Consider the following 72,089-nt stretch of genomic DNA (forward strand, 5'->3'; position numbering starts at 1 on the left):
CATGATCGAAAGTTTCCTGTTATTGAGTTCATTTATGAACTAAAAACAGATTTACATTTATCAAAACTGCATTGGTGCTGTATCAGCTGGCATGTTAATTAAGCTGCAATGCTGTCCACAATTATCTTTGGTTCTTAAATACGGTGTCCATTTATAACTTGATTTTGTTTGGCATACCAAATCTCTAAAAGATAACGAGATCTAAAGTTTTAATACTGATTTTAACATGAAAATAACCTTTTTTCGTTTAACAAACAAAGATATTTCACTTCATAATACTTCGAATATTTTTTGGCAAAAATTTCATGAAAACTTTAAAGATTACCGGTAACAATAAAAGAACAATATTCTCTCCTAAGAGACGAGGTGAATAATCCTACTTTTAACATTACATTCTCAACTACTTGAGATGAATATGATTATATCACATGTTCTATGTAGCACCTTTATATTTTTAATGCTTGATCTCATATTCGCATTACCCTATAAGTGATATGTAAAGATTTCATTTCTAATTCATCATACAATAATTAGCTATTGCCTATTTGTGGTGCATTAATTCAACCTCAACCCTTTAGGATAGAAAGAATAATCTACATGACATCCCCTTTGTAAATGGAGTATAACAATCTCCCAATTATATCAAGTGGTTCATTTTTATCCAATGTATCTTGTCAAAGCTTCAGAATTATTCAAAATTATTCAAATCTTGTAGCTTCAGCTCAAAAAATAACTCTAATTGGACTCTTTTCTGAAAATAAAGCATGGTGCTTCAATAAGTCTGAAAGTAAAGTTGTAGAAGGCTTGCTTGCTAGCTAATGCTTTATTCCTAGAGTGCTCTACAAGTATAGAAATACACCATTTGAAGGCACTTGTTGTTTTAATATATATTTCCTCTTTGTTTAAGTGGCAGATAAGAATTGATGTTATATTGACTACCCTGTACATCTAGCTGTCAAAGGAATGATTCTGATATCTTTCCAATTTTACATCTTATACTTTTGGACTTATTTCATCTAAGGAAGCTCATTATAGACACATGCTTTTGTGTCCTCTCTCTAAAAAAAAAGCCGATAGAAAATATATCCTATTAGTTGAAGCCTTCCTAAATATATGACACTAACCATGTAGTGTAGTAACCACCTATGGCACTTTCACTGTGAGGTAGCTCTACATCTAAGCTACATTAAACCAAATTAAAACAGATTTACATAACTTTGTCCAATTTTTGTTCTTATTTCAATATATCTAATTGGTTATGAGACATATTCAAAGTTAAAATCCTAACATCTCGATTTAGATGCATCTTTGCATTCACCCTCCAGATGGAAACTTTCAATATACTATCTTGCATGACTTGCCTCTATCATTTAACATAAGTGGAACAGACAAATCAAAAATCAAAAATCAAAAATGAAGAAAAAGACAGACCGACCATGCATTGAATCTACATTGCCAAACTGAAAACAATCCAAATTGTTGCTTCTCTAAAATATATATATATATATTATATGGATCTGCATGCTCATGCTCAGAAAAATATGATTTGACACACATACATATAATGTACAAAGATAGAAATTATTTGCACAATTCTTTGAATCAAATACTTTACAAATAACACTGTACTACCCTGTTTGTCTCTCTTTCAAAGCTTATTATCTTTCGCAATCATCCGTCAATACAAATCATCTCCGACATAACATCTGGCGATATTAACATCGTGTTTCTTTGATCTGGTTATATACCGAATAGTTCTTTGAAGGACTATCTAAATCGTGCTCACTAAGACTATATCATATAGCTCAATATTTCCAAGGTTCATGAGTGAACAAAAACTTCCTAAACCTGGCTCGATCTTATGACGAATGATCCAAATTAATCCAAAATCTTCCTCTTACATTTAGCTGTGTTGTAACTATATCAGCTACAGAATGAACATTAAGGTAAAACACAGTCAACTTCAAACAATCAACTCATGAAAAACTGGTGAAAAAATATATCACATCAAAGGTATGTTGGTGCCATTCACTAAGTGCAGATTTTTATTCATTATTTTCATTTTATTTTTTATTTCCATATTTTCAATTTTTGCTTTTTAATCTGCAGCATTTCATTTTTTTAATTCATTTTTTTATTTTTTTTATTTATTTATTTAAATGTTTTTGGTGGCAATGATAACAAGCCATTCATAACTTCCAAGAAGTTTTTACACATTGTCTGCCGATAGCTAGAAGGGCGTTATCTCATACACTTCTTTACAGAGTTAACGTCCTTCTGGCTCCAGCTTTTATACATGGTCGATTTACGGGACAGTGTCATCTGCTGAGAACCATAAGGGCACAAATCTTGGTTGAAAAGATGGATTAACGCCCTTATGTCTTTCAGAACACAACATATGACCCTAGGGTGAGAAGCAGAAGGTTGTTATGAATATCAGGTACACAAACTAACTCACTTAGTTCCTAAAGTCCTTCTGTTTCTCATCCCTCAATATATATATATATATATATAATCTCTTCACATAAACAACTAGATTTCAGCCGTATATCAATATGTAGTGTGGTTCTGAGGCCTTCTCAGCTTTGTGCAGTCAAAGTCTACTACAAGAGACTACAGTGTATGGTACATATAAATGGATGGCCAACTCCACGTTCAAATGCCTAGTGAAAAATGTACATCAATACTTTCATGGTAACTTTAAGGCCAGCTTAGGTAGAGCCTCTCCATATTGTTGAAGACATCAAATGCAGGCTGCCAAACAGGCACATTTTCTAGATGAACATATATCATATCTCTGATATAAAAAGCTTTTGAAGACTAGCCACCTCAAGTGGTTCTAGTCCCATTCACAGACATTGATGTTGATTATTCAATGATTTCAATGATTCAGGTTTGAAGAAAAAAATACATGTTTACATGTATATTGTACGTAGAAAAGGGACTTATGACTTTACCTCCTGTCCAAGGGACAAGGGTCTAAAAAATGAGGCATATTCAATAAAAATTTAACATACCACGCTGGTTTTGATCATTACAGAGCCTTGGGATATTGATCCCAGAATCTTTCAATTCTGGCACAAAGTAAACAATGACCTTGTGCCTCTTATCAAACATTTGGTTAAAAGAAATTCCCTTTGCTGCATACATGTACATGTTCTTACAGTCAAACCTGTCTACTAAGGCCACCCATGTGACCTCTATAGACAGGGTGTAAATAAATCAGTTTCTCTGAGGGGGCACAAGTGACCACTGAGTTAAGTTTTTTATCTTATATCTTCTAGCTCTCTGGAAAGAAACAACTTAAAGGCCATCTTTACTAGTTTGACAAGGACGGATAAGACCACCCAGCAAGGTCACTGACAGGTGGCTAATCTTATCAACTCAGCTCTCAATTAACATAAGAAAAAGAGGATCATGGGGGACCAATGGTCACCAATTAGGCATTGTTTGCTATATAGAGGGAGCAAGTAGCTACAAGTAGTACAGTGTGGCTTTAAGTGGCTACTACAGATAGGTGGCTACTACAAATGAACATAGAGATGGCCGTCACATAGAGGTGGGCATTATGACACGTTGGACTGTACTAGAAGATAGAGTAGTAATATACACTTCAGATTCTTAGACTACACACTACATACGGTACGGTACTGTTGTGTGGTGATCGTCATCATGCCTTGTTGGCGTTGTCTTGGAGTTCGTAATCGCCACCCTTCGACTTCTTTCCCGACTTATCTCCCTTCCTGAAGCCATCCATGATGTCGTCGAACGTCCTGTTCTTAGTCTCGGGAACGTAGAAGTAGGAGAAGATGGTCGTCAAGATCACAAAGAACATGAAGACCAAGAACGAGTATGCCCCTACGGTAGCCTGTAGGACACAAACGACAAAAGGAAATGGGGTTTTGGGTTATGACCTTGCTGACCTGTGATGCATACCATAATGATTGGCTGGCTTCTGTCCCAACTAATAAAGCCAATTATTTTAGCATTGGATATTATTATAGCACACATACATGTATTCACCATGCAAGGTGGTCAAGGCGCTCCAATATTACTAGGGCTCTAGCTGGACTAGCCATTTACATCACAGCATACAACAAATTCTTTCCTTAACACCTGGGTGGAGAGTGGCAAATCAAGATTACTGTCTTGCCAAAGGACACTAGTGAAGTACCGTGCTGGGACTCGAACCCATGACCCTTCTCGTTTCCAGTCAAGTGTTTAAACCACTCAACTATGGTGACACCAAAGTGCACCAATATTTAGTCTGGAAGCTGATACTCATTCCAGCAGGGCAGGTTATTGTGTTCCTCTACCCCTACCCCTTACTCCCCCACCACCCACCCCTACCACTCCAAAATCTACCTCAATGTTCCAAATCGCTGAACACTCACCTGAATAACGGGGAAAGTAAGACCAACAAGGATGTTACACCACCAGTTAGTCTGGATGGCGATACTCATAACAGCAGGGCTGGGTTATTGTGTTCCTCTACCCCTACCCCCTACTCCCCTATCCCCTACCACTCCACAACCCCACTAATGGTCCCAAGCACTGAACACTCACCTGAATAAAGGGGAAAGTGAGACCAACAAGAAAGTTACACCACCAGTTAGTCTGGATGGCGATACTCATAGCAGCAGGGCGTGGTTATTGTGTTCCTCTACCCTACCCCCTACTCCCCCCCCCCCCCCAATCCCTTATCCCTACCCCAATGGTCCCAAGCACTGAAAACTCACCTGTATAAAGGGGAAGGTGAGACCAATGAGGAAGTTACACCACCAGTTGGTCTGGATGGCGATACTAACGGCAGCAGGGCGGGTTATTGTGTTTCTCTACCCCTACCCCCTACTCCCCCATCACCCTACCCCTACCACCCCACCATGTTACCCCAATGGTCCCAAGCACTGAAAACTCACCTGAATAAAGGGGAAGGTGAGACCAACAAGGAAGTTGCACCCCCAGTTGGTCTGGATGGCGATACTCATAGCAGCAGGGTGTGGTCATTGTGTTCCTCTACCCCTACCCCTATCTCCCCCACCAACTTATCACCCTATCCCTACCACTCCACCAACCTACCCCAATGGTCCCAAGCACTGAACACTCACCTGAATAAAGGGGAAGGTGAGACCAACAAGGAAGTTACACCACCAGTTCGTCTGGATGGCAATACTCAAAGCAGCAGGGCAGGGTCATTGTGTTCCTCTACCCCCACCCCCTACTAACTTACAACCTTACCCCTACCACCCTGACCACCCCACCAATGGTTCCAAGCACTGAACACTCACCTGAATAAAGGGGAAGGTAAGACCAACAAGGAAGTTACACCACCAGTTGGTCTGGATAGCGATACTCATGGCAGCAGGGCGTGGTCCCTGGGTCCACAACTCAGGAACAATCACAAATGGTACAGGACCTAGAGAAAAATAATATTATAATTATTTATTCATTATCAGTTTATTTTATATTTTGTCTACATGGATTTCACAAGAACACACACAGAACTTAACCAATGATAACAGAGTGATATTTTGTCTACATGCATTTCACAAATATATACAAAGAACAAAACTAATGATTACAAGTTGTTTTTTTTTGTAAATGAAGAAAATTATTTTGTCTACATGTATTTCTCAAATATATACACAGAACTTAACCAATGATAACAGATTGATATTTTGTCTACATGGTCATGCATTTCACAAATATAAACAAAGAACATAACTAATGATAGCATATATACATACAATCATACACTATTTATAATGGCAAGATGAGTAATATGGTCTTGAGATCATACCTGTACATTAATTGCAATGAAATTATTATTCTATTTATTATGTCAAATCAGGATTACTAAGCATAATTTTGTACTGATTCTACCCAGATTCTTATTGGGGGGGGGGGGGGGGGAGGGAAATATTGATCAATTTAAAGGGCATCCCTGGGTTCAGAATAATTTTGTTTTTATAAAAGTCTAAAATTCCTGGAAACTGATAAAGATGGCACATTTGAAAACACACTGCAGCAGTGGCAGTAATGTCGTCAAAATACCCTGCCTTTAAAAAAATTGGAATACCCTTTTATAGAAAATATATTACTTCTGTTAAAGATATAAAAAGGTTCAATGACTTACCTGGTCCAACAGCGAATGATACAATGTAGGCATAGATGAAGATGAGAGACAACCATTTCATCCAATCAAAAGTAGGCTATAATAAGAAAAACAAAAACAAATTAAAAAGTAGTCTACAATAACATTGGAACAGTTAGAGTACCAGTAAGTAAATTGTAAGATATCCACGCAAGATCTCAAGGGCCTGTTTCATAAAACAAATGCTAATATTTCTTTGACAAATTTGCTCTCAGCCGATCAAATGCCACGATTTCAGTAGCTTATAACACTTATGGTAATCTGTTATTGATATTGTATGCTGTGAGCATGAAGGATGCTATAAACTAAGAGCACTTTACATAGTGTTAAAGGTAATACAAACTTTTGGTGTGGGGTCATGAATTTGGTTCAAATAAACATACGGTATTAGGAGCATATGCGATCCTACAATATTCAGTGATCGTTGTCGCGATTGAAATCGAGTCTTAAGTTATGAAACTGTAAATAATAAACTCTTTATGTTGTATAGCTCCCTCTCAACATCAAGGTATTAATTAAGCTATAAAACAATTTTTCCTGACTAAAATCTACCGATTAGCTATTCCCGTTTGGAAATTACACATCACAACTATATGTTCTGAGATTTTCATGGTCGCAGCTACTATTGAAATTTATCAAAATTTACAGGGAGCACCGGTAAATTTTTATATTCAATTTTTCTCGAAAGCAGAAGTGTTTTAGGGGCTAAATTTTTTAGTGCTTATAATACATCCTCAGGGGCATCTCAATATATCAAAATTGTAAAGAATCACTATCCACCCAATTTTCCAAATTTCCCAAAACTTTGTATTACCTTTAATACATTCCTTGCTCTGAACAGATGATACATCTAGCTTAGCCAATACAATCAAACCTGCTTTAGTGACCACCTGTCACATTTTTTGTTTCCCTTGAAAATGGCTTCTCATTCAAACATGTACTAAAGGAACCTGTCTACAAAGACCACTTTTCGTGTTTCCCTTGGGCTGTCGCTATGGACAGGTTTGACTGTGTATGGCTGTCAGATTGAATAGTTTTGATAATAATGACACTTGTAAAATGGGGGATTCATTTCTGCAAAACGGGCTCACATCATTAAAAATCATAGATTGTCGCTTTATATTCCACTCCTTTAGACAAATATTTGTTGTGAAAAAGTATTTTTTAACATTTAATTGCTTTTAAATCAATTTTCTGACCACCTCTCATCTGTTGGTTGGAAGAAAAAGATAATAATATGAAATGAATGCATTTGTATTGGGCGGACTCTAGTACATCGCTCTTACAAGGCCCCCCTGACACATCACTGATGTCCTTTGCCAAGGCATTAATCTACATTTGCCTCTCCATACCCTGGGGGCCCTACGTTACTGAATTTCCATATGCTCTCACAGTGACCATACGGTAAAAATACTCCCCAGGGAGTGGAGATGGTGCACATTGTGCGTGAATGAATCCAATGACTTTCCCTATGCTCTCACGGTGACCATACGGTAGGAATACTCCCAAGGGAGTGGAGATGGTGCACATTGTGCGTGAGTGAATCCAATGACCGGGGTAATAATATCTGTGAAGCTCTTAGAGAAAGTATTTCGTATTAAGCGCCATATAAATTCAGATTACCAGTACTATTAGATTTATATCATTACAATTACGTATGGATGAGAACTTACGACTTACGAAAGTGAGCAGGAAATCATTTGAGAAGATACAGAGGAAGAGACTGTTTTCTTACCTGGAGATTTAAACTGACTGTGAGGAGAGCTAAACATATGGCCATTAGACCGAATGGGACGACCGTTAGAATACGACGTCCAGCACGCTCAACCATGTACACCTGCAATAAAGATAGAGTAATGGCAGATAAGACAATGTATCAAATACATACTTTAATAGGGAAAATATAGAGGGTTCAGTAAAACAAAGGCGTAACTCCATATTTTGCCAAAATGAGTATTTGATATCAAAATGTTCAGAAAAAAATGTGGGCTTTCCAAGAAACACAAAGACTTAACTCCACCCAACACCCTATTGAAGTCAATGGCTAGTGAAACATAGACTTAACTCCCTAAGGCCCAAGTGCTCAGTGACACATAAACCACTTTTTCTCAAAATGGCCAAAATGGAGTTACGTCTTTGTGTCACTGACCCCTCGATATGAATGCATGAAGAAACTTGGACCAGACAACCGAAAGCAACATTGAGAATGGCAAGTACAGCAAGTTAAAAACAAAAAGAAACTCTTCATAGTGTTATTTAATTTAATACACACTTGTGATGGAATACATGAACCCCTATTTACTAGTGTAAGAAATTGTGATTTACCTTTTGAAATTTTGGTATTAAAGTTTTGGACTTGACATGCAACAAAGTACACCATGTGCACAAGCAAGGAGAAATAAAAACTGGCTGAATAGTTCAGGTTCCATTTTATAGCAGTTCTCTGGTTACATTTCCACCAAAAATGTAAACGGTATTTAAAATTTCAAATCTTTGAATCAACCAGGGTAAAATAGAAATGATTATTGTCCTTTACAAGCTAGCATAGGTATGGGATGGTTCCAAGCAGATATTCCAAGATGATACAGGATGCAAGACTTACCGAGATAATCGTCATGACGACGTTGATGGCACCTGTTCCGATGGTGGCGTAAGCAACCTCCTCTGCTCCCATACCAGTCTGGCGGTAGATTTCTGTGGCATAGAAGAGAACCTACACGAGGAGGAAGGGATGGAAGAGACAGAGAAAGAAGAGAGTTAGGAGAGGAGAATATTTGATCTTCACTATTACCATCTTCCTTGTGACTGTCAATTTCATCTTCATCTTGACCCTTGTTATTGTCATCATCTTGACCATTATTTGTCATCAACACCCCATCAGCATCATCATCGTTATCTACATTGTCTTTGATGACATCATCAGGGATCATCATCTTCGTCGTTATCATCATTGTCTGTCATTATCATCACCCTTATCATCATCTTTTTCTTTATCAGCATCATAATTATCTTCATCATCAACATTTTCATCATCTTCATCATAATTATCATATATTTCATAATCATGTTTACCACCATCACCATCACCACCACCATCATCATCATCATCATCATCATCATCGTCATTGTCATCGTCATCGTCATCGTCATCGTCATCGTCATCGTCATCGTCGTCGTCGTCATCATCATCAACACCATCGTAATCACTCTCATCATCATCATCATCATCATCATCAACACCATCGTAATCACTCTCATCATCATCATCATCATCATCATCATCAACACCATCGTAATCACTCTCATCATCATCATCATCATCATCATCATCAACATCATCGTAATCACTCTCATCATCATCATCATCATCATCATCATCACCATCATCATCATCATCATCATCAACACCATCGTAATCACTCTCATCATCATCTTCATCATCATCACTATCCTCTTTTTTTTGTTTATTCTGGTTTTTCAACATGTTTATGGGTAGTTGCCCAACAACTTCCTACAAAACTGTGAGGAATGTGAGGAATGTGAGGAATGTGAGGAATGTGAGGAATAACCAACATTTTTTGCTGGCAGTGTAAACGCCCCCTGTAGGAATGCAGGGCTTAAATTAATTCAAGGCCACCAAGGCCATGGCCGTGGATGCCCCTTTGATTGGCCTCAATGCCCCTCTCCTTGGCCTTGGAGATTTTTTGTGCCCTTTCCAATTCTTCCTATTTGTGCTGTAATATAGGAATGTGCCCTACAGAAAAGTGGCCTTGCCCTAAAAATACTGAAATTTAAGGCCTGGGAATGGTTCTTCAACTAATACCAAATTATATTATACTAAGAATTCCAGGTTCATACAGAGTATTTTATACACGACTATCCCTATCAAGTTACTGGTACCCGCACACTTAGTACATCAGTGTGATGAGTAGTGGTTAACCATAAGCACAGCGTTTAACATCTTAAATACACCGCGCTTCATTGCAGAACTAATGATCCCTGACAAATGATTTCTCTGAAACGAATATGATTCACTATATCATGGTACAATTGATACTACTATGAATGTGACTTTTTACTATCAAACTACAGGCATGTCTTCATGAAAGCGGACTATTAGCCTGGCATAACTTAGTCCATTGAGTAATAGAATGCCACGTGTCAACCTTTCAAACACTCTGCAAAAATTGATGTGATACTCACTGATACTACAAAAAAATGAATGAATGAATGACATGCTATAAAGGTACTATATCCCATTTGCAGGCCAATAAAATGAAAAGGTTAAATTCCAACGGCATTTGAAAGATAATACTAATGTAGAACTTCCCGATAGAAAGTAGGGCTTGAAAAAGTCTTCCAGTGGGAAAATAACGACTAATAGTTGTGAAATCGACTTAGGAGCTATAGAGCCAATAAGTAATAGTCTTGTTATTACCAGAGAAGAAAAAAAGCCAGTCAGTCACTCAATAGTGTCTGACAGTGCAGTCTAGCAAGTAAACGGGTTTCCTTGCATAATTTGAATATTAGGACACTGCAAACGTTTAAATTTCACAGATAGGGACATACATGACATATTCATAATTCCTGCAAAGTTCTACAGAACTTGAGGTTAGCTGCAAAAGGGACATAGTACCTTAAAGCCCGAAATAAAAATGATTAAAATAATTTGATGACTTGATTCATGCTTTGTTATTTTGTTACAGAACTCCTGTAAACTGTTAGACATAAAAAGGTTGACAATCCATAAATCAGTAGACAGATTTTTCAATGAAGATGTAAGTGTAATACGGTTCACATTTCTGTGTCTTATATAACGTTCTGTATCTTAGATATCTTAGCTTAGGTATGAGAACTGATGTGTTGTCATGTTAAGTTTTATTAGTCTTTTTCTTCACTACAGACTTGTTCACATCTGCTAGTGTCAATGGCAGTGGTTTACTATTGGATATTTGAAAGCGTACTGTGTTTCACTTTCATGTAACACAGAGATCAGAGAGTATACACATTGGGCCTTTGTTGCACACAGTTACCATTCATTTACACAAACTATCACATCACATCTGAATGAGTCTCTTAACAAAGTTTATATCTTGACTAAAATTAATACTTCACACTTTTTAAAATATCTTAAATTAGGCGATGAAGCAGCATGAATTAGAGGAATATATTTGTGGTTATATCTCTACTGTTAAAAATAGGTATAGAGAAGGTGCTCTTCGTAAAAGAGATTTTCCAATCAATTTGTATATGATATGGCCATTATGGGGCTTGTTAGTATATGCTTGTTGGCAAATACGACGTCATATATGCCGTCAGAGGTTAGGGTACACACAAACACAACAGCTGAATCTATTTAACAACTCTCCATTTCTCTTTTGCGTTCTCTCTCTCTCGCGCGCTCTCTCTCTCTCTCTCTGTCTAGTTCTCTCTCTGTCTCTCTCTTCTTCCCCTCTCTCTTTCTTTCTCTCTCTGTCTCTCTCTTCTTCCCCTCTCTCTTTCTTTCTCTCTCTGTCTCTCTCCCTCCCTCCCCTCCCTCCCTCTCCCCCTTTCTCTTTATGTCCCTCCCCCTTTCTCTTTATGTCCCCCCCCCCCCTCTCTCTCCCTCTCTCTCTCTCTCTTTCTGCCCTTCCTCCTCCTCTCTCTCTCTCTCTCTCTTGATCTCTCTCCTCTCTCGCTCAGACATCAAACAAAGAAAACACAATAACTCTCCTAATGGATGCCTCAGACATTGCTCATTCTCAGTCTTATACCATCACATTTTCAATTATCTCATTTTTCTAGGGCTCTTGGCAAGGTCATTTTTTCCTATTCAATAAGAGGTATGGTTAATGCATATCTGTAGTCTGCTCCCTATAGCTCCACTGCTAACATTTTCACATAATCTATTTTTATATCAAGAGACAATTTAAACGCAGATGAATCTGCGCCGCACTTGAACACCTCTAATGGTTATATTTACTTTCTCTGAGTGAAAGGGATGGGTGTTTACACGATCATGTACGTTATTGATCAAGCGTGGAAACCACTTGGGAAGCTAGACACCTGTTACACACATGTCTGGAAACAGGAAAGCAGGCCTACAAGGGCAGAACTAATGGAGGGTGGTTTCAATGTAATAAAAGTGTGAAGAGCTTGTAAAAACACTGTTGTGGTATTACCAAAGCCTATCTATAACAGACATGATAAAAGGTAAAGGCCAGTTTTGGAAACGCCCCCCTCTCAAAAAATGAAATGAAAGATAATTACCAATCATGTGAACGAATATGTTTTGACTAATACGTGATCATACAAATTTTGCAGAGAAACCGCCTACTAATTGATATACTGGTATTTGGTAAATTATTATATCTATTTGAACCTGATAGATATAACACTTGTCGCGCAAATGTGCGAAGTCCCATATACATCTTTCTGTGTACAGTGCTTGTCACTTTACCAAGACCGGGCCAAACTTCTTATCATTTTGATGATTCCAGAACCTTGCAGTACACACCAATACTTATATGCTAGATGATCAACCTTTTCTGATCGATTCCACAGCGTTTCTTTCACAATGCAATCGCATTACGATAACTGGTCTTTATCTTTAAGAACTATGCTTGCAATTATGTTATTATTAGGCCTAATAATGATCAACAGTATTGCATACTAAGGAATTTCCTTGCTACCTGACATTTATTTTATAATTTTCACTTAATAACCTGGGTCGAGACGAAAACTGTGGGTGAAATCCATTTTTGGTGTATGGGCATAAATCGTCTGTTTAGAGCCATAAAGGGATTAATTCTGTATAAAATGGTTTGGTGAGGGGCCCTTTTGGCTCTAAACAGATTAAATACTCAATTTGAAATAAAGCCCACAAAGGTGTCATTCACAGAAAGTGAATTATTATATCCACACACAAACCCCAATCATTGACACACCCACATATCCGCTTCATAATATTTATTTTTTGCTTTAAGTCCGTTTGTTGATGGGTGAATGGTTTACTCATTGGCATGTGGCCAATTCAATTTGTTTGACCAGGGCTCTGTTGTACTTATAGAAAACATACAATGCCAGCACCACAGCTGTTGACTGTGTGGTAATATTTTCTTGTAAAACACCATACAAATCCATCCTCATCCCACTTCCTCGTTATTGCCAACAGTTACTCTCCAGTCTCCATGGCAACGCTATCATGAGCATCATGTACCTATGTGGATAGTAGAGGCAGGGGAAACACGAAAATAACCATCTATACCTAGGTAACACTTATCCAACGTCATCACCACCATCATCACCATCTTCATCACCATCTTCATCATCATCACAATCATCACCTTTATAATCATCACAATAATCATCATCAACACCATCATTACCATCATCACCATCACCTAAACCACCACCACCATCATAATCACCAAAACCACCACTACCACTACCACCATCTCCATCAACACCAACATAGCTACCACCATCATCACTGATAATATCACCATCACTACCTCTACCACTAACCACCAACTTCATTCCTTACACACACCACCACCACCACCATCTCGAAGCCTTACCCATACCACCACCACCACCACCAACCATCACAATCCTCCTCCTCCCCACCATCATACTTACAGCATTGATACCAGAGAGCTGTTGTCCTCCCTGAAGAATCATACAGATGAGCAGAGGCATCTTCCAACTTGGGTCCTTGAGGGTTATCACGTCCACGATTCCAACCTTCTCCTCAACTTCCACATCTTTGGATCCCTCCTCCCTGATCTCCCGAATCTCTTCTTCGACATCATCCGAGCCTCGTAGTCTTACCAGAGCTGAGGATAAAAGAAAATGATAGTCTCAGCCTTGACTCATGGAAGGCATAAACGTCATTTATTCAGTCTCATGATCACATCAGCACTCTCACCCTAACTATTAGTACATGTAACTTTTGAGAGAAAAAAATATTCCTTCAAAAGAGATTTTAGGTGCATTACAAATATTTTACTTTTATTCGAAAACTTATCTTTCTATCTTTATATATAAGAAACTTCGAGAGAGCAAGCCTCATGAATAACTCTCTCAACTTCATTCTCATCATTACTTTGTATTAAGTTACTAGAGACATAGAGAGAGACAGAGACAGTGAGAAATAACGAGAGACAAAGATAGAGAGAGAGAGGGGGAGGAAGATATATATATATATATATATAGAGAGAGAGAGAAATAAAGAGGGACAGAGAGAGAGAGAGAGAGAAACGGAGAGAAAAGAAAGAGAGATAGAGAGAGAGTGAGAGGTGGAAGGGAAGGATCGAGACGGGGGCAGAGAAGGAACCCAACCCACAGTTCGGGCAAACCTGAATTCAGAGATAATCGCACATCGCCATGCCATACCTTGTCTGGTCTTCTCTTCTTTGTTCTTGTTGAGGAGTAGCCATCTTGGACTCTCTGGGCAGAATGGTAGGAGGATCAGCTGGAAGGCACTCATCACTCCAATCAAAGCCAGCAGAATAGGCCAGCTGTCTTCTGCAGTGAAGGCGTACAGTCCTAGGGCCTACAGATACAAGAAAGAAATCACAAGGTTGGATCACAAATCAATAGATGGCATCATATTCAGTCTATCCCAGTTCTTTTTAATTTTGTTCTTATTTTTCTTTCTTTTCTTTCATTTTGTTTTTATGTGGGGGGGGGGGGGCTCTCTTTTTGTGCTCAATCATTTAGATTCTTCACGTACTATGGAACTACCCATGAAAAGCTTCAGCAACATACCCCTACAAAATCAATCCTGAAGCATCACAAAATCACAAAAAGTACCCATGAAGCACTTTTATTGGCATAAAAGCCAATCTTGAGGAGTTATCCATCTTTAACGTGTTCAATAGAATTAGGGAGTTATACATTTTTTTTAATATCAATCCCTAATAATGAAAAATATCATGAATCGATGGATAACTCCAAAATCTTCTCTTCGATTCATAGGGGAGAGTTTGGCTAGGATTAGGGTTAAAGGCCGTAGCCTCACTCCTCCCCCCCCCCCCCCCCCCCCCCCCCCCCCCCCCCCCTTCCCCTCACCCAGATCTTCTGTCCTGCCTCGCTGACTGAGTTGAACAGCATGGTCCCAATTGCCTATTAAACATGTACTTCATGGGGGTGTTTCACAAAGATCTTAAGTAGAACTTAAGTCTAAGTTGGACTTTACATTTATGTAGAGCCATTTGTAGCCTTAAAATGAAAATGAAAAATAATTTTTACAAAATATTTTCAAAGATGCTAACAGCTTTCCATAATTGTTGAGTCCAATTTAGAGATAAGTTCAACCTAGGATTTTGTGAAACACCCCTCCCCCCCCCCCCCCTGGTGTTTAGCAGAATTGTTGAGACTCACCTGACCAATGAGGATACCGATAGTGATCATCAACTGATGGATGACTCCAATGGCTCCTCTTAGATTGATAGGAGAGATTTCAGCCAGGTACAAGGGAACAATCGTAATGGCCGTACCTGTCAAATAAGATCAGAATAAAATAAAGAGTTGTGACTAGAATGACTTGTGGAAAAGGGTCTTCTATTATACTGTGGTCGCACCACTAGGCCGACCTTCAAACCAACTCTAGACCAACCAAATTTTGGCCATTGATGATAATATTAATGTCTGTTTGGTCTGTTGTTAGTCTGGTGGCGGTCTCATTGGTGTGCTGGGGGATTGGCAGAGGCATAGTATGAGTTGAGACATTGAGGGGCACTCACATCATGGGGGGAGGGGAGGGGGTGTGGGGGATACACAGAAAATGAAATTTCATTAGGGGGAGGGTACTGGAACTATCACTTTCTTTTCTAGTCCTTTACCTCATCTCTCATGACCATTTTCTCATCTGTTTTTATCTTTTTCTTTCTTTTGTCTTTTTCTTTTCTTCTTCAATCCATGGTCTCAAGACTTTAAGCTACTATGATTTTTTGTATAATGGAATTGCATTTAGACTGAAACTGGTTTAAATACTTTGTTCATCATCATATAGCTAGAAGTGTGTTTAGATCATCACAAAATACTGAAAACTTGATGGAAGTCACATTCACTAAGAGGCTCAAGTAATTTGAGACCATTTACAGAGGTGGGTAGGAATTATCAATCCAGTTTTCTTTGTTCATTTAATGAGCTATTATGTAATTTCTAAGGAAATATTTTGCCAGATATACATCCTTTATTTGTGGTCTCGAGGATTAAGCTACCGGTAGGTTTTTGTACCCTGTGTCTGTAACGACTTACTGTCCAACACTGTTCCATTGTTCCATCAAGAAAATAACATTTGAAAGTGACTTTTCACATCACATGAAAAAACAACATTTGAAAGTGATTTTACACATCACATTGAAAAACAACATTTGAAAGTGACTTTGCACATTACATGTGTTCTAGCAGTGTTCATTGAATTCTCTACATACACATACATGACTGTACTGCATGTATGTACTTTGGACCAGTGGCTTATCGATCCCGGGGATTTTTTTTCTACCTTTAAATAATAGTATTGACAGATATGCATTGTTCTCCAGTGCCAGTGGGCCCATTGAAGTGTTTAGTTCCAAATAGAGAGTCTATTCTTCCTTATCTACAGACGAACGTAGGTCAAGATTTAAGTGATTCAAATATAACCTTCCTCTCTGCAAGCATGACAAGCGCACTTTGATTTCAATAGTTAATCAATTAGGATATTGATATATAGTAGTCAATGAAACTCAAAGCATAAAGTTAAAAGTCCATTTCAAATGCTCCAATAAAGCTACTGATACACAATCATTAGTGCTATTAGGACCTATTAGGTACAATATTCATAAATGGTGATGGTAGAAACGTGTTAAATACCACTTATAAAAAAAGTATTTTACTGAGACATCTATGTCTTGAAAGAGGTGGTTTTTTTACCTCCAATGTTGGTGACATATTAGTTAAGGGAGAAAGATGCAACAGTCACCTTTTTCTTTTCTGCCTTACCAACAAGATGTTTATTGATCGTATTAGTTTAAGTCATACCATTGTTAATTGAACCTGCACATCTCCTTTTTGAAGTACACAGGTCTTTGGAAATCAAACCAAACTATTTGGCATACATGTATATCATTAATGATGAACAATTTTTATAAATGAATCATTAAGGCTTAGTGTGAATTTCTCTGCTTTTGTCAAACAATGTTTATGTGACTGTATAATTTCATGTGTTACTAATATGTTTGTCACCTTGTCTGATTACTTGAAATTTACCAAGTTCTTATTGAAAAACTGAAACTTAATGATCAAATTCAAAGAAAAGCAAGTCTATACATTTTTTTAAAGTCAAAATAAATGCACCACCCCCCCCCCCTTCAAATGGTCAAATGGAACATTAGAGAGATGTAGATCTCCAAGCTAAATCGATAAAAGCAAAGAAAACCCTTTTTCGATTGCCTTGTTCATCATTCATTGTGTAAGAGAAACAGATAGAGGAGAATGCAACGATGTTTGCTCGGTATAAATAGATCCTATCTGGCATGCTTCAAGAGAGTGCTACAAGTACATGTATGTCTTTAAAAGAAAAACGATGATTGTGACCCCACCGAAAAGTGCAGTTTGTATGCATAACTCCTATTTACTTTACTTTATGAGGTGCTCATACTTTTTTATAAGTGTAACATCAATAAAATCAGAATACAAAATTTGTACCAGCAAAGGTTACTTCTATTCAAACAGTATATATGAATTCATTCCTTTTCTTAGGGAATCATTTCATAAACTGATCCAATTCTGAACACCAGAGATGCGTTTATACATAAAGCAAAATATAGAGATTGTGCTTGATCACAAAAAAAGTCATATCCTATGTACACTATGGTTGCATCAAAATCTTAATTCTAAATTAATTCTCATTCATTGGGAAAAGGAAAGAAGTTGGGTTTTCAAGCATGACCTAGCTTTATGAAATGATGCAAATTCTCACAGAATTTCAGCATCCTTAATCCTTATTTCACAAGCTCATAAACAGGAAAAGAATAAGCATATTTCTGGGCAATGATTCATATTTCTTGGTTTAAAAGGAGTTTCATTTTTCATCTGCGGTCTATCTGAAATAAAAGCCTTTACTCATTACGAAAGAAAAAAAATGTAACTGCAGAGGTGTCTCTGTGTTGTCAGTATTAAAGTTAGAAACTATAATAGGTTCTTGGCAAATTACAAATATTGATGACTGTTCTCTTTCTATCAACTATAATTTTTCAAAAATAGCTTTTTGGCAAATTTGGTCCTAGAACATAATACTGCATTGTCATTGTTGTTTTTCCCTCAAAAAATGGCAAGTAGGGATGGAAAAAGAAGCTGCACACAACAAAAGTCCTATGCGATCTTGCTTATCTGTGTGTTAAGAAACTAAAGAGTCAAGTGCAACACGCTTAAGTAAAACAAACTTGTAAAACTGCTGCCGTTTACAACAGGAATGTGGCCAAACCTATAGTGAGGAGCAAGACCAATAGAGCTGTATATGACCACACGTCTTGTAATTGGGGTTAGCAAAGTTCAACAAACTCCATTTGATTTCCACAATTTTCTTGTTCCACTACATCCTTTTAACCTCTGACATATATGGCTGGCATTTGCAGACCACTTGGCTATATTTAGAAGGGGCTAGGGTTGTCTGATCAGTAAACTTGTTCAACCTGTACCACTGGGATGGAATGGTGACCCGCCTCCCATGATTGGTAGCATATCACTTGCACATACCACTCACACACTGTTCTGTTCTATCCAATGTTATAAGTGGCTCTATAAGATTTATAGCTGTAGCTGGTAGGAAGCCAAGTGCTTGTACCAAGTGAAGACAGAATTGAATTCTACTTTTCCTAGCACTAAACAATAACAACTTCAGATATTTAAAAAACAAAAATCAGAAATAGTGGAATTTGCATTGAATCAAATGGCTAGTTCTTCAGTCACTTTGAACAAAACAATATATTGGTGGAAAATTAAAAAAAAAAAAAAATAAGTTCATGATTGGTACATTGTGATCTTTATCAAGTAAACTAATTGTGCTATGCTCTATGGTCTTATTTTCATTTCGTCTCCATTACTTCTCTACCTTTATTTCCCTATCTCTTTATTCCTTTTCTCATCTCTCTTTCTCTCTCTGTCATACCATCGGTCATCTAACAGCCAGAAAATATCTTGACCTTTCTTTGGACGACAGTACTAATTGGGACATGGTAACTGGATCATTGTGGTCAGATCATGTTTAAATGACCAATACCTGTGGCAGATCCAGGGAGTATGGGGGAACACCCCTCCGGTAAAAATTGTTTGAACTCATGTACATTAGGGCCATCCTTCCCTACCTCCACAGTTAAATTCAATAACCATTTCTGGCCATTCGTGTGAGTTGTATTATTTCTTTGGAAGGTGCAATTTTTAACTCAGTACTCAACAGGTTAATTAAGAAATCATATCATCAAAATCTTCTATCTTGTTTTCAAAACGTTATTTGAAATTGAAACCAAAATGCCATTCAATATCTAGAGATGGCTCAGGCACACAATGGGCTGTTAATCATCGAGACAATAAAGACAGTTCACCCAGAACAATGACCAGACAGGAAAGTCTTTTTTTTCTTCTCTTTACATCACATGTACATGTATGACTACAATACTGTACTGAATCGCTTTATCATGATGTAAATCTTGATGACATTCATCAGAAGAATATCTCATGTTCACAAGGGCCAAAGGTTGTATACAGAGATCGCTCTATTATACTTTGTGGATTTAATCTTTTGACTGGAAGAGATAATATTCATGTTTATGACATAGATTATGAAGGTTGTGACTTGGTAAACAGAAGCTATTGTCTGGAGCTGATCAACATATTTTTCTTACTCAGACGATTGTTCATTGATTAAGTACAGGTACTTGAAGTCGTATGTCAAGGACATTTTTTAACTCCTTATCTCGTGATGTGACTGTGGCATATTTCATATTTTATGTTTCTCATATTTTGGCAAAGGTGTTGCAAGTTCCAACTCATGAAAATACAAACATGCAAGTAATATCCGTTCATGTACATGAATTTGTCATACGTGGAGGCCTATGTGTTGGGGATGATCGACGATGATTAAGGGAAAGGAAGGAAGGGCGGTGAACCTGTACGCACAACGCATTCATCTAGTCATGCTGGGTTCAATTCCGCCACTTATAAGTTGAAAGACAGATGCTTTACTAACGGAGCTATTACTTACTTCCTCTCTCTATCTCCTTCTTTTCCTTAAATGTTTTATAAACTATGAATAAATATCCATCTCCCATCTCCTGTTTCTTTCCTAACCCACATAAAACATAAAATACAGTTTTCCTACGATGCTTCCCTGCCTGAGCCGACTTGCTTCTTCTCTTTATCTGCTCCTTTCCCTTGACCTTAGAGAAATGAAAGTGTTTTTCCTTTTCTTTTCTTTCTTAGAAACATAAAACCCAGGCTTAAATATAGACGCTCAAACTACCGAGGCACCACTGGCTGTGAAATGACTTCCCTCTTTTTATGGCCGATGATCATTATAGTGCACAGCACTTTGCTATCATGATGGAAGCCTTCTATCTCTCTCATTAACTAAAGCAACATATGAAAGACTAGGGGGCTTTTTTCCAACCGGTAAGGGCAAAATCCCAACTGCCCCCAAATTGTTTCTGACACTTTTCCTTACCAACATAGAAACCGTGGATGAGTCTGCCTATGATAACCATCTCGTATGAGTTAGCCAACTCCGCAAACCCAAAGAGGACTGCCGCCACGAGGGAGAAGATGTTGATCATTAGGAGAGCTCCTTTCCTGAGGATGAGAGAAGCAAAATGAGACAAAAGTTACATATAATCACTTTGTAGAGCCACTCATCCTCTCCAAGCGCTATAGTTCTCCTTAGAACTATAAGCTAAGAAAGATAACAAACAGTCCTTTTCAGGACTACACACCCCCAAGAAAGATTACCGAGTCAGAGTCCTTTTCAGGACTTCTCAATCCTCTCTCTCTCTCTCTCACATGGTGCACCCGCAAGCCACCTGTAAATCACTTTGTAGTTTTGTAAGATGATGTGGGTAGAATTATTAGGATTTTGGATATTGGACGTCAGACAAAAAAATAGAGAAATTGTTAATCAATGTTATCTCTGAGGACATTTCAGACATAACAGTTTGGGTAAAATATTATCATTCTAAAAATTACATATACATCACTTTGTAGATTTGTAAAATGATCTACGTTGAACCATTAGGGTATTGGACGTCAGAAACAAAAGTTGCGAAATTGTTAATCAATGTTATCTCTGAAGACATTTCAAACATAACAGTTTAGGTAAAATTATCATTTTAAAATTACAAATACATCACTTTGTAGATTTGTAAAACGATCTACGCTGAACCATAAGGGTATTGGACGTCGGTCAAAAAATTAGAAAAATTGTTAATCAATGTTCTCTTTGGAGGATATTTCAAACATGACAGTTTGGGTAGAATATTATCATTCTAAAAATTCTTTATTTTATAGTACCATCATTTGGTTGCCTCTGACTTCACTTTTGTTATATCGCCATTCTTCTCTTTTTGTCTCTGTACCTCTTGTTTGTTTAATTTTTCTTTGTTTGGTTCTCTTTCTTTTTCTTGTTCTACACTTCTCGTCTTCTCCATATTTCTTTTCCTTTTCATCATTCATGTTCAATTTTTACATACATCTCATATTAAAACTAGGTTCTTGTTTGTCATCAAGTGCTCAAATGCAATGGTTTCAGTAGGTAAAAGCAATGAAGTAAGTTGTTACTGATAAAAAGTTGAATGAAACGGGCTATGATTCTTGTCTTCATGAGCTTTCTTTACGAAAACTTGAGAGACTTGTGATATATCAGAGATAAATCCTCCTTTCAATAAACAATTTACTCATTATCTTCAAGATCTTCTTGGTAAAAAGCTGGGCAAAACAGATGGATTCTATTTGTGATAAAACTCTTGTTTGATATATTATGAAGAATCTTATTTCAAACATTTTTTCCTGCATTTACAATAATATCAACCAATAACCAATCTCAAAAACATCAAAATAAGTTTCTAATTATCGAAAAAATGGCATTGAATGTCTTTTTTATCATTTTACTATAAATAGCTCTACTATCTAAAGCAAGGGCATAATTCCAAACACGATCCCAGCATCTGGGTAGGGGATTTGACGCTTTAGCTATCGCCTATCAAGGATTTGCGCACTATATTCCAATCATTGGCTAAGAAAAGTTCCCACGAACGATAATGCCAGATAAAACATATCTAAATGCAAATCCCTGAGATCTCATAACCAAGTTTGCTCTTAAGCTTAATAGGTAGCTGCCCACTTAATTGCATATAATAGTAGCAAAATTGATAAGATGTTCAATCCCTCATCAGATAACTTTCTTGATTGATAAGCGTGTCTTTGTTATCATAAGAACTTATATAACCATCCTTGTGTACACTACCGGGTACTTGCATAAGAGTAATAGGACTGGTGGCTCTTTCCTGTTTTGTAAATGTGAGTTTTGTTCAATTTTTAAGTTGTATTCGGGCGTACCCACTACAAGCTATGCTTTTCAAGTTTCGCGCCTTCTTCCTTGTAATACAAGTTCCTTAATTATATTTATGTTCCTACTTATAAATTGTATTGTTTGGAAGGGGGTATTTCAAAGAATTGAATCCTCAAGTACAATTTTGTAATACCCTGTAATCATTACAAACATTTATAACTTATTATTACAAATATTTAATCAAGCAGTCTTGTGCTTTTATTTCCTTGGTACCATCATGTTTCAGGTCCATGTCAAAGAACCTCTAGGGCAGATGGGCCTGAGGATGAAAGGGACTGTGTATAACCAGGACCTAGGCCCGATGACAAGTACGACATAGGACCAAGTGGAAAATCTACAGGACTTGAGAACCCTGACCGATGAATTTACCTTCCAAGTCCGTCGCTAAGGTACCCACCGACCAAGGCGCCGAGAGCTCCGCCGATGCACCATACAGAGATGGTGGCGGACCAGAGCCATAGGACACCTGTATCACTGAGAGGCTCACCTCGTCTGTCATAGTTGGACTGGTTGTAAAAATCTTGCATGGTCTGTAGAGGAGATAAATACAAAGGTATACCTTTAGTTTTAAGAACAATAATAATAATATTCCGTTCTTGATAGAGCAACGTCGATCTGGCGCTGCTCAGTGGCTGCCGGGCTCACGATCAATTGGGCAAAAAGAATTTCCATTTTCGGTTTAACTTTATAAAATTTGGAGCGGACTTGAAAAGATTATTCATCATTAATTGTTTTTTTCTGTTTTTTTTGTTTAGCGTATAACACATTATGATATAACATCCCTATGCCATCCAAAGAGATTTGGAAATTATTACCCTAGCTCTAGCTCTGGCAGACGTTTTCGGCACAGAGTGCATTTCAAGGAATAATCCTACCAGGTACCCATTTACCTCACCTGGGTCTAGTGTGGCAAATAGACATTAGTGTCTTGCCAAAGGACGTTAGTGTTGTGGCAGGGATTTGAACCCTCTACCTTGCAGTTCACATTCCAGAGACTTATCCAACGGACCACAACACCTCTGCTTTTGTAAGAAATGGGAATTTCTTAAGTTAGTTATTTACTAAAACCTTCTTCATGGTCTGAAGAAGGTAGATAGTCCAGAGTTCAAGACCACAGTTTAAGGATTACATTTTCATTGGAAAAAGAAGAAGACAAAAGACTTCAATTATGTATTAACACTTTTATAACACTGAATTTCTGCGTGAGAATAGCATCATTATGTCTCTGCCTTCATTTTACTAATCACCTTTGACCTCTGCCTCGGTGACCCCAAACTTTAAATCATTTCAAAAATCTAGGGAACGCCAGAATACTCTAAAATAATACAATATTCATATAATAATCATTCAATAAATCCATACATACTTGTGCCATGCTTTGGGTAAATACTTTGAATGTTGTCCAATTTAATGAAATAATACGTAAATTGACTTGATTATATTTCACATTTGACCTAATGAAAAGAAATGAGATAAAAATATAGGGTGGACGGATAGTTTGACAAGCTACAAAATGAGGGGGCAAATCAAATTCCTTTTTTGTGTTGTGAAATAATATAGTTCGGTATTGTCACATCCAGAAAAAACGAAGCTAAAATATTCTGGAAAAAATATCCATGTACACTTCTGTTTATTTCAGACTAACTAATCTCTAACGGATTTTATGAAACGAGAGATTTTTTGTATTGATGTTTTCTTCTTCAAATAAATGTGTGTGAATTTTTAAATGAAATAGCAAGCATTTTAATGTCAAGATAAGAGTATAAATACATTTATAAATATAATGTTACAGAGACAAGAACATGTAGTTCGTCAGGAGTTTCAATTTGAACGCCAAGTTTGGCCGTGTTTTCTTTCCGTATCTGTCAACCACAAAAAGTCAGGCGACAGTGGCTCAACGGATATCGATAGCACATACCCAGCATATTCCATGACGTCACCGAGTGTTACGTCTACGGAAGACAGACGTCAAACTTTCGCTGCGTCTCTAATGGGACAATGTGATTGCCGAGCTCTAGCCCAGCGAGCTTCCGACGTAGGAAATGTTTCTTGGAGAGGCACTTGTCTCACCGATGAAATGCTATAAATACGCCGAGTAAACATTGCCGAAAGGAAAGCTAACACCCGAGCTGGGGGCGCCGAGAGAATTCCTCGGGAGGTGGGATTCGCCCGGGATGTCATTGATGTAACTTTCTAGCAGGCTGTGCGTCCTTTTCAAAGCGTTCCCAGCAGTAACTCGTTGTACGTAATGAGTTTGTCTTCTGTCTTTTTTTTTTTAATGAAGATCTCTTTTTCTTTTTTTTCAAGAATGCTTCATCTCCGAAGCAAAACGTTCATTTTTTCATATCTATAGCTGTCATAGCTTCAACATTTTGGGTCCCAAATAATATACAAATAATGAATGGTTATGAGTTCAATAGTGCGAATATTTTCATGAGTTGAAAGATTAACATTCTATTCAACGAGGCGTCAGCCGAGTTGAATAGAATCAACGTTAATCTTTCAACGAATGAAAATATTCGCACCATTGAATGAATCAAAAACATTCATTATTTGTTTTATACAACATCGAAGAAGATCTAATAGAACGTTAATCAACAAATTATGCTTTACTCCTTATATCAAAGATAAATTAAAGTTGGAGTCAAGCCTTCTCGATTACATTCAGATTGCCTGCGCGTCAGATACACGCAGGGATACGCGCGCGCACGGCTGAGAGGAACGCAGGCTGCATATAACCAAAATTGCACGGCGCATATAACCAAAAATGCACGACCGTGCAATATAACATCTATTGAATATCACGTGACCAACAATCCTCCAATCAAATGACAAGGATCCACGTAGGTGTTGTATAAAATATATTAATATTATGGGGGAACCGGAACATACTATAGAATTATTTTTCAAAAAAGTATTTGTCGGCAAAACTCTTTTTTGACTTAATAAAATTAGTGATGTGTAGCAAGGACAGAGACGACGAAAAGTGATGAAATAAAGAAGAAAAAAACATATTCAACACAAAAAAAGTCATTAGCCATTTCCAACATGTTCCATCAATATTTTTAAGTAATAATTACACAATGTACTTTCGCGCGAACCGCTTCCCTTTTACTTTCCCCAAAGAAGAAAAAAGATAACCTACTTATTCATTTCATAGTCCCTTACTGATTTACGTGCAGGGGTAAGAATGCAGAATGAACCCGATGAAGACATGACTTTATGCTTGTCTTCACATTGTGACGTAATGAACATGATACTCTGCTAACATGGCGGCCAGACATGTTCACAAACATGTTCACAAACATGTTCACAAACATGTTCACGTCACAGAGGTTCTCAAAGGATGCATCGTCTCAAGTATCATTTAAAACATCACCGAAAGGACAATCAGGTGATATATTTTCTTGTAAAAGGAATACACTTTCGACAAAAGAATTCCTATAACAAACTGATTCGTTATCAATGCAGTAAATTACTTGTTTGAACCAAAAAAAATTAAGAATTAGACACGTTCACAACTACCTTCGAAAAGCAATTCAATAGCAACACTCAGTCTTAATTTCGGCGGGTTCTGTGAAGATTTCACTTTTATTCAATTACCAGGTCTCACATACTGTCTCTGAAAATATACAAGAGTAGAAATTTCATCGAAAACAATTTTTTTGATCCTCTCAACGTTTTTTTTTTAAGGATTTTAAAGATTACTTTTCTCATTAAATTTCTTAGCATGAAACGCAATGGCCCGAGTTCACAGAGGAGGTTTGTCGACACGTCGCGTTTTGACGCGTTGTAAAAACGCGTCGAAACGCGTCATATGACGCACGAAAACTAAGGTTTGTCGACAAACCTCCTTTGTGAATTCGGGCCAATATGGCCAAGCAACAAAACTGGATGCACTCCAAGACGCTGAGCAGAAATTTATGCCCTTTCTTCTCATTGTATACTATTATCTGGTATATTTCCAGGGCTCTGAATCAAGAGTTACTGAACGAAACAACATGATGTGGAATGACTATTAAGACTGTCGCGAAAGGGTTAAAGCCCAATTCACTACGTGAAGTACAGACACATCCTTCAACCAGGGACTTGATAGATGTCTATCAAGTCCCTGCTTCAACCAAGGAACTTCAAGAATTCCCTGCTTCAACTTCTCGACTTGCGACTTGCCAAGAAATTTTCCGGTGTCTATGTTTTCATAACATGGACCTACTTGAATCTACATGTATGTTCTCACATGATCATTTCCACATATAACTCTAACACCCCTTATCAAGATCATTGATCAAGAACGTGCATGGTGCCGTGCATCAGACACGTGCCCCACCTTTGTTTCTTTGCCAAAACGTCTGGAGTATTTCTTTTTCTGTTTTTGTAACCGTAAACCTATACAAGAGATAGCTCCATTGTGTTGACCTACATCCATTTAATGTCGTCAAGCAGCCAAAAACCAAGTCATCAAGCTCATCATCCTATCTGAAAGCTGATGCCGCTGGCGTCACTTCTCTGCTATAAAGAAGATACCTCTGGAAGGCCTATACGTGCCTTCTTCATGTCCTTGTTTTATCTGAACTCTGCGGATAATTCTTGTTTCTGTTTTGTGTAACATCGGCCTACATCTCCTTGGTTTAATAGATAATACTAGGGTATCATCCGAATTGCTCCGGGCTTTATTTGTTCACAATTTTAGGATTACAGTTTGGGTTGCAATTGGATTTGGTGTTAGGTTTGGGAGTAGGGTTACATAGTGATTGTTCCCGGGTTGAAATTATGATTACTGTTTTTTAGCGACGAAATTTACTCTGGAGTAAACGTCGAAGGAGCAAGTAAAGTACAATCGGCATGACTGGAGAGGTAGAGTCGTTGGCATCTCGCTACGAACATGAAGAAGGCGACATCACTGCAAGTCTAAAGCCTGTACCTGACCTTGGTCGTGTCCTTGTCATACCTAACCTATGCGGATAATCTATGTTTCTGTTGTCATAACATAGGCCTATATCTGTCTATAGTTTACATAATTATATCCAATATCACCACATGGTATCATCACTCTTGAATCTACGTCCACGCATACATCAAGCTATCAATAAGGTTACGCAAGTAACCACTTATCACCTTTGGGGACTCCTTGGGTTACGTATACTGTCTTGTTCATCGTCTCATATACAGGTGTATATCACCTACGACAGTCTTGGGTATCTCTCTCTGTTTTTATAACACAGACCTACTTGAATCAAACTCATGCCATGGTGTGGTTATCACGGAGAACTTTTACATTGACTGGCAGTCATTTCAACGTTCAAGTAATAGTCGACGTCTTGACGACGTCTTGTCTAAAATAAATCTAGTTTACCTCTGTCTGCCGTCTCTGTTTTTTATAACGCCTACCCATTTTATTTAACACCATTATGATGAAACATCAATTGTCTTTATGCATCGACACCTTACTTTACCTTTCGGTCTTTCATAACATAACCCTATCGAAAAATGGCGTCGTTTCTTCTCCGCCATAATATTGATAATGATATGCCGTTCTTGCATAGCGCCTATATCACATTAAAACGTCTCTATGCGCTCCTAAAGGGCTTTGGATAATTACCCCAGTTTCGCTCTGGCAACCATTATAGCGCTCAGTGCATTAAAGGAATAACTCCTAATACCAGATACCCATTTACTACACCCGGGTCGATGTGGCAAATGTAGATTAATGTTTTGCTAAAGGACGTTAGTGCTGTGGTATAGTGATTCCAACCTATTCCCTTGGGGTTCACAGTCCAGAAACGTTTTCTCTAAAGCGCAACACCTCAACACCTCAACATGTCCGCGGTAAAAATAAAAAATTTCGCTATATAATCAATACCACTTGGTACCTAGTGAACTTTCAAGTTGGCAGGCAAGCCCGGAGAATTTCAGTCATGCGTCCAATCTGGGTATATGGTTTCTCTATAACCTTAACCAGCTTTCATTCTGATCGCTTGGATGGTTTATACGATAGCCGTTTAGTCTGCACTAGTTCGTGTACTACCCAATTGGTCTATATAATCATTTTGTCTACTTATTAATTTAGTATATTGGACGATGTGAGCGGTAGTCATAGACAACCTACGCCGTCATCATATAGTAGTAGCCAGTACATTAGTACATGCAGTTTATAACTTCATCGTTGTTTTTTTTTAATTCACAAAATATGCTCACTTAAAGTCTAAAATCATCATTCGGGACCCAGTGAGTCACCGATCGATTGCTTTTTTTTGCAATTTATTGATACCTACAATCGATTTATGAGCACAAATCTATAAATCGACCGATCACGAAATCATGTTAAACTTTGCGTAGGTGGCCCTGATCACGTTCATCCCAATCATCATCCATTTCCTCTTCCTCTTCCTCTTCATTTTCATCCTCCTCTTTCTTAGATCAAGTCTGGATAACAGCCAGAGTGTAAGGGAGCTTTTTTTTTAAATCACAGCTATACATACCAGCGCTACACAAAAGGTCTCATGACGCCCCTATAGCTGCGTCACGTAAGCGTAATGATTATTGATAGTATACTTCTTGGTATTGACAGACGTGGTTGATGATCTAATTTGAGGCTTTAAAAAGGCCTCGTTAATTAAATCGTGTGGTCTTGTAATCTACTGCTTGCTTATTACTCGAATTACACTGTACTACAGAGACGGGCCTACATAGGCTATTCATAATAGAGGATATTCTTTTCCATGACCTAATCATTAGAGCTGAAAAATCAAAACAAGCAACAGGTTTCAGACTATAAATCAATTACTAAACAAAGTGCAATTATCTTGATTTTCAGCAGATTTCAAATATACTTTGTGTACCACATGATTTGTCAAAGTCAAACCATCTCCAAAATAGCATTCTGTTATTTAAAGAAGGCCAGTTCAAACCATTGTCGGAAACAGAACGGGTTACTATGAATGCAGATGGTATATACCTGCGGCTATACCAAAATGGGTGAGCGTATAAGGTCGTCAGACGAGACATTCATTTACCGAGATTCAGAAGTATTTCATTTGTAGTTGTAAATCAATAATGATCAATTGTGATTCATTGTTACTTTGCAGGGTTCAGTAAGTAATATAGGGTGCAAGTCAGGAATATGCTGAAATCAGCTAAAATGGTGTCGGTCGATGATATTTTACTCCAACACCGAGGAATATTTCAAACAGGGGAGCAGGGCCCGTGTGGCTGACTATATTTTAATTCGAATAGAAAATACTAACTGATAAGAGGAAAGAATGGGGCGGAGACGAAGCAGGTGAAGAACAAGAAGATCGAGAAGAAGAAGAAAAACAAAAAAGAAGAGACAAGTAGAAATGAGAAACAGAAGAAGAAAATGAGTAAAAGAAGAAGGAGAAGAAGACAAATAAAAGTGGAGGAAGAAGAATGTTAAGGCCTATCATATCATTCATGTACTAGCGAGCATTCACTAAATGACAGAACCTTAACCTACACCCGTGCACCCCCCCCCCCAAACAAACAAAAACCAAATAAATACAATCAAAATTAAAAATTCCGCCGCTAATGCCCGCGACCTATATCTTGGTACAATGCCCCCAAAGCATTAGACTATTCAATTTATGCGGCTATATTTGGCATGTTGACATTTCCAAGCTATCATATCGAGTGTGGCTTTTTGAAATTTTAGCTGAAGTTCGCAATTTTATTGTTTTCCGCAAACCTTCCAGTCACGATTCATCGGCAAAATATTTGAAAGAAGATCATGACGAATACCCTCGCCATCGAGGCATTATTTTACTTTATACAAATTCGAATCGGATAAAATGCACGTGCCGTCACCTTTGTTCAGTTGCTATGCCAACTAAGCTAGCATCTATGAACTGCGAAATACATTTTACACAACAACAATTTCAACTACAAGAACCCAACTCAAAATATTTGAATAAGATATTAATAGACGTGATTCCTACACGATCCACATGAGATACCATCAGTATAGCGAGACTGCAATAATAATCGTATCTCAAGGGAGAAGTTCGCTTGCTGGTTTGATAAAATCTATAAATAACTTTACAATTCTCTTTGCACCGAATGCTTCTTTTTACCCCAAATAATGATTTCAAGACAGAAATGTTACGTCATGCAGTGTATTACTATCTACCCAAGATCGCCGTAAATACTTATGAACGGTATCGTGTACATTTCCCGCAGATTGGACATCCTGCTCGTTCCAACGACCTAATTTCATTCGATACTTCGGAATACACCGCGGAAATGTACATCAATTACACAATTACAAGCACTAATAATCTCTACGAACATGAGCAGTGTTACGTACAATGTAGGCCACCTACGTCAGTTGAACAGTAATTTTATACTACTCATGTATTATTCATAATAATGTAAGTGTTTCCTATAATCATATTGACTCTCTCTCTCTCTCTCTCATTCTCATTCTCTCTCTCCATCTCTCTTCCTCTTCCTCTAAAATGATGCATTGACTTCATTGCATATTTCTTTTCTTTTCTTTTTTCATTTCATTTCGTTTATTTATTTTAGCACGGTGACTGGCTTCAACTTACATACTCGACTGTTTTTTAAGAGAATTCGTTCATTTTTGTCCATGTATTCAGAGTTGACTATTTCTTGATCATTTATTTTAACTTCCGAGTTTAGCAATAACAATCCCTTGTTGTGTATATTTGACTGTGAAAGCTAGCTTTGTGCAATGAGATACATGAAACTATCGAAATATGGACTGCAATGTATCAGCTTCGTAGGGGGGGGGGAGAGAAACAGAGAGAGAAAGAAAGAGAGAGAAAGAGAGAAAGAGAGAGAGAGAGAGAGAGAGAGAGAGAGGTGAGAAAGACCCGAGGAAAATGTAATGCAAGAAGAAGAGAAGTAAATAACACACGCCTACAAAAAGTCTATCGCTATATACAGGCACTGTTTTACTACAGAACATTAAATGATAACAAAGTAATATTGTTTTGATCTGCATGGACAGTATTAGGGTAGCTGTATTAAACTATGTTAACTGCAGTATATGCCAGGCATGTTAATGATGATACCATTCATAACATGCAATGTCCAAGCGATGTATAGCAAATGTCATAGTATGAAGAACGGCAATCACTTCATCCAGATAGTGCATGGGTTCATAATTGATGGAGATGTTACCGTCTTGTGGCTGTGTTTATCAAAATATCTTATGCTCCACACCCAAGCTGCGTTTATATGGTGATTTAAAGTATAAGGTTCATGATTTAAACGGATTAATTTTGATCCTGCGAAAACATTGCTCCGGGCTTCATTTCGTCAAAAATAATATAGGTAGGGTTAAGATTAAGTTGGATTTTAGGTTTAGGGTTGTATGGTTAAGGTTAGGTTTAAAGGTTAGGGTTATAGGGTTAGCCAAAGGCTAGGGTATAATGTTCTATATTCTACCGCGAAAAATCAAAGTCGGAAGAAAGGGAAAACAGGCGTGTTTATATTTTTATTCGTAAAAAGACAAAGTCAAGATGTGATTTAATTCATCACAAATTAAATGCCTCCTTAATTCTACTGTATTTTGTGTAAGTTCTCTTCTTTATAAAGCACGCGTCTCTTAAAAGGAAATGCCAAAACCTCTGGAAGTAAAAAAAAATATATATATATTTTTTCTGAAGACGTTTTCCACTTTTAACAACAGAGTTCTTAAAAGGTTAATAAAGGTCTTATAAGTCAGGAGAAATGTTCAATGTAACGATAGTTGCTGGCTGTAGTAAGACAGAATTACACGCATGTCACATCAGAGGTTGAGGTTGAAGAAACAGAAGAAGAAGAAACGGGAGAAAGGGGAAAGAAGAATGAGAAGAGGGTATAGAGCTATAGTGTAATACGATGAGTTTTTTTAAGAGCCTACATGAAGCATGAAGCTTTGACAGTTTTAAATTGATCTGCATGTACCGCAAAATGTCTATATTGTGTTGTTTGCCCTAATTCGCTGTCAAATCGCTAGTAATAATCGTTTGTTTTGATGTGCGGTTGAACTCGAAACCACACCAACAGAAGAGATTCATTGTCCGCAATTTATTGAGACCGTAAAATACTTCCTCATACAAATATCATTTTGGCTCGCCGCTCTTCCAACCAACATGAGCAATCTCGCTATAATACGCTAACGATCACAACAAATAATTCTAAATTTATTTTTGAAAAAGCTGAATGAAATCATTTCGTTCATAATCCAATCATACTTTAAAGCCACTTATCCTTCCAGCCATGCAGTACGTGAGGGTTTGGGGCATTGGAATTGCGGTCTTGTTAATGTATAAGGACATCCAATATTATGTACTTATTCTCGGATGGGGGAAGTCATTACATTATTGGCACGTCTCTTCAACCCCAGTCATTCCAAAACTTAGGAATGTGGTTTCGTGGGCAACCGCGAGAATCAAGACCTCAAGATTCTAGGAGACACATCCTATAAAAGGGATATCTCCCGGTACCGACGCTGCCAACAACATCCTATTTCTTTAAACCTGTTGACTTATAAAATGTCTTCCTCTCGGATTACAACGAGTTATGATGCATCATAGCTTCTCGTCATTCTTAAACAAGGGAATGTGGTTTCCGGAAAACCACGAAAATAATATAACATTAATGTTCATAATATTGACATGATGTTCATGAACGAAGCAACAACTGGGCAAAATGAAACCAATTCTGGCTAACAGTTTCAGCGGCGTTACTTCGAAACTTGGCAAGAAGTAAAAGCTTATTTCTCAGAATAATTGTAAGACCATGGATAAGCATAGAGCTTACATTAATTTGTTTAACAATGTGTAATGATTTGATCGTAGCGACCGCTTTATTAGTTGTATATTAATGTATCACTCAGACTCTACAGTTTCCTTGACCTTGAGTCAAATTTGGTCAAAGAGCTACGTGCGTAATTATGCAAGACCCCTGAGGAGCAACGCACGTACATGTAGTAAACATACTCTCAGCTTGCATAATAAGCAAGAAGTCAGCACGTGCCGCACATACACACACACACAAACAAACACAACATACTACGCAATGACGTCGGTGTAAGACCTCCTAAGTGGCATTCTATTTTTGATGGAGAAATGCCACAAGACGGGGGGCACGCATTAGTGATGCCTTCTTGCTAATCTCAACCGATATAGTATACACGTAACTCTTCCGTAACATTATATTTGTTAACTATTGAAACTCAAAAGACTTCTACTGACTTATATAATTATAAACACAATCGCAGAGACATTTCATATAATGTACACGTGATACAGATAATATTTCACACCCACATCCAAACACACACCCACACACGCCTAGATGAGAACACTCAAATGAATGTAAACAAAGTGTAATATCCCACTCAGCGATGCTCTTCAAACCTAGGCAATCATGTGGATTAATATGATCCTATTTCAATCCTATTTCAATGACGGCTTTACGCCAATGCTAACACATGGCTGCTGCAACATCTGCACGAATTATACGCAGATATCATTACGATCAATAATTAATGAACATAGCGACAGACAAGGCGGGAAATGAAAGTGTAAAACCGCACGTAGGCCGTATTAGTACAGACACACAGGAATACAGACACACAGGAATGGGACAAGCCTTCGACACACCTCCATATCTTAGTCTAGCTACATCACATCCGCTCGTTTCTAGTTTCAGTCTTGACTTCCTTGTCTTTTTTCTTACTTTCGTCTTCGAAGAAATTTCATTAAAGGATTCGTTTTGGAAGTTGGAGTACGGTCTAAGGAATAGGTGTTAAGAATTGACATGTATTTTTCCTCCTATATGAATCAAACACATAATTACGAGTGGACTCTAAATGGAGGTATTCCACTGAACAGATAACTCCTTGTGTTTACTAAGCATCAAATTACATTTTTGCTTGCAGATTTAGCATGCAATGCATTCATACTGACCATGCACTCGGTCCGTATACCAGTACATCATACACACGACCCAGTGTAACACTAAAATTTCGGAAGGACAAGGAAGTTCATTGGGAAGGGGATACGATTTCCCATCATCCAGGCCATGTTGCTGCCAGTCGCGTCGTACGAACGCGGCGGGATTCCTTCATAACTGAATGTCCTCATGTGTCCTTATCCTGAACTCTCGCGTAAAATAGTCTCGCTTCACAGACCACTTGGGCTACAGGAACAACATCCAAAACTATGACTTCTTCCAAAATAATAAAATAATTCAAGTGGACCGACATAACTAAGTCTTCCTCTACATTTGTTCTAGATTTTAGTGAGACCCAAAAAGAGCACGACGGGCAATTATAGCTGACTTTTGTGAATTTAAAATCGAACACAAAATAAGGTCTGCACTACGAATAGGAATAACCTAGATGATATTATTAACATACTCGCAATCCCTATCCTTTGTTTACGTCGTCGCGTCGCGTGCATTTATGTACTGATCGGACACCGATAGCGATGCTAACAATTTATTCGGGTTTTTAAGATTACTGTATTCTGATGTGGTATCATTGAATGATTGAAAATGCATCTGCATGTAAATAAATGAGCATTTGTTTACATCCTACCAATGACATGAACGCAGAAACGCATTTCATTATGTGCGTTTTAAACAATAAGCCTATTCCCATTTCAATTCATTTTCGTTCGTGGACTGGATTTGGGTGAAGATCTTAATTACAAAGTAAGAGTGATGAAATATTCAAACCAAGAGTTCACTAGAATCTGAAATATGCAATGAGCAACACGAATGAGCAACACGACACGCACGCACGCAACATGGCGGCAATGTTTTGGTATGACGTCGTTGATCGCATAATTTTGAGAGGCATGCCGAGGGTGTGGCGATCACGTGACTCGGCATATTTTTGATCAACATACTACGTCGTCTGACACTTGTGCCGATCAGTCTTCCCCATACATACCGAGCCTTTATTACAAGTAACCCGTCGAGATTGCACTTTTGAGCTGTCTAGACATTGCTGGCTTGAGCTTGCACGGAACGTGACCATATTAAACATCGTCAGGTCGTTATTATCGGCTCTGTGTTTGGCAAGCTTTGCGGTTTTAGATATTTTCTAGTTTTTTCTTAATTTTCACGAGTAGATGTTCTCTGGGTGGTACGAACGATTTTTATTTTCATTTATTTCTCTTTTTAATCTAGGCCGTTTTGGGCATGTTAGCTTTTTTAAAGGAAAATTTGAATTGATAAATATCAAGTTTTCAATTAGCCCGCCCATCCCACTCCTGCTCATTTCATCACACCCCCCCCCCCCTCCCATCCCCCCCCCTCCCATCCCTTCAATCACCTAGCAACACCCAACCAATGCGTGGGGTCATGAATCTGGTTCATGAACATCGAAAGCAGAAGTGTTTTAGGGGCTAAATTTTCTAGTGCTTATAATACATCCGCAGGGGCATCCAAATATATCAAAATTGTAAAGAATCTCTATCCACCCAATTTTCAAAATTCCCCAAACTTTGTATTACCTTTAAAATAGTATCAATATCGGACTATCCAAGGGGGTACATGCTACAATAGAGAATGAATCGACTAGGGCTGGTATGAATGCCTTTCATCCTCCACAAAGGCATCAAGTGCTTCATCCATAAAGGAGATCATATTTCTTTGAGGGAGATGCTGGCTGCCTAGCAACCACCTTGGCAGTTTGCCAGTCCTCTTGCGCCGTCAATACAGTGTTTGAGATTCAACATTAATGTAGACACCCAAACAAAAAGAACGGATCTACCCCGACTCCAAACGTCGATACATGAAAAGAATTTCTCGGGGGAAAAAAATTAATGATTACGGAAGCGTCACGACGTGTGCATTTCGAAAGCTAAAGAATGTTCACCTGAATGCGCCTGTAGCATAGCCACATGGATTTTAAATTTTGATTTAACATATTCGAAGGAGATTGTTCCTGGAAAGGGCATGGTATGAATTTAATGGATGTAAAATAGAATGAAAATTTTATAGGATGGACGACATGAATTCCAACCTTTAACCACTCTCCCTGCTCTAACCAGACTGATCAGCTGCAACCTTGGGTACCTTCTCAATGTGCGTATGGCAGTAGACGTTTTATTAATTTCATTCGTTACGCTTCATTCAAGAGTCATTGAAACATCTCTTCAAGAAAAAGGCACATTGTTCAGTTCAGTCCCAATCAAGTATTACAACCTTAATGTTTAGAAACCAAATATATAGGTTTCAGGCGAAAAACCACTATTTTCCGTAAAGGATGGGCCACAGGGTTTAATATTTTCGCCCACTCTGCATGCTTGAACACTCACTCTTTTACAGCATTTGCACTAAACACATCGACAAATTACTTGACAGAGCAGTCCTACTGTAGTCCTACAATTCATAAGACCAATTCGTATGTCCCGCTTTGCCGCCGGCTCCAGGTAGTTTTCTTTCTCCATTTCCAATCGATGGCATTTTTACTAAGATCCTACTGGGCCATTTGTTGTTTACATGTAAATTCTGATAATACGAAGGTTCAGTGATTCCGCAAAGGAAATGATCCCGAGCCCCCGGATGTAGTAAATTTTATCAAAGAAAATCAAACGACTCCTTATGATGGTCATTAATCTTGCCCTATCCTTCTTCCAAAATTGCCCCACTACTGCAGAATAGCGATTGCAAATTTATTGGGCGAAGACATTTATAAGCTCAGTTCTAAGAGACATTGCCCTTTAGAAATGAAGTGTTATCCTACGTGTATGTAGCTCGATATCTGTGCTAAGTTTAAAAAGTCCAATTGGTTCTATGAATGTACCATTGGTCACCGTGTTCTAATGGTCCCAATTGGCCTTACGTCTTCGACCTTCCTTTGATCTCATCACGAACACCATTGGCTCATGGAACTAATGTGACACACGACAAATTGGATGCAGGACCAATGGGCCTTGACCAATTGGAAGTATATCCAAAGCTCCTTGACTGATCGGACGTAGAACCGATAGACATGATATGAAAGATGGCACGTATGACCAAAGGGCCTTGACCAACCGGATGTTTGTTCAAATGGGCCTTAGTAAATACGATTTAGGACCGATGGTCGGTAGGACCAGGGGGATGCAGGAGAAATAGGATTGACCACTGGGCCTTGGAACCAATGTGATATATGACAATCTGGATGACGATCCTGTAGGTCTTGGCCAAAGGGAATTATGGCCACTGGCCTTGACCAATTGGATGTGGATCCAATGGGCCTTGACCAATCCTGTGTAGGACCTATAGAACATAACCGATGGTACAAAATCACTAGGCTGTAGGACCAATACGATATATGACCAACTGGTTTAAGTTCCTGTAAGCCTCGACTAGTGAGACGTGGAAGCAGTGAACCTTCACCAATGGTAGCTTGGACCGACGGGCCTTGAGCAATTACAACTAGGTCCAATAACCCTTGACTAATGTATTGTACGACCGAAGGGACGTATGAACGAACGATGGAAGGTTGGAATAATGGACGGTAAATAAACAACCCAGAAGACGAATCAATGTCCCCGTCCCGATTGTCCTTGTTTTACTTTGATATATTTTACAAATTTACTCTTTTATTTCTGTACTGCCTAGTCCCCAAAAGCTTAAATGTTTTTCTCTGGTCCCAACACTGTCAGTACATCCCTACATATTTCCATTTGCTTGTTTGCCCGTGCACTATGAATATGGACCACATTTGAGAAGTCAAGTACCTTCAGCGTAATAACTTCCTGACTCCAGTCTTATTTCCATGCATGCATCCATATCATGTTCACAGATGATCTCCTGACTCCCAACTAGATTGTATTTCCTTTAGACATTTCACGCTTAATGAATTTAACATTTGTTCAAACATATTACCCTGGGCAAGGAAGATGGGACTTTCCGTTAAAACTTGAGATCATTAACTACATTGGATTTTAGATGGCAAATACACTTGCAAACAACTGAAAAATAACAAAGGCAAACAAATAGTTAAAGATAAACTCCAGTACTGGTAAAAAAAAATTAATTCTCACAGAATCAAACGAAACTTACACTGAATGTTCAAGATTACAAATAAATGACATGTGCCAAACAATTTTGAAAGAAAATGTATACTGGCTGAGTAATGAGCATAGAAAGACAAGGAAATCAAGGTAGTACTAGCCCCGACACCATGTGTGTTGTCCCATATATAGCTTTCTATGTGAGTGCTTGTTACTTTACCAAGACTCGGTCAAATTTATTATGATTTTGATGACTCCAAAACCTTGCAGTGCATGCACACCAATACTTACATGCTACATGATCAACAGTTTCTGATCCTTTCCACACCTTTTCTTTCACAATGCAATCGCATTACCAGTACTAAAGTTTATCTTTAATAATCACGTTCGCTCGCTCAAGAACGTCTAAAAGACCAACAGCATATATTGTTTCGGGCATACAGAATTGCAATGGCGTAGCATGGGTCCACCCATTGAGGGGCAACTGGAACGATGGAGGCGCTTGTCTTCCACGGAAAAGGAGTAGAAATAGTAAAAGAGGATAAGGCCTATGTGATAAGGGTTTCCTAACCCTTAATCATTCAAAACACTGTGTCCGCCCCTTGATTTGTGGCTCGTAATTATTGTTTTGATAGTATTCATTTTGTGGATATTATCAAGCCACTGCAATATTTACATACGGCTGCTAGATCACGAAGTTGTAGAAAATGTAAGTCGCGCGCTCTCTTAAATATCTTTCTCTTTATGTACTTTGAGATGAGCGGACAAAGGCGCACGTGCCCAGAGCATGTGCCAACGCATTGTCCTGAACTTGACCTCGAAAGTCGAAAGTCGAAAGTGTTATAGTGGTATCATACGTTGAGACGTTTCCTTGCGCAATCTGACCTAGTTAGAGCATGTAGTAGGTCCATGCACTATGAACATGACTGACAAAGAAAGCGGACAAAATATACAGTTCGTCAGGTAGACAAAAGGAATATCCCTTCACTGCTATTATGTAACAATGTGTAGAACAGGTGTCACATGCATATTCACTTTTTACATAATAGCAGTGAAGGGATGTTCCATTGTCTACCTGAGGAACTGTATATTTTGTCCGCTTTCTTTGTCAGTCATATTCATAGTGATGGTGAGAGTGACTTGGCGATTCCTTTTGGAGATTAGATTGCGTAATGATTATGCTTCCTCCAAGATTCCTTGAAGACATCAGATCTCGTAATGATTATGCTTCCCCCAAGATTCCTTGAAGACATCAGATCTCGTAATGATTATGCTTCCTCCAAGATTCCTTGAAGACATCAGATCTCGTAATGATTATGCTTCCTCCAAGATTCCCTGAAGACATCAGATCTCGTAATGATTATGCTTCCTCCAAGACTCCTTGAAGACATCAGATCTCGTAATGATTATGCTTCCTCCAAGATTCCCTGAAGACATCAGATCTCGTAATGATTATGCTTCCTCCAAGATTCCTTGAAGACATCAGATCTCGTAATGATTATGCTTCCTCCAAGATTCCTTGAAGACATTAGATCTCATAATGATTATGCTTCCTCCAAGATTCCTTGAAGACATCAGATCTCATAATGATTTTGCTGAACACCACAGCACAGGTTTAGTCCTTATATTATGCACATGTTCTTCCTTTCACTGTTTCACGTTGATTGCCTTGCTTTCCCCGCTGTTCCCACAAAACTTTTTTTTTCTGAGCAATCATTCATGTTTCTTGAAGACGTTCCGTCGTGTAATAAAAGTAGATCTGCATCCCTCGGTAAGTTGGTACGTGCAATGTATGTATTACACGATTATAGCTTTGGACCCTACGTGTAAAATGTTCCAAAATAGCTCTTCATTTGGTATTTTGTGCTACAAAACTGTACCCGAAATAACACTTGTATAGACTATGAAAAGATGCACTATTTTGGGGATGGTTCAAGGCACTTCTTCCATATAACAATTCACTCCTAGATGAGCTACCATTTGGTACCTAAATCTGTATCAGGGGATTCATCTCAGATTGACAATTGATGAGGACTCTTGGGGACATGTGCTTCGACTCGATAAGAAGTGACTAAACTTGACTTTCGCGTCTTTAATCATCGTGACATCAGAGGACACGCCAGGGCTTCTGGTTTTCTCAAGTTTTCCGACCAAATTATATAAGCGGAAGCTGCGAGGCCCGGAACCCTCGTAAAGCTGAGTCAATCTGAACTCCAGAGACACTGTCAGGGGTTTCGATTAACCCGATAATCGTGTAATTCGCGGTTCTTCAATGCGAAAGACCTGTCTCATATAAAGTAATCCAACATCACAACAATTTGGCGTCGGCTGATCCTGTTTGGGGTTGAATTACGCAAAGACGGGTGCATTAAAAGTGATCTACATGATTGTATGAAACTTGACAGCTACCATTCCCCTGGCACTCCTGGCTAACTTTCAACAAAAGGCCTGTATACAAACTGATTTTCTAATTAAAATTTGATGCAAATTTGCTGTCCATGCGCTGTGATGCCTCGGTCAGCTCTTTAGGGCACAGAAGTAATTCTCGCAGCGAAGTCCAGCGACAATTAGCGATAAGCGTTATAAGAAAGATGTGAAATGCAGCGTGATTCCAGAAAAAAGTATACCTCCCAGGTTACAACCAGTAACCAAAGTGGTGATGACCAACTTGCAGCTATAAAACAAATTTCTTTCATTCTGTTCATGTAGCTCTGTTGAACTGTTAAGATGATCGGACATTATTTTGCTCCAGTGGACTCGGACTCGCCTCGGACTTTACCACGTCAAAGAAATAAGCTTTGGGTTAGGGAGGCCCTTGGGGTTAAGGTTGGGTTCAGGGTTATGATTAGGGATGTCGTCGGCTGTCTTGGCCCCAGGGTTGAACCATTTGTGTTAGGTCCAGGGTTGAACATAAGGAAGTTCAATTGTGCAACACATTTACCACAGAGCATTTTTAAACGGAGCAGGTGTGTGTCGTACATGTACAACCCCCCCCCCCCCCCAAGATCATGAAAACAATGCAGTTCGAGCCACTGATCAAAAGTAAATGTAAACAGAATGTGAACTTCATTACGTGTGTCGACATTGCGATTCTCAGAGCTTCATGGGCATGTATGTGCCCCCCCCCCCCACCCCTAATGGGTACAAAAGGAAAAGCGGTCCGGAACGGAAGAGAGAAGGCGAGGTGAAAAGGGGGTTACCGGAAGGTGATACGACTTTTTTTCACACTCAACCCTCACTAGATGACCCAGATCTCTCGTATTTCAACCACCAAATAAGTCCAGTAGTCCTACCAGTACCCCCCCCCCCTCCCCCATGATACCAATGCGCCATCAATGTCTGGACCCACTTTATGCCACTCTATGTTTATCGGGAACATTATAAAGGTGGAACCTTTATACACCTGATTGAAAAAATAAATCATCGGGCGTTTAATCCCCCACGTTGACAATGTGCCCATCCATTCGGCATACATTAGGATTAAACTCCGTTCAATTAAGTTTTGGTTTTACAATACACAAGCTGCAATCAGCGTAATGATGACGTACAACATTATTTGTCTATTTTGAATGCATAATGATGCCTCGGGTAAGTTAGCCTAAGGGCTGGAACGTGATACTGTCTGCTACGCCTCTTGAATTTTTAAAAGTACGAGACTGCAACATGTGCGAGAAAATAAATCTGACTGGAATATATACAGGTATGTCTAGACGTATACAATTGTCATGTAGCTGTAGGCAGTTCCTCATTAGCAAAAAAAATCTTTAGAGCTACATGTACCGGTTAAAAATATAGATATCAGGTCACAGACTTGAAAACTGTGTATAACGACAAGTTTTATCACTGGTTTTAGGTGCCTTTCTTCTTTGTTGTTGTTGTTTGTTTGATTGATTTATTATTTCACCCATATCCATGAAACACATTAAATAACAAGGGAAACGCTCTCGGCGGTCTCGCCTGCATAACGCAATTCAATATGATAAACCAGAACGTCAATGACGTAGCGCTCATCCGCATCTCGCAATAACGAAATCGTAAATTTTATGTGGTACACGTTTGAACTGGTCAAAAAATAAAAATGTGATGCCCTGGAAGGGACATAATTTCATTTCATTTGCATGAAGTACCATAAATAATCAATGGAGCAAAATCTCACAATTCTGTGTAGAACTTTAGTGTTCCAAATTTAGCTCTACCAGATAAGGCAAACCAAATCAAAATTGGTCAAGAAATGAGGGAAAAGAAGCAATTTTTGTTATTTTTGGAATAAATTTGCATAAATTACCGTAATTAAATAATGGAGAACAATTTCAAAATTTTGTGTAGAAGTTTAGTGTACCAAAGTAAGCTCTACGATATAAAGCAAACCAAATCAAAATCGGTCGAGAAATGAAGGAGAAGAAGCCTTTTTTGTGATTTCGAATAAATTTGCATAAATTAGCATAGATAATGAATTTCACGATTCTGTGTAGAAATTTTAAATCCCCCTCCTAGCCCTATCATATGAAACAATCAGAATAAAAATCGGTTGAAAAATAACGAAGAAGCATTTTGAGAATCTTGATGTTGACAACAAAGTCTAAGTTTGTTGACCTCAAATGACCTTTGACCTTAACTTAGTGACCTGAAATTCTACTCACATGATGGGGGAGACTTGATAACCCTATAGTCCAAGTTTCATTGACTAAGAACTTATACTTTCAAAATTATATCAAAAATTCAAAAACTTAACCTATGGTTAAGTTTTCGATGATGATGCTACAACATAGTCCAAGTCTGTTGACCTGAAATGACCTTTGACCTTGACTTTGTGATCTGATATTCTACTCACATGATTGGGGATACTTGATTACCCTATAGTCAAACTTTCATTGACTAAGAACTTATACTTTAAAAATGATATCAAAAATTCAAAAACTTAACCTTAGGTTAAGTTTTTGATGTTGACGCCGCCGCCGCCGTCACCGGAAAAGCGGCGCCTATGTCTCGCTTTTTGCTACGCAGGCGAGACAAAAATCATTCTTAACAATCTGTGAAGTTTTAACAAAGTTATAAAAGCTTTCTCAACGTCAAACGCAATGTTTCCCACCATCATTCCCATTTGCCTTTGAAGGAGACGAATAAAAATTAACAACTACGGCCTTCTAATTATTTTCTTTAATATCCCTGTATACGTTATATAACTGGACGCACAGAAGTTGTTTATACAGTCCTACATGTGTTTATTTAATACGTATTCATAAATTACATGACGATTTTTTTTTTCCCCCTACAATATACACATGGTGGTTGCCAGATTCAAATCGATCAAAGGTCTGCGTTCAAGGGTTAAAGTCCTGATTGGTACATGAGCGTCATGCATGATAGTTACGTCTTCTCTCTTTTCTTTTGATATCCTCCCCTTTTCTTCTCTCGAACTCTCCCTCTGTAATTCTTTCTTTATTTTTCTATCTTTTGTTTCACTTTCTCTATCTCACTCTCTCTCTCTCTCTCTCTCACACACAGACACACACACATCCCCCTCTCTATCTCTCTCAAATGGATCAGAAAGGGTACTTAAATCGAAATTCGTACGTAACCCACAAACTTTGTTCTCATAAAAGAGTTGCATTTCGATGTAACTAAGTGTTGTTCTATTGCGCCAAACTCCATCAAACATCGGCTTTCTAAATTGCATTTTTCTTTTTTACATCATTCAAAAATAAGTGCGATGATTCAAGTCCATTCAACACGTGATGGGGTCCTGAAACCTGTTCAAATACCAATGTTCCCTGACCGTTGTTCAGACTTACAATTCCCTGGTAAAATTATGGGAGAGTGTCACAGTCAGAGAAAGTCAAAGATAGGCATACCAGTAAAATTCGCGTTTTGTGTCATAAGGACTATATTGTCATTGTTTGAATTATCGTCTGGTACATGTAGTATTTTCAATTTTGTTTAATATTTTGTAAAGGACAAATTGCCCTATATTTTAGGAAATAACGGTTTCATCATGATCGTGGCGGTTATATGAACGTATATCATATGGAGTAGGTACCAGCAAAATGTTTATGTGCCAGCAAAATTAAATCGAGAGGAAATTATGTCTCATATCAAGAGGAAAAGAGAAGATAGTCTGATGCATCTTTAATGGTGCTGAAATTAGTATCAGGGTGCTCAAATTATTATTGACACACATTATTATGTATCTAATTTAAAAGAAACCTTGCATAAAACAGTGATAATATACTGTCAAGAGTGTTACATTCAAGACATAAATAGCATTACTACCACGTCCTCGTTCAATTTAATGATCCAGTGTTCATGCTCATAGTAGTGACTAGTCATTCATGTTTTAAAATGGCATTTCCAAACAACAGCAATTATCTTCCTTCAATTTTCAGTTACATTAGTTATGATGTGATCTCCAGGCTTCACAATGCATGCGACATGTGTCGTAGTATCATCATTGGACATTCATTCATTCATTTTCTTCGTCAAGTATTAACAGAGAATTAGTATCAACCTTGACTATTCGTTTATTTCCGATGGGATCCGAAGAATATGTATTATATTTAGATAATTTATGAAGTCGTGGATATTTTATTTGATAGGGTATGATTTAGGGAAATACTATACTTAATACCTGTCCCGACTTAATCATTTACACATAGACTTTTATAGTACTGTGTCGATTGATTCATTGATTAACGAGACAGCTCACAGCACTCAGTTCATGTAACCTGTTTATGTTTTAAATGTTACTGACATCTCTTTGATTAGACTATAGTATAGTGGGCAACGCTGGCATTTTTAGGCCGAGATATCACCACTCATCATTGAGCAATGAAGTGGGGTTGGGCAGAAATGGGCTAACCGTTAACACGCCCATAACTGTAACTGTAAACCGTTATGTGTATTGTGTGGGTTATTTGTGTGTACTGTCACGCGGTTCCCCTTCATTGTTTACAGTATGAAAGTTGTAGTATTGAAGCCATTGAAAGTGATTACGTAATAACTGTTTCGCCGTCACAAACTTCAGAATAACGGTTAAAGTCGTATCAGGGAGTTCCTAATTTAAATTCTTTGTTGGTATCATGGTCGTATACACCCACAGTCAAAGAAATTGCATCCATGGAAGACTGCGAGCCATACAATAATGGTTCGCACAGTAAGTTTTATCGATTTACCAGTTTACCCGTTTATGTAAGCAAAAGTAAGAATAGACTGTATTTATAGAACTTACTGTGTAGAGCAGAGCTTCATAGTAATCAGGAGTGGGAAAGGGAGAGGGGAGGGGCTTAGGTCAATATTGATTTCATTCATTATGTAGCAACAATTATAACGGAAATAATAACGGTAAATATTAGTATACAGTCTAGACCCGATGCTGTGGGAACTGGGGGGGGGGGGGGATTCTCCTACAAAAAGGGGGTATCAAACGTAATAATCTTGGTAGAATTTGCGTAAGATTGGGTATGCACTGGGTGGTCTGTTCAACATGAAAACAAAACAATAAAAACAAACAAAAATTAATGTCTCAGCATCATCCTCAATAAACAGGCACTTCTGTACGATACACTTTAATTACATGTATATGTATTCATTGAGAATACATATTTTCCATATATATAATCCTACTTCTCAATAACCATTTATAGCCATGCATGTACAGTACATATTTGTATGTAGGCCTGAAATATCTTAGGTCAATGCGTGTTATACAAGCGCAAAAGTACAGCGTAAGTCGATTCTATTCTCCTCTTTCTATTGCCACGTAGTGGTTACGTAATTCACTGTTTGCTGACTACAAAACCAAGAGGATGTCCGAGGAAACCAACAAAAGCTGCAATTAGGTTCGTACAGCTATCTGTTCTGCTCTGTTCACCATTGGTATGCAGCACTATGGACTTGATACGATTTGTTTCATCCAATGCTTTTATCACGAGAACACTTTCTCAACGAGATTCTTATACTTTATTTAGCTTTTTCATAGTTCGAGGTGAATGATAATAAAATTGGAAGATTCTACGACAAAATATTGTAGGTGTTATATCAATGTGATTGGTAGATCGCTAACGTATAGATAGTTGGTATCATGGACCTACAGATGTACTGGTAGATAGCTAAAGTACAAGTATTACTTCTACTTCTACGACGAAACTCCATAAGTCAGGATGTAGTGCTGAGGAATAAACTATCTAAAAAAAATATATATATATATATTAAAAACATAACCTATATTTGTCTTAGAAACAGTATGATAGAAACGGTCTATAGTTAAATCCTAAATTTATGAATTTCTTAACATGCAGAATATTGGTATTTATGTAGCGTGGAATATGGGACTACACAAAGATAATTAATATGGGACTATAATCAACCCAATTTGCGCAACTTTCTTGGCTTCCGTGTTCTTTATACTTCGAATTCGTTTGGCAACTACAATTACCGTAGGATTTTGCAAGAAATGTAATTGCCATGATATCAGAAGCTCAGTGTATAGCTTTAAATGAGGACTTCATTTAAAGGTATAGACCAGTTATTGTCATGCGATTGCATTGTAAAAGGAAAGTGGAATCAATCAGAAAAGGTTGATCATCTAGCATATGAGTATTGGTGTACTGCAAGGTTCTGTTATCATCAAAATGATAAGAAATTTGGCCCAGTCTTGGTAAAGTTACAAGCACTATACACAGAAAGATGTATATGGGATTACACGGTATCTATCCAGGTCAGATAGATATGATATTTACCAAATTATATAAATTAGTAGGAGGTTTCCCGGCAAAATTTGTATTATCACGTATTAGTCAAAACATATATTTTTTCACATGATTGGTAATAAGAGCTTCCATTTCATTTTTTTGAGAGGGGGGGGGGGCGTTTCCAAAACTAGTCTATACCTTTAATATAACCCGAATAACATGACTGAGCCAGAGATAAGTTAAAGTTCCCAGACAGCTCTCTGGTTGAACCCACATTTTTGTAGGTGAACTTATGTTATGCCCTTTGGGAGAGACTGACAGGATCTTGACTCATTCATAAAAAAAGCTCCTCATCTGAACTCAAGATCTGAAACCTAGCCAACTCTGTATACAACAGGATTGCCTAATCTCTAGATAATACATTATGCATCACGTGATGCTGTCATTTCATCTGAGGTATTTGCTTCTTTAGGAGCTTGGAGGGGGTATTGGAAGGGAGGGGTAGTTGAAGGAAGGGGCAAGGGAAAGAACGGGGCAAGGGAAAGAACGGGGCAAGGGAGGGGGCAATGGAAGGGAGGGGGCAATGGAGGGGAGGGGGCAAGAGAGGTGAGGAGAGGGGGCAAGGGAGGTGAGGATGGGTGGCGAGGATGGGGGGCAAGGGAGGGGAGGGGGAGGGGAGGGGGCAAGGGAGGGGAGGAGGCAAGGGAGTGGAGGGGAAGGGAGGGGAGGAGAGGGGGCAAGGGAGGCGAGGATGGGGGGCAAATGAGGGGAGAGGGCAAGGGAGGGGAGGGGGCAAGGGAGGGGAGGGGCAAGGGAGGGGAGGGGGCAAGGGAGGGGAGGGGGCAAGGGAGGGGAAGGGCAAGGGAGGGGAGGGGGCAAGGGAGGGGAGGGGCAAGGGAGTGCAGGGGAAGGTAGGAGAGGGGAAGGGCTGGGCTGGGCTTGGCAGGGCATACTGCAGGGGGACGGAAAGGGGGTTGCAAGGAAGGGGCAGGGAAGGGGCAGGGAAGGGGGCGGGGCAATCACGTAGGTTTCATGAGTTGGTTAGGCATATCTCCACACTCAACTCTCCTGCAGAGGGGTGAAAATCCACTCTACAAAAGGAGTCATATTATTAGCGAGCGCTTTATTTTAGAGTTGAATCCACTCCTAACGATACTGGAACCCATTCCCAAGTAATATGTTTCAATTACTTTCACTCTTTAGCGACTTGATTTCAGTATAGTGATTTAGTGAGTGTATATATATTTCCAACTTTAAAACGGAACGAAGAGATCCTTGAAATGTCTCCTGAAAGAGTGGATTTCCACTCCTGTACATTTTGGAGAGTATGACAGAAGATCATCAAAACCAGGTACAACGGGTCGAATCGAGAGCGCCTGAACAACAATTTTCGACATCGGACATGTTTGCCAGACAATTATCAAGAACTAACATCAAAAATAGATTAAATTTTTTTTCAATAGTAATTCAATTAAGACAAATACTTTATAGGAAATAGATGGCTGGCGTGATAATTTTTCCCGCTGTCATGTAATTGATGTCGAAACCAATTTGTAATTATTGTGAGTTATACACGTGTACATTGTGAGTTGCATGATCATGATGTAGAAATGAGTATACTTGAAGAGTTAAAGTAAAAAATGAATAAATTTATCGCTTGATAGATCACATTTGGACAACTTGTGTTGCTAAATGTGGAACAAGTGTACATTTCACTTCTGACGATATTCTCTAGGCCTGCTAAATCAAATCAAATACCGCTGAACAACGTTGTCAACTATTTGCTTATATGACTGAACTGTGTTTGCATAGGGGAGGTGGCAGCGTAGATCAAACTACTTCTTCCTATTATTTGGGATAAGAAAAACGCCAGTTGAATTTAGAAAGCATCGATGGTCGCAATATCAGAAGCGCAAGCACATTTAGAAACAAGCATGTGGGTGGAATTGTATTTGATAAAATCAAACTTTGTAGAAAAGACAGTTCTTATTGGGAACGTGTGTTTTCAGGCACGTCTATCAAGCCTGTATCACATATCGATTTACGATAGATTTTCGTTTCGCGTTCACTAACAAATATTGTGATCACACACCACCAAAATCATAGCCCGAATCTACATTTTAATTTTAAAAAGCAATATATATTAATCATTCCCTTTCATTTATTCACAATATCCACTAGAGACCCATAAGTTGAAGTATCCCGGGATTTGGTAATCCGTTAATCCTGTACATTCTGGAGTTATATACAGAAGAGGAAATCAATGGCAACGGCTCTGCACGCTGTTATTTAATCCAGGGTCCATTCGTTCAGCGTCGCGTGGTCACTGACCAGCAATGCCCATGGAACTGGCAGCTTTCCAACACTTGTCCCATTGTCCAGGTGTTTTATTCGAAACTTTCTTTTATCTACGAATCCAGATGACACACAACTAGTCTTTGTCCGAGAGGTGCGGACATTTGAGTTCCTTTGGATTTCAAGATGTGGCTTTCTCTCCCATGCATTGCTCTTGGCAAGGAAATTAATACAAAATCAAGGATGTACATGTATCTGCACTTGCGGGTACTATTATCACTACTTTTATGTTTGCCGTTTCCGTTAGCCTAGTTTTAACCACAACACAAACATGGTTGAGTAATTTTGAATGGTGCATCTGGGGTCGCACCGTTTCCCCGGGTGTTACGTGCTAATTCTTTGTGAATCATAAATATTGACATAGACTATAAGTATCATAACCAAAATATGACTTATTTTATTCATCGCCCCCAGACAAAAAGAATGTTTAAGCACAAAATGTAAGCATAAAGTTAACATAACCAAATAATCTCGCATCTACCCCCTATTATTCAATTAAAATGAGCCGTCTGTTTCTGCCGTCATGTTAAATGGCATAACAATTTTTTTTTCAAATAATATTTCTCAGACTCAGACTTCTAGATTTACTCAAAAATTGACGCACGAACTCTCTCGCATTTGTCAAAAATATGCAAGAGCTATTTTATCAAATTGAAATTGGATGATCTGTAAACAAAGCTCTTTAATAATTAATCGTAGATATTATTATATAAGCAAAAACCGGTTCACAAACATATTCAAATTCTATGCATACTCTTTGAAAAGGTTGTTCTTGACCTTCTGAAAGCTTGCCCAACATTGCAACAAGTAATGTATGCAGACTCAGAATGAATTACCAGTTATATTTATAGTTCATAAAACATGTTAATGGAATAACTCGTCAGTAGACTAGTCACCGACACTAGTGACTAGGTCGCCAGGCAAAAAACATCCATACACTTGAATATGTTAGTAAGCCAGTCTATTGTCTTTGAGATGGAACCTCGGACCATTATAAACTGGTTTATTCATCTGAATGTTTTGACAAAATATAGTTAGAAATTATGCATCATTGTCATCAATTAATATTAATAAAGTTAAGCTTTTGGCTTTGCCTTTACAGCTTTAGCTTTAGATTCTGTTTACATTTTTTGTAACGGTGATAAGACATGGTTTAAAGTAGTGAGTTCGTCAGTGCAAATAAAAACCGATCTATCCTTATCGAGCATTAGCTAGATAAAGAAGAAAAAGATAAACAACGACTCACCAACGAGGGACCGGTTAGAACGCCAATGCCGTATCCATACTGGGCTGAGCTCCCGAAGGTTACCGCTATCACAGAAATCACCAGCCATAGAGTCGGCCTTCCCTGCGAAGGAAAAGTATAACCACCGCTAGGCATTTTGTTTGATAGTTCAAGTACTTCTTAAGTTAAGATTGAATATGAGGTTATGGAGAAATCCCAAAAGCAGTCAGCTAGTGATGAAGTCGAGAGTCAGATATAAGTTTGTAGCTGTCGTTTCGTTCGGATTCAGACGGCTGCTGAAGTATGAAATCACACCATACAGTCGCTCCGGAAGAATTGTGCCAATAACATGTGCGCGTGCTCTCACACACGGGTACAGCCAAATATCAACACACGATGTGGTGTACGAGGAACGCCTTCTTGTTTTATCTTCAGTTGGATAAAGTCAACAGCAGCAGTTATCTTAGAGCAAGGACCGCGTTAGTTAAATAATATATTATTCGATGAAATAATTTAGGTGCTGTTCTCTGCTGAGGATTCGCAAAGATACGGTATTTTGTCCTGATTTTTGGTAAAATTGCAGGTCTTGGTACGATACGAGCGTGGTATACGTGCGAGCGGGATTGCGCGCGCGCGGCGTAGGTACGTAAAGGTCAATTGAAGTTCGTTCATAGTAAAATGTCCAGTGATCAGACATAAACATTAAAAAGGTTAAGGAAGAACACGATTATAGTCTTTACATCCAGATAGTTCATTTGAAAATATTCACAAATTTTAAAAACTTGTTTCACTCTTTTAAACGACAGGAAACAAAATATTCAATCTACTCTCCATATTTTAATGTTATTTAGCTCGAGTCATACAGAGGCTTGTTTCGGCAGACTAGCCCAGTGAGCATCATGAATGGAGGTTCTTTGGGTTCTTTTTTGATAGTTTCTTCATATAAACCCTTTCCAAAAGAAACACAATGCAAGACTGCAAATAGGTATAAAATTGCAATTAAACATTAACAAAGCCATAAAAATATCTCAAAATAGAAATTAAACCTGCTCTACATATTTTGTAGAGGTGCTGACTTTCTTTCTGCATTGTAAAATAGCGAAATCACATATAAATGAGTCTGCGTTTACAGACTTCGGTTCGCGCGTTCAGCCGTAATGTCATTTGTACAGTTAGTGAAAGTGTCCCGCAAGTTCCGTTTGCGCATGCGCTCTTCGTCGTCGGCCCTTCCCTTGGCACACCTCTCACACGCCCACATTCTTTGTTTTCGTGTTATGTTTACATTGTTTGAAAGTTGTACGCTTCTGCTTACGAATTAATCACTTTCAGTTCAGTATCATTTATTTCCATCAAAATCAAATTACAAGTAAAACATTTTTTTTCTTCGTACAAATGAGATTTGTTTTCAGCACAGTATAGGCCTTCAGTATAAGAGATAACACTAATATTGAAACAACATGCTTTGTAGAATTAATGACAAGAAACGTAATGTTAAGCGTATAAAGGAAAAGAGTGATCCACGAAAACGCAAAGCTTAATGTAAAACGTTAACCACTCGATGAAACTTTCTCACGTCTATGCATAAAATGTCCGTACGTAAAAACAAAATTCCAAAAATCTAAACAAAGTCCTAAATAGGCTATGCGGCTTCCCTAAATTCAAGTTGCAATTGAATTACGGAGTTGAGTTCAGCAGGCAAGGTTCTAGGAGAATGGAATAATTGGAGGAGGGGCCTTGGAGGGCTTTTGGGGCGGCTTGTGAGTTCTTGCATTCACTTTCTAGTTTCTACATGCGCTTCCCTTTCAGGCACGTAGCAAGAGTTTGATGTTGGGGGGGGGCACATACATTTAATCGATCGACGTCCTTGGGAGGGGTCTAAAAAGTTCAACCGATCTTGGAAATTGGGGGGGGGCACGTGCCCCCCCCCCCCCCCCGTGGCTACGTGCCTGTTCCCTTTATCTCATATTCATGATTGAGAAAAGGGGGGCTTAAAAAATGGGGAGGGGGCCTGAGTTCCCAAGCCCCCAATTAGAACCGTTTCAGAATCAAGTGAATCTGGAGGTACATTCCCTTTGTCTTCTTTTCTTTATATTTCCCTTTTCCTTTCATTCTTCCTGTCATTCTTTCTGTTCTCTTTTTTTGGGGGGGGGGAGGGGGTAGCGCCTATTTCTCTCATAATTTGACAAATTAGATTACACTTCCAAGCTTCAAAACATTTGCCGTACTTCCTCAACTCAGATGGATTTCACTCGATTACTACTTTTATCAGAAATTTATTACCACCATTTCAGGAGTGAACAAAAAAAATTGTTTTTCCTTTTTTTTTTAAATCGTTGCCAGTAGGCGTATTGGGAACGGTAGAGTGATGTCACTTAACTTGCTTCATAAATTGAATTTACCGCTCAACATGATTGTTTTCTTTACATTTTTTGACATTGAATATCATGTCAATTTTCCATCATGATCAAAGAAAATAAACAGAGATTAAGACACATATTTGCTAAATTACCGCAAATTGCCATGGTCCCATCACGATGATTTTCACAGTATGAAAATATTTGTTGAAAATTCCAATTATTATCAATAGATAACTTTAACAACATGACCGAACATCTGCTCAAGAAGCGGTGTTTCCGGCATGGGCACATTGCCAACTGATTGCCTTTCTCAAAATTTGAGAGATGGGTTAGCCTATATATGATATTGGGGTTCATTGTTCAAGGCTCATCAGTACTTTCATAATATGGCCCAGGCTTTTCTACACCGAATAACATTTTAGTTGCCATGGGAACATCATAATCAAAATCATGTTGCATTAACCTAATAAGGGTATTCCTCTGCATTTCTTTAGCTTTATCCCTGATTTGCTGTTTATTTAAAACAAATCTAATTTCATGCATTGAAACATAATTATTCTGAAAAGAGATATATGTAGTGCGCCATCTACTGATTTTGGAGTTATATCCTTGTCTTTTATTTCAGCATCATATGAAACAAGTATATAGATGCTATTAACCCATCAACCACGCGATTATCTGGATACATATAACCAGAGGCGGCGCTCGTGGGGGGGGGGGGGGGCAGAGGGGCACATTGCTCCCATTTTTTCAAGTACCCTAAAAGTGCAAATTTCATTAAACGGAAAAATGTCCCCTTTTACTTAAACAAGTGTCCTTTCTCGTTTTTATAAGTACCTCTTTTATTTTGACAGGTGCCCCTTTCCATTGTGATAAGTGCCCCTCATTTTCTTTAATAAGAGCCCTTTTATCTTCTCATAAATGCCCCTTTTAATTTTTGATAATTTCCCTATTTAAATCTGATAGGTGCTCCTTTGCAACAAGTGCCCCTTTTTCCATTCTCATAAATGCCCTTTTTCATTTCTGATAAATGTCCCTTTTCAGGTACAAGAAATGCAATGTTTACCTTTGACAAGTGCCCCCTTCACCTCTGATAATTGCCTCTTTTCAAATCAGAGAAATGCCCGTATTACTTTGACAAGTGCCCAATTTCCTTTGTAATAATTGACCCTTCCACTTTTGGTATTTGTCTCTTCCCCTTTTCATAAAAGCCCTTTTCACTTTTGATAAATGTCCCTTTTTAAATCTGAAAGGTATTCATTTTCCTTCAAAAAAATTCCCCTTTTCCATTCTCATAAGTGCCTTTTTTCCATCTCTGATAATTGCCCTTTTGCTTTGACAGGTGCTCCTTTTCTTTTCTAATAAGTGTCCATTCCCATTTTAACAAGTGCCCTCTTTCCCATCTTCATTACATGTGCCCCTAATTTGAAGCGACTTAGTGCAACCTTTTCTTTAATTTCCCCCAAAGCACACTCGCTACGCTCGCTCGCATTCATAGTTGATAACATTATGTTAGTTATTATAGGCCGTTCAGGCGCGTACGCAGGATTTTTTCAAGGGGGGGGGGGGTTGACATTTATAAATCGGGCCGAAAATTTCGCAACGACACAGCCAGCCGCTGAATAAGCGGGGGGGGGGGGGGGGGGTAAGAGGACACTCTTTTTTTTTTTTTGGTCCCAAAAAAATCGCAACGACTCAGCCGACCGCTGAATAAACGGGGGAAGGGGGGGGGGGGGAGGGGTAAGAGGACATTGTTTTTTTTTTGGTCTCGAAATTTGAAAAATTTGACATTTTGCTCCGTTGGGGGGGGGGGGGGGGTTAGGTCATCTTTTTAGGTCAGCTATGGGAATATTTTTTTATTTTTTTTATTTTAATAATTAAAAAAAAAAATCCAAAGGGGGGGTTAAGGGGAGTGATGGGGGGGGGGGTTACACACATAAAAATACCAAATACCAATACCCCCCCCCCCCTTTGGAAGACGCTCCGCCGCCTCTGGATGTTACTTCCCCTTAGACATTTAAACCCTGGCAAATGGGCAACTACCCCGAGTTAACCGGACACCTACCCCTAAAATAACTATATACCAATTTGAGTAATACCACATGATAAATACTTTTAAGAATAACTATTAAATAGTTTTTCCCCTACGAACAATAATTACTTCTCTCAAATGGTGTCGAATAGTGATGTGGCATTGGTTTTCCTGTCTATTTCCTTTGTTCCTTTATATTTTTTTTAAATTGGTTTAAATTTATTTTTTTTACAAATTTTTGCATTTTCTTTCTCCACTTCGTTTATTTCTTATTTTGCCAAACTTGTTTAATTCATGAATTTTGGTATATGATTTTAATTCTTCTTCTCTATTTTTTTGTATCGATTCCACGGCTAATCTTAATGGTGACTTCACACTTTAGTTTTAGACTGAGGAGGGGAACTTTGTCAAAATTTTAAATAAACTTTTATTTCAGATTGCCATCCTGTGCAAGATATTATCCCACAATAATTCATTCCTGTATTGTACAACAGCAATGTTTTTTTTCTTCTTTCTCTCACTCTGTCTATCGTTTGAACGCATTGCGTTTTAAACTAAACGTCTTTAGAAACCGTGATTCTAGGGTGAAAAAGTGTCGATTAAACGCACCCTAAATCGAATGACAGTGAAAAAGTGAATATCAGGCTTCATAAAAGGAGTCAACCGTAAATAAATTAATCGTGTCAGGAGTATAATGCAGCAACTTTAACTAATTTGTAGTATTTATCAGCCCCTCCCCCCCCCCTAAATTGCAAATACAAGTGTGTGCTTATAACAATACTTTAAAGGTGTCAATGTGAAGGCCTCCTCGAAGACATAATTTTGACAGGAATATTGCACTGCACATGTATGACACCAATTACGTTTTATGCCGTGACCACCCCCCCCCCCCCCTATGCCAGGGTGATAAGGGGTCGCATACTTTTCACGAACGTATCAACATACCAAGGATATGGCTTGTGTGTGTCTGTTTTTCCACTGAATTGAGAACCTAATCGGCGCGATATATGATCTTTAAAAATGTGACAGACGATGTTTTTAAAAAAGGATTCGGCCCGCGACCAGAGTGCACTCTGTAGCATTTTTGTTGTGTGTGTGACTAGAAGAAATGCTACATTTCACGATTTGCTCCTATATTGCTATTTACATTATGAGCACGACTATTGCGTTTTCTTCAGACCCCCTTAAAAACGTCATCATGATTTGATTTGAACTTGCCTTGAATACTTGGACATTATAAAACACGTCTCGAGAAAACAAACGAACAAAACAATGGTTGATCAAAGACATAATTATGTGTCTGTTTTAAAGATATGAAAAGCATTATCAAAAAGTGTAGCATTTTGTCTCCTAAATATTAAGTGCTTTTTCAATTCATATTACTAATAGTTTTACAAATTGCAGAAGCTTCCATTTAATTTTATTTGAGACAAAATTATTTAGACAATATGAATATCCTGGGGGTAACGCAATTCAAAATATTGAAAAGAAACGAAAAAAATAACAATTATTTGTTAATACCGATATTCAATCAAATTAGAAGTTTTGTTTTACTATTTCGAACGCTATACTCCTCGTACTTGTATTATCATGAATAAATCGCACCTAATAATGAGCGAGTGTACCAGCCGAGATCTTTAGCTTACTGTTGCTCAAAATCTCCACCGCTACAACATAGTAATTTCGGTCGCTACGCTCGCTCGTACCTTCACCAAATCATGAGGTAACCCTTCGAAGTGCGCACCAATATTGTCAACTGCAAATAATCATTTTCGATATCACAACTAATAATACTAATAAATTGTAAAATCTTAAACTTTTAGCCGGCCTATAAAATAATTATCGACTTTATTGATGCACAAGTTTACTTATCGTTTAATATCTTTGTTTAATTAATTTTTTCGACACGACAAGATCAATGCGATCCTTTCAATCCGTAAAAACGAATTCAATGATAAATAGGTCTAATTAACAATCTAACAAAGTGATCAGCAGTTATATGGATACAACTGGAATATACAACAAACGAACTTGACGTTTTACTGTATACAAATTAAAACAAAACAAATACCATTTAATTCATTCCAATTCAATTCAAAATGGACTATGTCATGAGCTAGAAAACCGCTTCCGACGAGCTCCGAGACAAAATGCCGGCTTACAAAATCAAGGGTGTCTAGTCCATCAATCTAGACAAACGTTTATGGCTCATATACATTACGTGCAGTCGAGAACATGTCTGTTTCCAAAAGAGCAATTCATGAATCTGAATCGGAAGAGGATTTCTTTAGGAATTAGATACTTTGAAACTCTTAATTTATGAAATAAAGATTACGTAAACTTTTATACTTACTAGGACAAACTTCGGTTCTTTATTGGTGAGTTGTTCTTGTGAAATTGTCCTGCTGTAATCCTCCTTCCCGATTTCTTCGTGCTTGCCGTTCGATGCGTCTTCCATCTTCCAAAGATTACTGTGGGCCTCGCTCTTGGTTGACGTCTGAACTCGACTCTCTTGAACTCCGTGGTCGTAAAATCAACCCGATCTTGACGTATCCCCTTGTGATTTATGCTCTGAACTTGGTTCAAGCCCTACCGAAAATCCCGTCTTCGAGAATCGTTTGTTTCAAAGAGGACGAAAAAGAAGGCGATAGAGAGAGAGAGCAATGGAAAGAGAGAAATATTATCATGACCCCCTTCTGAGCGAATAAGGTCACAACTCGTTATGTCAGGAAGAAAAAACAAAACAAGGAAAAGAAAATTTTCTATCAATCCCGGGTTTGTTGGCACGCGGCAGGGAACATTACGTACACAGCTTGAAAATAAATAGTACATCGACTGCCAAAGTTTTAGATAATTACATTATTTGGGAACGACAAATGCGATAACTTATTATTGTATCAGCATTATTTGGCAACGTATTGGTTTTGGTTGTATAACGGTTTTTATCTTTTTAATCCGTTTAAACTTTAACTAGAATGAGAAGCATTAACTGACTGAAGAAGGACATCGGTTCATGGGTCAGCATTCTATCTCGTAAAACTAGAGCAAAAATTGGTATCTGATTATTGAAACAGGTCATTACGCAGTCTGAAATGGGGATATTGATAATGATGATGGTGATGATGATGATGATGATGATGATGATGATGATGATGATGATGTTGATGATGGTGATTGTGGTGGTGGTGGTGATGATGGTGATTATATTGATGATGGTGATGGTGATTGTGGTGGTGGTGGTGATGATGGTGATTATATTGATGGTGATGGTGATTGTGGTGGTGGAGGTGATAATGGGGGTGATGATGATGATAATACTAAATTTCATATCAACGATAACTATGATAATGTTAATGATGACGATGGTGCTAATGATGACAATGACAGGTCATGATAACGATGATGATAGTGACGACGAGGATGAAATGATGATGATGTGATGATAATGGTGGTGATGATGATGATACTAATAGATAATGATAATGATGATGTGATAATAATGGTGATGATGATGATGATGACGATAATGATGATGATAATGAGATGATGTGATAATAATGGTGATGATGATGATGATAATGATGATGATGATGATGATAATGAGATGACGATGATCATTTTTATAATTACGGTGAAAGCAATTTATTAACATCGCAAGCATAAATACTCCCGGTCATCCGTTGGTTGCAATAAGGCGAAGTTTATTCTCTTGGATCGCTGCATTGAGTGCTGCATCAAAATCTTGAATAGCTTGTCCCAAATGCTGAATATGCCACCATAAAATATTTTATTATATATTTAATATTAATATATTATGTCTTGTTCACTCAGTGTAGCCTCACCAGTATTATTACTGTTCTCCCTGAGGGCCCTGCAATCTTATCAATAGGCTGATAATGTTAATGTGGTAATTGTAAAATAAACTAATTTGCCACAAGCCATCTTTAAGTCCAAGCAGACCTCTATTCTTGAAACTGAATATTCTTCTAATATCATTATTACATGATTTTCAACTCTGTGTTTTCATGTATTCATATTATCCTAACCTATTACCAGAAATTTGATGTAATATATTTCAGAGCAATAACGATATTCATAGATATAATACGAGGACTTCAGCAGACACTCGTGTAATATAATTCTTCATTTTCAAACAGTATCTTTTTATGCCAAGGACCCACTATTTGGAACAAACTACCCCCTAAACTTAAACAGTGGGCATCTTTAAACAATTTTAAGCATAATCTAAAATTTCACCTGATGCAGAAAATTTAAATTTGACAAACGCATTTTTTTAATGTGTGTAATTACCATCGTATTATTTTTTTTTCTTTTTCATTTTTTTTTCTTTCTTTGTGTGTACATTTTTAGGACCATTCACCTATAAGTTTTTGTAACTTTTTTGATGATCCAACCACTTCGTAATTTCCTTTAGTGTATTCTCCATTTTATTGGTTCATCTATGTTTGCAAGAAATTATTGTATTCTTTGCCTTTGTATGTTTTTATACAAGTGGTGAATAAATTCAATTCAATTCGATTCAATTCAACTACTTATATCGCTGCGGCTTTCTGATATTTCGTATGTTAACATGTTTTTAAAAATGATGAAATTCTCCCAGCATAGAAACTAGGATTCTCTTCAGGTGTTATGTTGATCTTGACCTTTCTTGACCTTCATGTTATATGTAATGACATTACAATTCTTTTCTTTGTTCTATTTTGCTGTCTAAAACATCAAAATATTATTTCTTTTCCATTCTTCGGAATGCGAACACACCCACAACTCCTCCCACGGTAGTCCTTCGAAAACCTGACACCGAACTGCAGGTATCCTGTGCAGCAGCGGTTTCAAATAATGGTACGAGGCATAGCATCCCCCGTCAAATTATGGCTGTACAATTCCACTTTCAATTTGTAGAGGTGTCGTGGTCGAGTGGATATGTTACCGGACTGTGGATCACAAGGTCCGCAGTTCAAATCCCGCCGCGCGGCACCAATGTCCTTCGGCAAGACATTGATCTACATTTGCCGCACTCAACCCAGGTAAGGTAAATTGGTAACCGGTACGATTATTCCTACTGTGCGCCGATATCGGTAGCCGGAGCTAAAGCTAGCTAGGGTAATATTTTCCGAAGCCTTTTGGAAGCTTATAGAGACTTATTATTATGCGCTATACAAGAATGGACTATTATTTATTATCATTAATATTAAAATATCCTACACTAACTACACTCCTTATTACAATCCTGGTCCGAACACTGCACCTACACCTAAAAGTTCGATAGTTTGATCTGCTGTTTCTTGACACTATATACCATGATAACGACATTTCAATACTATTTGGAAGCCCTGTCTAAAACCACAAAATATTTTCCTTTGCCATTCCTCAGAATGCGCAACACACCCCCAGTTCCGCCCATGCCGTGCCTTCGAGAACCTGAAACTGAAATTGGAATCCTGCAGTGTTCACCAACAGGACGCTCCAGGGGCAACATCCTGTCTCGTCATGCTCGTCCTTTCACGTACCCCCCCCCCACCCCCCCTCCCCCACAGTGAGCTCCAGTACAAATTTAAAGGACACAGCAAAATATAATTTGACAGCCTTCCACTGCAAGTTGAGAGTATTTGCAATGCAAGGGCCTTCTTAGAAGGGGCGGGGCGGTGCCGGGCGTACGCCGGTTTCAACAAGATGCTGGATACGCCCCTGATTATTACATTACACATCAAACAAAAATTTGTGTTGGACAATACGTCTGAGTTTATTTTGTCGGTTTCTTTTTTTAAAGTATGTAAACTGGTGAGCATTACGTTCATTTCACAAGGCCCGTGCCAAAATTGTACATCAACCTTCATAATAACATTTTGAAATACAGACTGAAATCAAATACAGACATCGAAAACCACAGTTGTGTTTTCAAACATTAAACATTCCCAAGGTAAAAACCTTGCTTGGATAAAGCAGTATTTACACTATAATCTATGGAATTGATAAACCGTGTTTTGTCAATGGATCTACACAGCCGCTTTGTGAAGCAGTTCATTGCCCATCAAAAAGAAACAACAAAAATTAAAAGAAACAATACCAACGGAGCTCAGACAACATTATAGATCAAAGAACTTTGACAACTTTTTAAAATTGTACGTTTAAAGGTATAGACAAGTTCTGGTAAAGCGAGTGTAATGTGAAAGAAACGTTGTGGAATCGGTAAGAAAAGATTGATCATCTGGCATATTTAGTATTGGTGGGTACTGCAAGAATCTGGAATCATTAAAATGATACGAAATTTGGCCCAGTTTTGGTAAAGTTGTACACAGAAAGATGTATATGGGACCACGCGATATCTAACCAGGCCGGATAGATATGATAATTACCAAATATATCAATAAGTAGGTGGTTTCCCGGCAAATGTTGTATCATCACGTACATATTTATTCACAAGATTAGTAATAAGAGCTTCCATTTCCTTTTTTGAGAGGGGGCGTTTCCAAAACTGGTCTACACCTTTAACCCAACTGTGTTTTTTTTTTTACTTACTTTTTTATAGAATCTAGCCATACTTATTATTATATTACCATTTTAGGGGCGAACATCCTTTCTTCAAGTAAATTACTAATGGTTATACTTTGACTTTGACAACTTTTTAAAATTGTACGTTTAAAGGTATAGACCAGTTCTGGTCAAGCGATTGTATTGTGAAAGAAACGTTGTGGAATCGGTAAGAAAAGATTGATCATCTGGCATATTTAGTATTGATGGGTACTGCAAGAATCTGGAATCATTAAAATGATACGAAATTTGGCCCAGTCTTGTAAAGTTATACACAGAAAGATGTATATGGGACCACGCGATATCTAACCAGGCCGGATAGATATGATAATTACCAAATATATCAATAAGTAGGTGGTTTCCCGGCAAATGTTGTATCATCACGTACATATTTTTTGTTCACAAGATTAGTAATAAGAGCTTCCATTTCCTTTTTTGAGAGGGGGCGTTTCCAAAACTGGTCTACACCTTTAAAGGGATAGTTGAGTTCTGTTGCAGAGGGCGCTACACAAAATAATTTTTTTGTGAGATAATGAAGAACTGAGTGTCAAATTTGAAAGAACATAATATTTAAATGACAAAATCATCTTTATTTGATCAAAATCGGTTGAGAGGCGGCTGAAATAGAACGATTTCTAATACTTGTGTACCACAACAAATATTAGATATTTTGAAAAATTTGGAAAAAAACTGTTGAAAAAAACGAAATAACGCCTTTTACGTCGTATTTCAGCCAATGCCGATGTTGGCTTTTTTGTTGGCATTTTGTGTGTTGCTTATATTTCCCACAACTAGCCGGCTCATGTATTGTTATTTTTAATTAAATAATTAATTAACGGTCTCCATGTTTTTTTGAAAGTGGAGCTGAATTGGTATCATCGTATTGGCTAAATTTCACACATTTTGGGGTCTAAAATTACCTTTATTGCAAATTTAGGTTCTAAAAGGGTACTATAAATATCATAGATAAGAATAAGAGCAATAACTATGCAATTTGCAAGAATCTGGAATCATTAAAATGATACGAAATTTGGCCCAGTCTTGTAAAGTTATACACAGAAAGATGTATATGGGACCACGCGATATCTAACCAGGCCGGATAGATATGATAATTACCAAATACATCAATAAGTAGGTGGTTTCCCGGCAAATGTTGTATCATCACGTACATATTTGTTCACAAGATTAGTAATAAGAGCTTCCATTTCCTTTTTGAGAGGGGGCGTTTCCAAAACTGGTCTACACCTTTAACCCAACGGTGGTTTTGTTTTACTTATTTTTTTAATAAAATCTAGCCATACTTATTATTATATTACCATTTTAGGGGCGAACATCCTTTCTTCAAGTAAATTACTAATGGTTATACTTCATTCAAACTTTACCAAATGCCTACACTATCGTACGCGTTTCAAATATTGTATAGCTACTTGATAACATCCAGTGGCGGATCCAGGGGGGGGGGGCCGGGGGGAACTGAATTCAGACGAGGATTGAGAGTCGAGAATGGTACAACGAATCGTCTTGTTTCTCTAATAATTAAATGAAATGTCAAAGCTTCCGCGCTTCGCGCGGGAGGAGAAAAACTGTATTCAGACGAGGATTATTTTCGAGAACGGTACAACGAATCGTCTTCTTTCTCTTATAATTTAATGAAACGTCAAAGCCTCTTTAAAACCCCATGGTTAAATCAACTGAGTACACAAGAATTGTCCCCTTTTCTGTTTTTCCTCGAAATTGTGCACACCACTTCTCCACTTCTGGGTCCATCCCTGCATACTTTTTATGAGCACATTGGTATAGAGATAAAAGAAACAGCAAAGCTTCAGATTTAATTTAAAAATTACTCCTAATTGTACGATCAATCATGGACGAGGGCACCTTTAAACATTTAACCCTAGCCCCCCCCCCCCTCTCGTCCCCTCCATGAATCCTAGATTCGGCTTTGGAAGATGATTGATTAAGAAGAAAATAAGACTAGATAGGAGGAGGATTCAAAGGTGAGGTAAAAACAAAACATTATTTAAAGAGGAATGCAATTCAAATGGAATTAGTAAATACAAAATGCAAATGAACGTCGTAATGCCCAATAAAGTACCTCTATTTATATTTAGTGTGTGTAATCTTAATACCTGACACGCTCCACAGCAGTAGCATGGGATTTAATACACCTGTGATTTAAGGCTTACGTAAGTGTGATGATACTGTTGATTATCTAGATATCATTGTTTTAATTAATATAATTATCACTGTGTCTCACGCCCCTCCCACTGTATTGTATAATTACCCCCTAATCTCCTCGCTCTCCGTCTCTCTCTATTTCTCTCTTTAGTCTTTCTTCCCCCTTTCTCTCTCTTTCCCGAGTCCGAGCTCCCCCTCTCCCTCTCTATTTTCCCACCAATTCTCTCTTTCTTCTTTTGTCTCTAATTACCCCCCTCCCCTCTTCCTCCTCTCTCTGCATCTCTTTTTTTTAGCATACAATAACCCCCCAACTCTCTCTCTCTCTCTCTCTCTCTCTCTCTCTCTTTCCCTCTCCCCCCCCCCCCCCCCTCCCCCTCTCTCTCTCTCTCTTTCCCTCCATCTCTGTTACATGCCTCGGCGAATAGGGCACAACGTACTATAAGGAAGTTAGCATGCCCCTGCTAACGCCTTTATCGCTACAAGAGGAATTGTTTGTTTGTACCTTTTCTGCATGGGGGGGGGGGGTCACTCTTTCTCTTTAACATCAATAATTCTACTTTTGTCTTGTTTTACCAAAAGATTCCTCCGTCTCTTTTCAAATATCTCTGTTTTACTATCATACACATACGTACAAAGAACACTGCAGACATTTTGTATCAAGTGCCAGTCTCTCGTAGTAATTTCTCTTTGCATGCTTCACAGTAAAATAATTAATTTTTGCTTTCAACTATTAACAATAAAACCAAGCAATGTAATACATTAAACACAAACTTAAAATCAAAATGTAAATATCGATATTTCAAAACCAAAGACTTAATATTCGCTTGCATTCTTACACAATTAGTGACACACAATTTAATAACTTTAAATCAAATAGTATATGTAATAAATACTGGTAATGTTACGTTAAAACGATAAGGCAAATTCACGATTTCAAAATACTTATATACCTGATACCAAAATTATGTGGAAAGAAGCAAAAGTGATTTCACAATTATCATGAAAAGCTTTCTGGGATGATTGCCTATTAAACATTTGTACCTATCTCTGAAAACACAGCATGAATGTGAATTTATCGACCGCGTTCCCCGTATTACGAGAGTAACATTTTTGATCCCTATTCACAGTATGCTTCCGACATCAACAACGCCCCCATCTCCCCCATTTTGCAGATGATTATAATAATAATAATAATAATATTTAATTTTTATATAGCGCTTAATACAAATGTCTCTAAGGGCTTTACAAATATATATTATTACCCCGGTCATTGGATTCAGTGCTTGCCCGCACACACTGTGTGCACAATCTCCACTCCCTGGGGAGCATTCCAGCCGGGCGTTACTTGACGCTCACAAGCTGTTTGACCAACAATAACGGTCGCATCCTACCGGGTACCCATTTAACACCTGGGTGGAGAGTAGCAAGTGCAGGTTAATATCTTGCCAAAGGATATTAGTGCCGTGTCGAGATTCAAACCCTCGACCTTCGCATCTCCAGTCAAGCGCCTTAAACCACTCGACCACGACACTCCCACGTAATAGATCTACGCTCCTGCATCACTATAGCGGCACATTTCATGGCATTGGTTTAATGTTGAAAATGAACACATAAAAAAAGGAAAATATTATGGTGTCTCGTACAATAGGCCACGTTATGGCAATGACTAAAATAACAATTGATGCAATTACAATAAAAGGCGAGTAAAATTTTGTATGAGATAGAACGGTCGTTTAATTTTGATGTTCATTGACCTGAATTGATAAACATTTCTTAAATTGGCAATCTTCCACAACCTGATATTCTGAAAGTCAGACGACGTAAAACCATGTGAGTGCCTAGATATATAGCAGAATAAACGGCGTATGGTGGGGGGGGGGGGGGTGGACCCGAGGCAGTTCCATGGATATTGAGAAATTCTGTTAGCTATTCAACTATACTTATAAGGCCATCGAAAATTAATTCCCAGTTTCTCGTTCGGGTTTATTTTTATCTCGACAATTTGGAGATGGGGGTTCGATGTTACTTTATATTTTTCTTGTACATGAAAAATACTTCTTGGGCAATTGTAAAACAAAATGGAAATAAATGTATTTTATTTATCCAGGAGCTCACAGAAGGGTGAGAATGCATTACATTACTGATTTCTGTCATCTGGCTGTCTAAATATATTCATATTCAATTCAATTTATCATTTAAGAACAAAAATTATAAAATGACAACAACTTTTGAGGTGGGCCAAACAAGGAAGGAGGAGGGGGACGAGAGATTAAGAATTCACTTTGTTTGGCCTAATGATTCTATCAACAAGAATCAGCATAGTCTGACGATATATATATATAGCCATAGGGGTTGAGTGGAGAAGTAGTGGTATGGGACAGTAACCTTCCTATAAAAACAAATTAAAAAAAGGAAGAAACGCCTTTTCTAATCCAGCAGCACAATAATTAATTGAAAAAATAGAGAGAAGTGTAGTTACAATTAAGATACCATCTTTAGTCAATATAGAGGTTGCCACGTGATAAAAACCACATCACTTTCATCTACCCATGATGTTACCCGTCATTAATGATTTACTGGTTGTCTATGTACATCGAGATTGTTCTATAGTATCAACATGAGAGAACTCCGAAATATTCACTTCTACGAACGAGCTTGTATAGCTATACAGCCAATAACAGAAACAAAAACCATGAAGAGTTTGGCCGACCCGATTCGAGTTGGGCAAAATCACAATATGGAGATTACTGCTATGTTGGACAAGCACGAAACTAAACGAATTGTGCCATGCTGTGACCAACTAAATCCAAGTTGGTCAAATACTGTGGAAAGATGGCTTCGTAGCCATAGACGATATAGCGCCGTCTATAGGAGTACTTATACAAAGTACTTTCTACGTCCTTAATCTGCTTTCAAACGCAACGTGAATATTAATTATTTTTTTATTTTGCAAGAATACCAAGAAAACAAAAGGCAAGTGGTATATAGGCCTACTACTTTTTTAATGAGCTTATAGTGCGTATGCGAAACAAGCGGAACATAAAAATATGCATTTCTGTTGCCACAAATAATGACATTCATTTTTCTTGAAGCTTTCCACTGTGTAAGCGTTTTAATTGCGAGAAGAAAATAATTGTTATTTTCAGTGGAGATGATGCGTGCTTAAAAACGTCAATTGCATGTCCAAAAGCCGTTGCTAGACTAACGCACGAAAAAACTGTGGAAAGAAATGGATCTGAAGCCGTAAACGCTATAGCGCCACCTAGGAGTACAATAAATTAGTTTCTACTTTCTTAATTAATCGCTTTTAAACGCAACATGAATACTAGGTGTTACTTGGCCAGAATACCAAGAAAACAAATTGCAAGTGGAACTATTTTTAAAGGTGCATTAGTGTTTGATTTTTTTTCTTCTCCAGCTGAGTGCGTATGCAAAATAATCGTAACTAAGAGGTATGCATTTCTGTAGCCACATTTATTTTTCTTGAAGCTTTCCACTATTTGTAAGCGTGTTAATTGAGAGAAGAAAAATAATTGTCATTTTCAGCGGAGATGTGGGTTGCTTAAAAACATCACATGCACGTCCAAAAGAAGTTGCTAATTTAACGCGCAATAAAACATACCAAGATGAATAAGACCAGATCATTTTTAGGGGGCAAAGAAAGGCCAACGTTTTTGAAAACTTCAGGAACCTTTTCGGACAAATGCAATCGAATACATAAAAGGAAGCAGAGCCCAACTCCATCAAATAGTTTTTGAGTCATCATGGACAAAATATTTTGATAAGTTTGGGAGACAAAACGTTTTCATTTTCATGTATCATAAATGTATAAACTATTTTCAGGTATTGTTCCCTGAAGATGAAAAAAATATTACACCTCCTAAACTTATTTCAAAATATAATTTTCCCCTCTCCCCCCCCCCCCCTCCCTCCCCACCAATGTCAAATCCCCCCATTAATATCTCAAACCAGATTAAATAGAGTTCCAAGGGCCCTTCCTCTGTCAATGTATTTAATTATATGAGAGATACTGAAACTGCTCAAAACTCTTTTAAAAGATTGTTAATTAAACTTTGTCGTTGTCTGCGAGTGTTATGTGGAATCCACAAATGTTTTTTATGAAGAGGGGCGGGTACATCATGCCTTTCCATTTGGAATAATCGTCGTCATGCAATACTCCGACGATCTCGTAGTATCTGACATCGTAATATCCGACATCGTTTTATCCGACATCGCATTATCCGACATCGTATTATCCGACATCGTCCCATTGATGCCGATGTCGACGTCACCACCAGTATCGACATGATGACGGGCAAGGTCCGGGCTAGGTTCCATCTCCACCATGTTCCTTTCATACGAGAACGCTATTCCCATTGCTCGCTCACCATCCACACGCTTCCTCTTTTGATTGCCTGATATAGCAGCGAAACTCGGTGGGTGACCGCCGTCCATGTCGGTAGAGGGCAACGACGCTCTCGGACTGTCTCTCGACGACGACGTCGACATGCAAACAATCTGCTTGGCGGCTTTCCAAAATGTATCGTTCGTGAAGGAGTAGATGACTGGATTGAAGCATGAGTTAACGTAAGGCAAGAGAAGGGAGAGGTTCTTGAGTTCGGGGTGCAGAGCTGTCGAGAAGTACTGCTGAACGATATGATAGGTGGCAAAGGGTGCGAAACAGATGATGAAACCTACGAAGACATAGAGAAGACTCTTGCATATCTTCCAGTGCGAGTTGCGGTACCGCTTCGGCACGGGGCCGCCGTTCAGGAGCTCACTTCGCAAGTACTGGTTACTTCGTTTGACGTGGACGACGATGCGGACGTAGATGATGGCGGTGATGATGACGGGTATGTAGAAGAGAAGGATGTTGAGATACACGGGTTTGAAGTCTTTCCACCACGGTCCGAAGGGGACGATGGCCTTGCAAGCCCAGGGCAACTTGCCCGGGTAAGAGATCGCCTGTCCTTCTCCGCTGTAAATACTCTGAAACATGAATAATGAGAACAACAAATTTATAACAAATAATCACTAAAAGACAGTCAAAGTATTGACAGAAAACGTTTGGCACTACTAATAGTAGTATTAGTAGTTTCACGCTTTTAAGAGACGCTTAAGAATACACCAAATGAACTGTACCAGAGATCAGTCATTTTTTTTTGTTTTAAATGATATTTTATTTCCTTCCTCATAATTTCACATAACAAGAAATTCACATAACAAGAAATTATCAAATTAAGCAATATAAAACAAGATCTTTGATACAAGACATTTCATGAGTTACATCAATCAATGAACATAGAAAAAAAAGGGGAAAAAATTCTTGCATGTAACAGTGTATAATCAAAATAACCGTAGAGGAAGGTTTAAAGTGTAGATTTTTTTGTTTTAAATGATATTTTATTTCCTTCCTCATAATTTCACATAGCAAGAAATTCACATAACAAGAAATTATCAAGATAAGCAATATAAAACAAGTTCTTTGATACAAGACATATCATAAGTTACATTAATCAATGAACATAAAGGGAAAAAAAAGGAAAAAAAAAAAGTCTTGCATGTATCAGTGTATAATCAAAATAACAGTAGAGGAAGGTTTAAAGTCAGTCATCGATGTGTAAGAGAAGGCCATAGCGCCATCTCCTGGTGGATCACGAAATGAATTCAGCAGAACTATTTAGTATATATTTCCCATGTTTTTTATATTTTGTTTTTATTGGATAGCCTCTAGCCGAATCTAAGATAGCCAGTTTATGAGATGATTCATAAGAATGTATCCTACTATGTTTTTAAATAGGCCTTTACTTCTTAATGTCGTTCATGGTTCGTCATCAACATTAATTTTCACAGATCTATTTGACGATTGTATAGTTCATTGAGAATTTCTTTGACTCTACTAGATTTGGAATCATTCACCATATGTATCCTACTATGTTTTTAAATAGGCCTTTACTTCTTAATGTCGTTCATGGTTCGTCATCAACATTAATTTTCACAGATCTATTTGACGATTGTATAGTTCATTGAGAATTTCTTTGACTCTACTAGATTTGGAATCATTCACCATAAGTATTCATGAGCTTCTTTCCAAGAAGCTCCATCTTGTACACAATATTGGAGACGGAGAGAGACAGTACGCACAACTCTATATCGCCGACGATGGTTTTAGATACAAAATTAAAATATTTTTCATTAATTTAATGAAAAATTCTTTAATTTTGTATCTTTATCGACAATATCTTAAGAACTTCGTCGAATACGTGACTGACCTCAAACATGAATGCGACAGGTAGAGCAGCGGTGAACGATGTCAACCAGACGAAGAGGAGAACGAACTTGGTTCGACTGACTGTAAACTTGCCCTTGTAGAGAACTGGGATACGAACTGCGAAAAACCTTAAAAGGAGAACAAGAAGCATAAACATTATACACAGTTATAATCGAGGAATGTAGGCTGCATTATTATAGTGCTGCAATATTATAATTGTCATTATATACCTCTCTTTAGAAATCTAGCCATCTGATTGGTCGAAATTGGAATCGTGATTTTAGCCATTCCCGTAAAGAAACGAACAATGCAAATGAGGTTCCCGCAAGATTCCAGGAACCGGGAAAATAGTAAAATTTTGCTGCGATCCCCATTGGTTTACGTGTTGAAAGTTAGTTTGTGCGAGCGCGGATACCATACGGTGCTTTTTGTCTGCGATTCCCAAATGATCAAAATTTCAGTCACTTTTCCAGCAAAGATAAACAGACAGTTTCTCAGACATCCGTGATGTTTTAACCAATCTTTACTCAAGAAAAGGATAATGTAAGAATTCTTGGTAGACGTTTTGTGTCAATTCCATATCGACTGTTTTCATATTCGAGGCCTGGCTGTCGGCTCTCGGGGACGTTGCATCCTCCCATGTCCCCTGGGCGCGCCGGCAACGTCTCCTTGAGCCTATACAACAGCCAGGCCTCTCATAGCAGTCGATATATCTATATTATCGTTCATCATTATAATGCAGTAGCTATCGGAAAAATCATTTCGAGGTGGGTGGGGAGTGGGGAGAGGTGATGTGGTTTTGTTTGTCTGTTTTTGTTGTTGACGTACCTGTCAATAGCTATAGCCATCATGGAAAAGACGGTGCTATTGAAGCTGACGAACCGTAGGTAGCGATGGATCTGGCACTGGATGTTGGTCCCCCACAGTATCGGCCATGTTGAATGGTAGAATTCGGTCACGTGGAAAATTACCACCAGAGAGGTTAAAATATCCGCTACAGTAATCAAGATAGAGAAAAACAAATGAAAACTGTGAAAATATGATTATTGTTAATTTGCACTTCTGACACAATCGCAAGGACTTGAGAAAAAAAAAATCAAGTTGAGGGCAGTTTCATATTACCTAAATCAGAGCCAACTATATATAGCTTGGCCAAATTGGTTTCACTGGGTCACAACATGGCGCATATTCAGTATAGTTGCCCATATTGTGTCCAACTCGAATCGAGTTGGCCAAACTCTGTGTATAGATGGCTTTGACCTAAATAGATTATGTTCGGATAACGTGCTATTACGTAGAGGCGTCGCAGTCGAGTGGTTTAATTCACTTGACTATGCAAATGCAAATGGTGTTGGTTCGAGCTCCTGCACGGCTCTTATGTCATTGAGCAAGGTATTTTATTTGCATTGCTTCTCTCCACCCAGGTGCTAAATTGGTACCCGTTTAGGATGCGAAGGAATTTGTGTTTGGATTGTGCATTTGCGTGCCCGTAAAACGGCGATTAGCTGGAGTGCTCCACATGAAGTGCAGAATGTGCACTGCAATGTGCAGAATAGTAATTGAGACCAAGGTTTCTTTTATTTTTCACATAATATAACATAATCAAACGAATATGTACAAATTCAAAAAACATAATATTAAACAAAAGATAAGACAAATAATTATACAATAATTCAAATAAATCATTTAAGATTGGCACAGTGGTGAAAA

The 72,089-nt window shown here is 38.1% G+C and overlaps 2 protein-coding genes across 2 annotated transcripts; both read right to left on the bottom strand.

Annotated features, from left to right (window-relative positions):
- Window positions 1-2,137: 2,137 nt before the first annotated feature.
- LOC583743 (solute carrier family 2, facilitated glucose transporter member 1) lies at window positions 2,138-58,042 on the bottom strand. Its single transcript, XM_030987134.1, has 12 exons — window positions 57,735-58,042; window positions 51,014-51,115; window positions 23,109-23,269; window positions 20,844-20,968; window positions 15,521-15,636; window positions 14,531-14,690; window positions 13,775-13,971; window positions 8,757-8,867; window positions 7,890-7,991; window positions 6,137-6,212; window positions 5,289-5,416; window positions 2,138-3,868 (listed from the first exon to the last, which is right to left on the bottom strand). Exons 1-12 carry the CDS (start codon window positions 57,837-57,839, stop codon window positions 3,671-3,673), a joined length of 1,581 nt encoding a protein of 526 aa, XP_030842994.1. The 5' UTR covers window positions 57,840-58,042; the 3' UTR covers window positions 2,138-3,670.
- A 9,476-nt stretch (window positions 58,043-67,518) lies between these two features.
- Window positions 67,519-71,404, bottom strand: LOC115918696 (somatostatin receptor type 4-like). The gene is made up of 3 exons (XM_030987136.1): window positions 71,208-71,404; window positions 70,381-70,507; window positions 67,519-69,097 (listed from the first exon to the last, which is right to left on the bottom strand). The coding sequence occupies exons 1-3, from the start codon at window positions 71,228-71,230 to the stop codon at window positions 68,246-68,248; spliced, it is 1,002 nt and encodes a 333-aa protein (XP_030842996.1). The 5' UTR covers window positions 71,231-71,404; the 3' UTR covers window positions 67,519-68,245.
- Between the last annotated feature and the right edge of the window lie 685 nt (window positions 71,405-72,089).

The sequence above is a fragment of the Strongylocentrotus purpuratus genome, unplaced genomic scaffold (genome assembly GCF_000002235.5).
Source record: "Strongylocentrotus purpuratus isolate Spur 01 unplaced genomic scaffold, Spur_5.0 spur5_scaffold_16, whole genome shotgun sequence".
Classification (NCBI taxonomy): Eukaryota; Metazoa; Echinodermata; class Echinoidea; order Camarodonta; family Strongylocentrotidae; genus Strongylocentrotus; species Strongylocentrotus purpuratus.

Bases quoted from the DNA above. Each gene is read 5' to 3' on its own strand.
- LOC115918696 (XM_030987136.1), bottom strand. From the start codon at position 71,230: ATGATGGCTATAGCTATTGACAG. The intron at 70,508-71,207 runs GTACGTCAACAA...TCTCCTTTTAAG, and splicing joins ATGGCTATAGCTATTGACAG to GTTTTTCGCAGTTCGTATCC. The intron at 69,098-70,380 runs GTCAGTCACGTA...TTCATGTTTCAG, and splicing joins CTGTCGCATTCATGTTTGAG to AGTATTTACAGCGGAGAAGG.
- LOC583743 (XM_030987134.1), bottom strand. From the start codon at position 57,839: ATGGAAGACGCATCGAACGGCAAGCACGAAGAAATCGGGAAGGAGGAT. The intron at 51,116-57,734 runs GTAAGTATAAAA...TTTCCTTCGCAG, and splicing joins AAGAACCGAAGTTTGTCCTA to GGAAGGCCGACTCTATGGCT. The intron at 13,972-14,530 runs GTATGGCATGGC...TTTTATCCTCAG, and splicing joins AGAAGAGAAGACCAGACAAG to CTCTGGTAAGACTACGAGGC.